General features: G+C 36.9%; 2 protein-coding genes across 6 annotated transcripts; one reads left to right on the top strand and one right to left on the bottom strand.

Annotated features, from left to right (window-relative positions):
* The first annotated feature begins 12367 nt into the window (after positions 1-12367).
* kcnip1a (Kv channel interacting protein 1 a) lies at positions 12368-66159 on the top strand. 5 transcript variants are annotated; one of them, XM_048187926.1, is made up of 9 exons: positions 42848-43056; positions 51530-51556; positions 56046-56170; positions 56265-56334; positions 58898-58968; positions 59116-59223; positions 61441-61545; positions 62439-62501; positions 63776-66159. In XM_048187926.1, the coding sequence occupies exons 1-9, from the start codon at positions 42999-43001 to the stop codon at positions 63821-63823; spliced, it is 675 nt and encodes a 224-aa protein (XP_048043883.1). In that variant the 5' UTR covers positions 42848-42998; the 3' UTR covers positions 63824-66159. The 5 variants fall into 5 exon arrangements, with proteins under 5 accessions (XP_048043881.1, XP_048043879.1, XP_048043883.1 ...); XM_048187924.1 differs by lacking the exons at positions 42848-43056; positions 51530-51556 and adding an exon at positions 12368-12899; XM_048187922.1 differs by lacking the exons at positions 42848-43056; positions 51530-51556 and adding an exon at positions 27497-27782.
* Positions 66160-66292: 133 nt separating this feature from the next.
* LOC125266844 (T-cell leukemia homeobox protein 3) lies at positions 66293-69956 on the bottom strand. Its single transcript, XM_048187921.1, has 3 exons — positions 69313-69956; positions 67946-68180; positions 66293-66838 (listed from the first exon to the last, which is right to left on the bottom strand). The coding sequence occupies exons 1-3, from the start codon at positions 69710-69712 to the stop codon at positions 66622-66624; spliced, it is 852 nt and encodes a 283-aa protein (XP_048043878.1). The 5' UTR covers positions 69713-69956; the 3' UTR covers positions 66293-66621.
* Between the last annotated feature and the right edge of the window lie 2133 nt (positions 69957-72089).

The following is a 72089-nucleotide window of genomic DNA, read 5'->3' as shown; positions in this document are numbered from 1 at the left end:
TAAAGACAAAAAGGACTGGACTGCTGCTGAGTGGTCCAAAGTTATGTTCTCTGATGAAAGTAAATTTTGCATTTCCTTTGGAAATCAGGGTCCCAGAGTCTGAAGGAAGAGAGGAGAGACACACAATCCATGTTGCTTGAGGTCCAGTGTAAAGTTTCCACAGTCAGTGATGGTTTGGGGTGCCATGTCATCTGCTGGTGTTGATCCACTGTGTTTTCTGAGGTCCAAGGTCAACGCAGCCATATACCAGGAAGTTTTAGAGCACTTCATGCTTCCTACTGCTGACCAACTTTATGGAGATGCAGATTTAATTTTCCAACAGGACTTGGCACCTGCACACTGTGCCAAAGCTACCAGTACCTGTTTTAAGGACCATGGTATCCCTGTTCTTAATTGGCCAGCAAACTCGCCTAACCTTAACCCCATAGAAAATCTATGGGGTATTGTGAAGAGGAAGATGTGATATGCCAGACCCAACAATGCAGAAGAGCTGAAGGCCACCATCAGAGCAACCTGGGCTCTCATAACACCTGAGCAGTGCCACAGACTGATCGACTCCATGCCACGCCGCATTGCTGCAGTAATTCAGGCAAAAGGAGCCCCAACTAAGTATTAAGTGCTGTACATGCTCATACTTTTCATGTTAAAATTTCTCTAAAAATCCTTTCTTTGTATTGGTCTTAAGTAATATTCTAATTTTCTGAGATACTGAATTTGGGATTTTCCTTAGTTGTCAGTTATAATCATCAAAATTAAAAGAAATAAACATTTGAAATATATCAGTCTGTGTGTAATGAATGAATATAATATACAAGTTTCACTTTTTGACTGGAATTAGTGAAATAAATCAACTTTTTGATGATATTCTAATTATATGACCAGCACCTGTACATGCTGCATATCCCATTTTTTTTTTTTTTTTTTTTTTGTGCAACCAGTGGTTATTTAGCTCCAAACCAGGGTTGCCAGGTTTTCACAACAAAACCCACCCAATTGATACACAAAACTAGCCCAATTGTCTTTCAGGGGCGTCCCCCAGTAAAATTTGCATTCCAGGGGCTAAATATTATGCTATTTCGGTTCACTTCAACCCGCAGTAACTGTTAAAGGATTAGATCACTTTTAAATGAAAATTAGCCCATGCTTTACTCTCCCTCAAGCCATCCTAGGTGTATATGACTCTCTTCTTTCTGATGAAAACAATTGGAGAAATATTAATAAATATCCTGACACATCAGAGCTTTATAATGGCAGTGCATGGGGGTCACTAGTATGAGGTCTTCTTAAGCGAAACTATGTGTTTGTGTAAAAAATATCCATATTTAACAAGTTATGAAGTCAAATATCGAGCTTCCGCCAGAAAACATCACGTCAGTTACACTCGTAACTCGTAGGCGTAGGATGTAGCGTAAGCTTTGTGAACTGCAAGAGTTTTACTCTTTCTTTGCATGCTGAATACGGAAGGCGGTCTGGCAGAAGCTCGATATTTGACTTCATAACTTGCTTAAATATGGATATATTTTTTTTTACACAAATGCATCGTTTCGCTTAAGAAGGCCTTTATTAACCCCCCGGAGCAGTGTGGAGCACATATTTATGATGAATGGATGTGGATGGATGCATTTTCTTCAGCTCATACTAGTGACCCCCATTCACTGCCATTATAAAGCTAGGATGTGTCAGGATATTTATTAATATTTCTCCAATTGTTTTCATCAGAAAGGAGAGAGTCGTGTACACCTTGGATGGCTTTAGGGTGAGTAAAGCTAATTTTTATTTGAAAGTGAATTAATCCTTTAAAGTAGCCCAGTTCCAAAGGAAAACAGCAGACTTGGCAACACTGCTCCAAACAGACATAAAAGTAGCTACGATTTGTGCGCTACATTAACCCAGGGTTAAAAATGAAACGGTTTCAATAATGATTCCTGTTATTGAGGTGAGCTGATGTGTTTTTTTATTGCATGCATTATAGTCATCTGATTATTGAGGGATCATTAAACACTATAATGACTGCAACCATGTTTATATTGTTGTTCACACCAACAATCTTCCATCCTATCAAAGCAGTTAGAGAACTAAATCAAAATCTCTTTGATCTCCTCCAATGATGTATTGATCTCAGTTAATGAACTGCTCAGAGGTCTGAGTCCAGAGAAAGAGAGAGAAACCATCCGAATCCTGCCGCTGCTCCGCTCTGATCGACATACTGTATTCAAGAGAAGTCTGTATTCAAGTCATTTAAACAACAGCGTTTTACTTTATTATTATTATTATTATTATAGTTTTCTTTTGGTTTACTATTCTGAAGTTCCAGAAACAGATAAACAACATACGCATCTCGATGCAGTTTTTTTGTACAAACAAAAAAGAAGGATTAATACAGTTCAAATTGTGGTTCAGGCCCATTGAATGCTTAATATGGTTTGATTGTTTGACTGTTTGCTAGTTTTATTTGCTGTATTGTTGTTGAGTTTGTCATGTTTAGTAATGTTTTGCTCTGTGATGTCAGGATGAGTTTGTTCCTCTGTTAAAGTGATCAGTTAGTTGAGTTGATTCTTACCCTTGACGTGTTTCACGTCTCATGTGTTGTGGTTTGTGTGGCATTTTGTTGATTTTATACATGTATATTGTTTCATGAGTGTTCATGTGAGTAATGACATGTCTTTCCTTAAATAAATGTGCAAAAGGTAAAGCACATAAATATTACTTATACTTTTTAAATTGACATAAATTAAGTCTTCTTTAAGTTATAATGTTGGCAAAGGTCATGGCAACAAGACTTTTTTGTAATACTATCACTGATATAAATTATCAAAATTATTCAAATGTATTATTTTGTTATTTAATTATTATTATTTATTTGAATGATTTAAAATGACTTATTTCCTTAGTATTGATGCTTTTTCAGTATGATAAATAAAACAACCATGTCTGATAATGTACATTGAAATTGAAACAAACAGAGATGTTTGGGGTCACTATATGTTTTTATTGATTTGTTAACCCATAAACTGCAGTTTCATATTAAAATTTATTAGAGAGCCAACTCTAATAAATAATGATTTTTATACTGTACAAACTGTATATTCTATCCCCAACCCCTAAACCTAACCCCCTTACATTTTCAAAAACATCATTTAGTGTGAGTTATAGCTGTTTTCCTCATGGGGACCAAAAAATGTCCCCACAAGGATTTCAAATATTACCATCTTTGTGGGGTACACACACACACACACAGACACACACACACACACACACACACACACACACACACACACACACACACACACACACACACACACACACACACACACCCACACCCACACCCACACACCCACACACACACACACACACACTCAGAGAACTGCTCCATAATGCATGAATTTAATTGCACAGAAAGAGAATATTTCATACCCAGCAACACTTTGCCAGAAGAGCAAATCACATCTCACCCAGCCTCTCACTCTCTTGCTGTCTGCCTGCAAAGCATGCTAATTTATGAGTTAAATGAAAGCAAATCAGTTATCCACTAAAGGAGAGAGAGAGAGAGAGAGAGAGAGAGAGAGAGAGAGAGAGTGTGTGTGTGTTGTGTGTCCCAGACGATCTGATGTTTCCAAGGGTAGCAGCTGTTTCTAAGACCCTTATGTGACAGTTGTGTGTGTGTGTGTGTGTGTGATGTAGCTCAGGCAGACTGTCTTGTGTGTCATCCTGTGGGGAAGAAAAATCATAAATTTAATATCTTAGATGATTCTGAGATTCTCCTATGGCAATCAGATTAGATGGACAGCAAACTGAGACTTCCTGAGAAAAAGCTCCAATAATCTCACAAGCATCTCCTTTAGAGTTTCACCAAAGATTTCAGATTTTGTTATAAACATTTCTCATCGAATGCTAACCATATTAATTTTAACTCTCTTACTGGATGACAAATATTGATTCATTCGTGTCTGTTTAAAACAACGACAACAAAGATTTACTTTAATATTCTAGTTTTCTTTTGGTTTACTATTCTGAATTTCCAGCAACAGGTAAACAAGTTATGCATCTCGATACAGCTTTTTTATTATAAGTCAAACTAAAAAGCATGTTAATTGGATTAATACAGTTTAAATTGTGGTTCAGGCCCATTGAGTGATTAATATAGTTGCACTGTTTGACGAAACTCAGTATTGACTCATTTGTGTGTATTTTTATTTCTCATAAGATATTTTAGGAAAGAATCTGAGACTAAGTTCACTGTAAAAAAAAAAATCTAATACAACTTAATAACTTAAGTTCACTTGCTGCCTTAATTTTTTACCTATAATCAAATTGGCTGTATAAGTCATTGCATAAGTCATTTATTTTAATTCTCGTAAATCTCGTGTGCAATGAAAAAGCATCTCCAGAGCAATAGTGTTTGGCTCTCTTTTCTCTGTTTTTGCATGAGATCTTAGTTTAAGTCAATGGTTTTCAAATGGTTTTGCTTGGGCATCAAGTGGTGAACCAACACAGTCCTTAAATCATACAAAAGAAACAAAAATGTTTAAGTTATATGAACTGAAAAGACCCAACAATATGCAGAATTTTCATATGCCAAATGCTGAATATGAAAACGTTTTTGTAATTTTGTAAATGCATAAACACCAGCATAAATATAGCAGGATAAAACATGCAACAGACATACAAAGTGAAGGGGTTTCTCTTCCATTTTTACCCATTTATTTTGCTGTTCTAGCTATATGATTACATGGCTAGTTGCACTTCATTATTTGTACTTAACATTGTTTGATCTACTAGAGCTCTGTGAGACTTTGAATGAATCAATCAATCTATTGCTCATTCTCTTTCTCGTATCATTTCATCTCCCCTCTTCTCTCTGTGAGTGATCTGATTGCTCAGAACATAGGCTTTTGTTTCCTTTTGTTCGCTGTTTCTCTTCTCTTCTCCCTGCAGGCGTTTTTTCGTCTGTCTATCTGTCTATCTCAGGGGCCAATGGTAAATTTAGAGACTTGTTAAAATCTGTCGCACACTCCTGCAGGCTCTTTCTCTTGCGCTCACACATTCCTATTTTTCTATTGAATCTTCCTCATTTTTCATGTTTAATCTTTGTTTTAATCACATGGGTGATAAGCAGGTTCGTTCTTCACACAGAGAATCATTTCCCTTTCCATCCATTACAGCGTAAACAAACTCATTTCAGCCAAATCTCACAGATATCGGCGTCTTTATGCAAATCTCATAATGCTCCTCAATCTCTCTGTTGTTCTTTTAATCCAAACAGGAAGGTTTATATGAAAACATCTTGTCTTTTGCACTGGCTTTTCCTCAAATCATTATTAATGCTTTTTAATACTTTGAGCCCTAATCCTCATTTACATCTATTTTTTTTTTTTCACTTGCTGGATGATAAAACACTGAATAAAAATGTTTGTAGAAACAATTTTCACTCACAAATAGTACATTTCACAAACAAATGGCAAGTAACACACTGAATCAAACATGACATTTTCATGAAAAGACTCTAATAATCATTTTTTACAACTTAAAAAAGAAATATAGCTGCAAGCAGCAGTTATCGGGGTTCAATCCCTTTAGGGCCTTTAACACTCTGAGGTCTGGCGATACCACCGCGGTTTTTTTCTTACCAGTTTGAAAGAGACTCAAAATACTCCATCAATGTTGCACATACAATTAAGAGTTATACACCATTTTAATCTGTGGAATATCTTCTTTTATTTGTGTACACTCAGAGTAAAAACAAAATGTTGTGCTTTTTGCAAAATAAAGAAAACTAACATGATGCGTGATATCTTGTCTCCCTCTGAACAAAGTCCAATCTGATAGTTCTCAGAAAATGAACTGTAACTTAGTGAATACTAATGACACAAAAATTAGACTTATGTCTAAAAAAACGTTGAAATGTCAGGTTTTAAATCATGTAAGTCAAATCGAAAACAAATATTCTCTGTTTATGTAATCTGTATGAAAAGAGAGCCATGTCAGAAGTCTGTGATTCAGCTCATTATCCGCTAATGTGGCCACGCTCACGGAGCGAGCGCTATTCAGACGCAAATTCTGAGTCAATACATGCATACATCGTCTCAATCGTGTATTTATTGTCTTGAAAAGTGTTTTGAATAGCCAGTTAGCGATCTCTGGCCTCTGTTAGTTCGGTTAGTTCCTGGATTGTCACATGGCCTATCCTTCTTTAGCAGGCATTTGTGGACTAAAGGTGTACAGAGCGCCCTCCGGCTGCAAGTATGAATTGAAAACACAGTGTCCAGCGTTTATAGTAATGACAATAAATCCTGAATAAATATTACTCCTCTGTACAGAAAATTGACAAACATATGAGAATCCATCAATATTTCTCCAAATGTGCATGCTTTTAAGCTAAAAGCCTATATGAAATGCCATAGAGGTAACATAATTGTTCAGACACTTTGCATCACACAAATACATTATATTTTAAAGTATATAATAGAATACCATTATTTTAAATTGTAATAATATTTCACAGTATTGCTGTTTTTTCTGTATGTTTGATATACACCACATGATCACAGAGGGTTTTTTCACAGCCTACCTGACTGAAAGAGCTCATTATTATGCAAGTCATTTCAGGTCATTATTATGTGATTCTTTTGTCTTCTCAGGTGAGAATCACCCATTATTCATGATGATTCACGCCTCCACGCATACTGTGTTTCTTGACCAAAGATGTTTTAGAAAATTTAAATCTCTCTATTGTTTTATATGAAAGAGTAGTCAGCATAATTTTTACATAATTTTGAAGCAAACTCTAGTCTGCAACCTCCAATACCCAGAAGTCTTGTGAACACAGATTTAATATTAGTTTTTTGGCCTTATTTCAGTAACTTAAGTTTTTTGTTTTTTCAATAACCACGCATAAACGTTATTCCTTCAAAAACACAAACATGTACATACATGTTCCTCACATATTATTGTAGCCTAGTTTGTGCTGAATACAGTGTAATGACACTTTTGTCATTAATATGTTTATGAACAACTAAAAAAAGCACAAATGTCAGGGCATGTCAAAACTTCTCCAGGCCCCAAATCAGCCTCAGACTCCAGGGGGTTAAGCACATACGTAAAAAATGTATTAATGTTTTAATTTTGCAAGTCTGTAACCATCTCGATCATAGATGGAAAAGACCATTTACAGCCAATACAGGCAATTTATAAATATATGGTTTTTACTCCTTTTTAACATTTATGGCTCCACCTATTGCCTGATGTCCATAAAAGTTTCCATTTTCTTTAGATTCATGTGCTGCACATGCTCACCTAATGATGCAAAGTTTTCGTTTAGGAATGATAGGCTTTTGGGTAGACTTGGCCTCGCCTCTTTTCAGAAAAAACCTTGCTATTGCTATCCAAAGGCCAAAGTTCAAATTTTTTTGATAATTATTAACCCAGAGAGTCCCAAGAATGTTGCTGCAGTGGTTCTATAGAGGTTGAGCTAAAAACCTAGGACTAGTTCGCCAAAGTTGTTTTATGAAATAAGCTCCAATACTTAACGAACTATTCGAAGGACAGTGGTGGTCCTAGAGGCAAAGTTGCTCAGAAGGAGGAGTTCTACCATGTCGCTTGAATGTTATGCATGAAAAATTGCGTGATATAAGATTCTTGACGCATGTGAAAAATAGTTGCCAATTTCTTTAAAATGTCTTCATTGGTCGATTTCGGACATGTTTGTTGAGATGCGTCAATGCCCTCATAGACAAATGCGGCACCTTGGACAAAGACACTGCATGCCATTTTTCAAGTCAATCTGACTAACTGTGAAGTAGTTTTAGCCATTTACAAGTTTTTCCTTTTATAGCACCACCAAGTGGCCAACTGCTGCGATTTTTTTTTTTTTCCCACGTGACCAAAGATTGAGCCCATACACACATGTTCTGAGTATGAAAATATCTCATTCCATTCACAAGTTATAGCCATTTTAGTAAAATTGGCTCAATCCACTTTGAACGTTTTGGCGGCCCTTAGAGACCATGAATCGAAATTTCAACTTTTTTTTTGACAATTATTGACAATCAGACTCCAGAGATTCTTGCTAACACTGGTTTGGTTCCGATCGGACCAAAATCTTAGTTCTAGTTCGCAAAAAGTAGGTTTTTCAGAAAATCCAAAATTCCAGAAATTTTTGCGACACATACATTTCTGTCCTGAGCCAAGGATTTGAACGATATAAGACACTTGAGCCTATGTCTAACGGTTTAGGAGTTATGAGCTATTTCGTACTTTTCGCCGCTGTACCTCTAAAGAGTTTTTGTCGGTAGCATATATAAATTAACAATGTTTTTTTTGTCAGCAAAAGTCCACCAGATGACGTAAAATGCTGAGTTGCCTAAAACGGCAACATGCCCAGTGCATTATGGATGTTGAAATGGCAAAAGGGAAGACAACAGCGTTTTTTCTCTGTTTTCTCTAGCTGGGTAGCACCGATTTCAATTTTTCCCCCCACCTTTCTACTGTATAGGCAGCCAAGTTTTATTGATATTTGCCAGCAGTGAAGTAACCCTTTGAAGGGATCATTTTTGGGTGAGCTATCCCTTTAAGAAGCTACTTAGCAACCATCCATAATACCCTAGCAACCACATAACGATGCATTAAAAAACACTTAAGCATTGTGGCAGTGAGTTTCGCAGAACTACTTCATCTTTTTTCATTCTTTCTTTCTCATCCGTTCCTCTCTTCACATCAAAGTATACACATTTTCAGATATATTGTAACAATGTGATGTTAACACCATGCTGTTTCTGTAGCGATGGCCTGGAAGAACTGGCTGATAACACAAACTGTTCCAAGCACCAAACATTTGAACAGCCATAAAGCAGAAAGCAGCATTGCTAAACGGGCCAAGTTTCCTTCAGTCAGACACATCGCTCGCTCGCTCTCTTTCTTTCTGCCTTTCATCAAGGTTTAATAACTTCCTCTCCATCTTTGCACTTCCTCCAGTGATGAGGCTCTTTGCTTGTGGGAACAGAGGGGTTCATTTTTCTATTAAAGGACTCATAGATAAACAGTCCTGAATATATGTGGGCTCAGCGAGATTATGGTGGGTCAAGAGAAAGAGAGAGAGAAAACACACGGAAAGGTTTTTTAAAATACATTTTCTCTCATTATTTTCATTAATGCGTCTCCGCCACCACCGAGAATACAGAGGAAAATAAATTATTGGTGTGCATGAAAGTCCCTATAACAACATCTCTCTGTATAGTATATTTCTGTAAATAAGGTCTGCGTAGTAAACATTAAAAAAAAAAAAAACTGTTGAAATTGTTGAATTCAAAATATTAGTAATTTGACTGATATAATACAGATCTCTTTCATAGACATCAATGAGACTAAATGAAGAGCAAATTGATAGTTTTGAAATTCGAAAACTCACTGGAAATAGTACACAATCTCTGCAATTTTGGCATACTATTTCCTACAGTATATGCACTATGATTTGGGACTCACTAATCTTATTCCCAGTTTCACAGACAAGGCTTAAGCCTAATCCTAGACTAAAATGCATGTTTGAACGGTTTCAACTGAAAACAACTTGCACTGACATATCTTTAAAAAAAAAATTATTTTTGTTTTTGTCTCAAGATGCATACCAGAAATGTTTTTTTCTAAGACACATATATAAAAGCTACTTAAATGTCCTAATTTAAGTAATTTAATGCCTAATCCTGGCTTAATCTAATCCTTGTCTGTGGAACTGGGCCTAAATCTTGCATATTATTTAGGATGTATAGAATATGACTTTAAATGCAGCCAGGGATCCGGTGTTCTTCCGATCCGTTATGCTTCACAATGTCTGCGTCACACTGCAGGTGTAAAGCTGTGGAGCTTTGGGTTAGTACAGATAAGAAGAGCATCCTCTGAGATTCCTACTGTAATTCTGATCTGATTTGCATATAACATCCAGTGACTGTAAAGTCTGGGTTTTTCCTGGGAATCTTGTTGTGTACTAAAGATTAAACATGGCCAAGAAAAACTAGAGCCATGCAGCCAAATCAACAGATACTTTACATGCACTCCAGTGCAGAGCCTGTGCTGACTACATTTCCATTTATTCATTTAGCAGATGCTTTTTCCCAGAGCGACTTACAAATGAGGAATACGACAAGCTAAAATCACATGTAGACTCAGGGGGTCCAGTAAAAATACACATATCAGTCTCCCTTTCTTAATGTTCCAGTTTTACGTAACACTTATACACTTTTTAGGTAAAATAAATAAATAAAAATAATAAAAACTTACACTATTAACAAAAGTCCATACAATATATTTTGAATGTTTACATTAATATTCTATTTATTAAAGGTAGGCCTACACTATGTAACTTAGTGGTTAGTGGCCCTCTAGTGGTTCAAACAAAACTGCATGCATTTTGCGGAAGAACATTGTTTTGGTTGTGCTTCGGCTCTGTGCGGATGAATATGGTTTTCCTACTGCTCATTATACATTCACTACTAGGTTTAAGAGATGTAACTGGTTTAGATGGAAAGGATCCTTGCTGAAACTTTACTGTAGCTTTATCCATTAATAGCCACAATACTTGCTTGAAAATAAATCCCAGCACAGCATTACAACAACCATAATGAAATGACCCTTCACAATAGATAATGCTTTACAAGGATCTCAGAGAGCTGCATATGTCGATATATCTGTTCAATAAAACACCTCACTAACCTGCTGAGTAATAAAAATGCCATTTCAAATTCCCCAGTTCTTGCCAAACCCCTGAAAAGCCAAGCTAATGTTGATTCTTGTTTTATTACCAGCTCTGTCACATTCTCTTTTTGCAGATAGAAGCTCTTCCGTTTGTTGTTTTTTTAAACAGATAATTCCCCGGAGGTTGGATATTTAGCTGCTCATAGTGACAACTAACCTACTCCCACATCAGACACATGTCAAAGCAGCCACAGCAACTTTTCTCTATTTGTGAGGATGAGTGACGTATGTACGCAATTTCATGAGAAAAGCATCCTGCTCGGTCTAAAATATAAAAACTTACCATAGTGAATCAGGGTAAGACAACAACACATTTTAGTTTTTTTAATTTTGAACAAAAATGACTAAAATTGCATCAAAATAAAAATTTGATGTACATTTTATTTGTTAGCTATTCTATTTATTTTCACTAGGATCACTAGCCCTCAAATGCTCCGTAAACAGTGATAGTCTTAGGAGCCACGGAGATGTAGAAAAAACACTTTCAGATCATTATAAAATTGTTAGTTTTGCACAGAAAGCTGTGAAATCTGAGCGCGGATGAGTTGTTTACTTTTTAATTAATCTGTCTATTTGCACCAGTTCGATTAATTCAGTCAGATTTGATGGGCGGGACTTATTGCGTAGACACAGTAATAGGCCAATCACAGTGCGACAGAGGCGTTACCTCCTATCACGTGACTTTTAAGAAATAGAATGAGCTTTAAAGCTGCAGTAAGTGATTTCTGAGAAACGCTGATGAAAGTGGATCGGACCGAGCACCACAACACACTTGTAGCCAATCAGCAGTGAGGGGCGTGTCCACTCATGATGGGGGAGGTGCCTGTGTCTCAAATATCAACAGAGTTTCTCAGAAATCGCTTACTGTGCCTTTAATGGCAAGCATGTTTAAACAGACAAGGAATTTGCTTAATGTGCTGAAAAAAGGTATAGACATACATAGTAATAAAGACAATAAAAAGGAACAGTACAGTAATAAAAATACAGATATGCTATTTACAGATCTATGTACAATTATGTGCAATGTTTATATATATATATATATATATATATATATATATATATATATATATAGTACACACACATACAAACAAACACACACACACACACACACACACACACACACATATATATATATAGTTTTAGTTATATATAACATAGCCTATATATAGTTTGAAAAATAATGTTTTGATAATTGTCATTTTAGTGAATTAGGGATTTTGAAGGATGACTCAAAATTGCATTCAGTAATTGAGATTAAATTGCACTGAACCAATCATCACTTATTTATTTATTTAGCTTCCTCTTACAATACAGTGCAGTACATCATTTCAGTGTTTCTCATCACTAACCACAGAAATGTCCTCCATGCATGCAAAACCTTCTTCAAGAAAGAAAAGAGAAGGGCAGAGCATGTAAGAGAGAGGGAGGAGATACAGTATAGAGAAAAAGCATGCAGGCACATCCGTAATATTGAACCATCTTGCCTCGGAGGGAATCGTCCACATAACAGTGCTGGAAGTGAAACGGTGCTCTGCAGCAGAGAGAGAGAGAGAGAGAGAGAGGGTGGGAATAAAAGCGGATGGAACCGAGCTGTGCGTCAGTTTGCAGCTGATCATCACTCTTCATCAGAGGTACTCTGACATTCTTTAATTATTCATTCATTGATTATTTATTCTTCTGTCCTTTCTCATTTTTTTTTTCCTTTGGAGAAGAGAGGACACAAAGTTGAAAGTTGGACTTTATATGGAGTTTTGTTTTTTTATTCAGGGTGTTTCATTGATTCGTCCCTTCATTGATTTTTGTGCATCCTTCATCTGAGCGGAAACTGGAGAAAGAACAGTGAAGAGGTGAAGGATTTCACACTGTAGAAGACAATCAAACACTTTTCAGTAGAGTTGATGTGGATTTAACTTTTGTTTGCCTGCAGTTGATTTTCTGAGCTCCTGAACTTTGCATCTCCTTCCTGATGGTTCTGTTTTGCTCTGTTGGCTGTCAGATCTCATCTTAAGCTGAATATTGAACTAGTTTTGGATTTAACTAACTCTCACCCCGAGACATTCTGAGGATGCCCGGCTGTGCCAGACGCTGCAAACACGGGTTAGTGAAGTTTGCTCTGTCAGTGAGCAGACTGGTGACTGGAACACTCATTAAAGGTATGAAAATGTGTGCATAATTCATTTAAAGGGTACATAACTCAAATATGGATGATCTACACTCTGAATTTTCTTTTTTGGAAGTTGTAAATAAACCAAAGATTATTGGAGTGCGTTTTTCAAGACAATACTATTCCAGTCTTTTTTTTTTACTTCAAAAATTAATGTTTAATCTGTTACTTGCCATTTCTTTGTAATTATTTGTAAAGTTTACTAGCGATTTAGTGTAGGCCTATTTATTTAAATCATAGAATCTGCATTAATTGAAGCAAGTTTTGTGTTTGGTAGTATTGAGAGCATCACGGTACGGAAACATCAGTGTCAAAGGTTTTAGAGGCACTATTTGTTCCTCAGATCGTCACACAGCTGGTTTCTTCCAGAGAACCTCTAGACATCTTTAATAAAGGACAGACAGCTGAAGAAAATGAATCAGTTATTTCAATACACTAGAAATATAAACTGAAGTTCTTTGAGTACACACTAGGATATTCGAGGCCTCTTTACAAGGTGTTTAAAGATTCTCCTTTGGGCATCTGAGGAACCCCGTGTCATTTCCTTTCATATTTACAGTATATTGACTGCTGGGTGGAACAACAGTGATGACTATATTTTATGTGTGAGTCGTGCACTGTGAGCGTCATGTGGGAGAAATAGAGGTAATGGTGTTGTTTACAAGAGGAGAGAAGTGTGTTTTATGTGTGAGCAAAGACCTATGGGAGTGATCACACATTGGATGTAATCTTGTGTGTGTGTGTGATTGGTTTACTGCTTTGATTTACCATCTGATTTTACTGCCACTTCAAATAGAACTAAAGAAAAACAAAATACAACACACACACACACACACACACACACACACATTGGGTTTCCATATTTTTTGTGGACATTCCAAAGTCATAATGATTTTTATACTATACAAACTGTATATTCAATCCCCCTACAATAACCCTACCCTAAACCTACTCATCACAGAAAACTAAAAACATCATGTAGTATGATTTATAAGCTGTTTTCCTCATGGTAACCAAAAATGTCCCCACAAGGACAAGGATTTAGGATATTGCCATCTTGGTGGGGACATTTTGTTCCCATAACATATAGAGCTAGTTATAGTTAGGCCTACTATAACCCTAGGCCTATAACATAATGATTTCTGCATTTTTACAAAAAAAAAAAAAAAAAAAAAAAATATATATATATATATATATATATATTTTTTTTTTTTTTTTTTTTTTTTTTTACACAAATATAGACATCTCCAAAAAGAGGTTCTGGGAGATTTTTGTCAGGTTTAGTTCACTTCTGGGTACAAATTTGCCCCCAAAAATGGTTAGGTACACACACTCACACACATGGGTTAAAAAAGGAGAGAAAAAAAGAAAATAAATAAAAGCATCAAACATTACAAAAACGCCACCAGTTTTCATACAAATCAAGCACAATTAAATGGCACAATCAGATGTACAGGTTTACAAATACACTAATAAACTATTATTGCTCAGTGTTTGCTCTTTCATAACACCTTCTGAGATATAAAACAGATGCAAATGAGTCAAAATTTGTCATACAGTAAGAGTAAGGCTATAAAATGAATGTGGATAGCAGCTTAGATCACTTGATGTTGGAGGAAATTTAATGAGAATGAGTTCATATAGAGATCTCTGACTTTATCTTGGCAAATCTGAGCACAGTTTGAGGCACTGTTGAGATCTCTTCTGAAACTCGGGAGACACTTGTGCGATTACCTGGAGAAACATCTGAGGAGCAGAAGACTCATTTAATATCATTCACTTTTAAAATAAAGGTTCTTTATTGGCATCTATGGTTTCTTTAACAAAAAAACATTTATCATCCCTAGAGGCTTTCCATTATATAAAAGATTCTTTGGCAACATTTTCTTTAGGCTATTAAAATGTTCTTCACACTAAGAAAAAAATGGTTCTTAGTTTGGTGACAGGATCCTGACACATTTGTGTGTTTGTCTCGTGTTTATGTGAGTGTATTGTGGGCATGGTGTCTGGATCCTGACACTTCTGTCTAGTCTTGGTTCAGTTTCGGTGTCGGGGTCCTGACATCCATCCTCTGTGCACTTCTGTCTGTCTTGTGTCTTGTTTTCTGTTTGGGCACATGGTGGATGGGCGTGTTTGTCTGCCATGTGCTCTTCTGTCCTGTGGGTTTGTGTGAGTACATGGCTTCTATCATGTTGTTTTGCCATTTGCATTTTGCACATGACTTTTTGTTTGTTTCTGTGTGCCATGTGCTCTTCTGTCAGTCTTTAGTATTGGCCCCGCCCTCTTGTTACCTGATTATTGGTTTACTTGCCCCACCTGCTCTTTGTTGTTACCCTCCTGATTTACTTCCCCAATTATTCTCCTTTTGTTCTCTATCCTGTGCTAGATCTTCATCTATGCCTTGTCTGTTTGTCATGCCTTGCTCCTGTCGTGCTAGCCTAGACTGTGTTTCCCCCCCATTGGTGATGTTTAAGTTGTGTTTTTTTATATATTTTGATAAAATAAAGCCCTTCAATACTTTCTGCACCTGAGTCCTCACAATTCTTGACACAGAACTGTTCACTGAAATATTCTTTGTGAAACCAAAAAAGGTTCTTCAATGGCATTGCTGCAAAAATCCATTTTTGGAACCTTTATTTTTAAGAATGTTGGTGAGACAACTGAGATGAAAGAGATCTCACGTGATTTTCCTTTACTGTGGATTCTAATACGTATGTGAAAAACAACATATGCATGTGAAAATCTGAAAATGTGAAAATTCCTTTTAATGCTAAAGCTGTTTCTCTCTCTCGCTCTCTCTCTCTCACACACACACACACACACACACACACACACACACACACACACACACACACACACACACACACACACACATCACTGTGTTTTGCTGTAAACCTGCAGGCAAAGACTTCTGCATCTAAAAGAGACATGTGACCATGTACTGTACATGCACATACTGTACATACATTCACTAAGCAAGTTCCATTCTGTACTTTTGATATTGTATATAGAATGTATTTGTTTGTGTGACTTCAGGCCATAAGTGCTGCATTGAACACACACACACACACTTACACTCGATGACTCTAAAGTAATGTGATTTCCTCAGATTCAGATGGTACACAGAGCTCTCCGTGGAGCCCTGAGCTGAAACAGAGACACAGTCCAGTCCAGTGTGTGTGTGTTTTATACCCATTCCCACAGGGAACGCACATCACGCCTCTGGCTTTAACAGCATATGCGTCTGTGTTTGTTGTGTGATTTCACTTCCTGGCATTGAAAATGTGTGAAGTTGTATTTGCATTGTTGCCTTTTAAGTGCAGTAACCTCAGGAGATATTCTGGCATGGCCAGATATCATCCAGACCCAGCCAACACTAAGACTGACAGCTCTGTGTGTGTGTGTCCTATATTTATAGAAAGCAGACATATTGATGTAGATTTACCATGACAAAGGTCACAGCTACATAAAACACAAAGCTGGTTCACTGCCATTTTCTGTGTGTACTGCAATAATTGTACGTGCATGCATGCATTTTATATATATATATGGTAGCCTACATGATAGTAAATACCATGACACTTTTTTTGTGAGTGTCAGTATCTTGAAATCTTTGAAAATATTGTTTTACTAAACTCAATATGACTGAAAGATGAAGAAACATTCAACATTTCCTCATATTTTTCTCAACTCTGTCGTTGAATTCAGTTATCCTGCTGGTTTTAATGACTCTCGAGTCATCATGTTCCTTCCCTGCAGCACGAAGAAACTCTCATCATCTTCAGCTGCTGCAGGTGAACGTTCTCTTCAGACAGCTACTGTAAACCTCACTGCGGAAACCATTCACTTCTAACACTTGTACTTTTCAATTTCAGCCTCTCTGATGCATGGAATTCATTTTCCACGGTTTTGCACGTATTTTATGTTTGATAAAGTGCTCTGGGCTCTGTCATGAGCAGGTTTAGTACAACTGATCTGCTTTAAATGTGTGTGTTCAAGCAGTCACTGGGAATGCATGTAATCACACATTACTTCATTACTTACACTCTATTATCTTACCTTTAAACTCGCAGCTTGAACTCACTTTGGGAGCGTGTAAACGCAGCAGGGGGCTGATTTCTAGTTTATACTGCCACCTACTGTATGCATAGAGCAATCATATATATATATATATATATATATATATATATATATGCAAATTTCGTATGAGACCATTAATTTATCTGCTGGGTTATCGAGATAGATAGCATTATTTATTTATTTATTTACTTATTTTTAAAAAGTAGCAGTGATGTATGGTTTTGTGTAGTGTAGTTTTTGTGTAGCGAATGATTTTATAAAAATTAATCTGTAATCACAAGCGACAGTGATTGATGAATTTTGACCAACGCTGAGAAAAGTGTCAGGTATCATGTGACAACGCCGTCTACGTGCTGCCTCGTGAGTGATCTCTAGACAATAAATTACACATGAATAATAACACCTAGACATTTTACTAGAACTGTAGCCTAACGAAATAATTAAAATATGAGAATTATTATTTAGGCTCATTAGTGCACCTGCTCCTCCTATGATACTTCAGAGATGAACTATCAGCACATGAGTCAAGGAGACAAGGCCAAAATAAAGATTCCACACTGACTGGGCTACGATATAAATTCACATTTGTATACTGAATCCATCGTGTCTTCCGTAAGTAAATGCTTTATATCCTTTATTGTCAGGTCTGATGATAAGCATGACCAAGAGGACGCCATAATGCTTTTTTTTTTTTTGCAAATGAAAGTTTCATTTGATTGTTGGTAAGGGCTTCTGTAATTGGGATTTACATATAAAGTGCGATTGGATATGCTGTTGTCGGAATGTGTGTTGATTAAAATTCGTTGTTGTCTTGTGTTCTAGCTTTGATATTGCAGCCTGTAATTCCTGAGTCTGCCGCTGGGTGGCAGCGGTGTGCTTTTATTCAGCTCTCTGTGTGGTTGACTGTGATGTTCTTTTTTAAACACTAGAGGGCGGAAAGTGCGTCTTTATTTTCAATGACAGGCCAATTAAACCTGACATCTGTTTGACAAGACATGTTAATTAAAAGTGTCTTTTGACATTGCTGTTCATCTATACACCTATCTGGGTATTGGTGGATAGTGCTGTTAAAACAATGCAATTTTTTCATAACAATTGATTAATTTAAGACTTGACATTGAGGTCTCATCGGCTAGATTAGAAAAATCATCCAGCAATCATGAACAACTGGAAAAATCACAGATATTAATTTGTCATACAACCATAGAGCTGCTTTTTAGTTGGTTAGGATGCAGATTCTGTCAGCTACACTTTCACTGAGATTCTCAATTAAATATTAACATTATTTTTTAATCATTGTTCAAAGGCATTTTTCTGATGAGACAGGAGGATATTTGTATTCACCGAGTCAGATGTACTTTGTTAGGCTATATCTCTGCCTGCAGGGAGTGCTTGTCTTTGAAATTGAAATGGTAATTTGTCATCATTAATGTGATTAATTAAAGTTTGCTGTCAGGGAGGGGTCACATTTTTCTCTCAAGGGATCTAGATCTCTGAGCCATCAAAACACTTCACAGCGGTACTTCACGTGTGCGTGTTTTCAATTGAACTTACTCTTGAAAAATTGACAACCATATTTACATTATGGTTGCTAATTATGTTTCACAAAATAATGATAACTTGCAGTTCAGTAAGTAAGTCGGAACGAGAATGAACCTCATTGGTTCTTGCTGAAGCTCAAACATGCTGCGTAACATGAGAATGAACCTCATTGGTTCTTGTTGAAGCTTAAACGTGCTGCGTAACATGAGAATGAACCCCATTGGTTCTTGTTGAAGCTCAAACGTGCTGCGTAACACGAGAATGAACCTCATTGGTTCTTGCTGAAGCTCAAACGTGCTGCGCAACACGAGAAAGAAACCTCATTGGTTCTTGCTGAAGCTCAAACGTGCTGCGTAACATGAGAATGAACCTCATTGGTTCTCGCAGAAGCTCAAACGTGCTGCGTAACACGAGAATGAACCTCACTGGTTCTCGCTAAAGCTCAAACGTGCTGCGTAACACGAGAATGAACCTCATTGGTTCTCGCAGAAGCTCAAACGTGCTGCGTAAAACACGAGAATGAACCTCACTGGTTCTCGCTAAAGCTCAAACGTGCTGCGTAACACGAGAATGAACCTCATTGGTTCTCGCAGAAGCTCAAACGTGCTGCGTAAAACACAAGAACGAACCTCATTGGTTCTCGCAGAAGCTCAAATGTGCTGCGTAAAACACGAGAATGAACCTCACTGGTTCTCGCTAAAGCTCAAACGTGCTGCGTAACACGAGAATGAACCTCATTGGTTCTCGCAGAAGCTCAAACGTGCTGCGTAACACGAGAATGAACCTCATTGGTTCTCGCAGAAGCTCAAACGTGCTGCGTAACACGAGAATGAACCTCATTGGCTCTCGCAGAAGCTCAAACGTGCTGCGTAAAACACGAGAATGAACCTCATTGGTTCTTGCTAAAGCTCAAATGTGCTGCGTAACACGAGAAAGAAACCTCATTGGTTCTTGCTGAAGCACAAACGTGCTGCGTAACATGAGAATGAACCTCATTGGTTGTCGCAGAAGCTCAAACGTGCTGCGTAACACGAAAATGAACCTCACTGGTTGTCGCGGAAGCTCAAACGTGCTGCGTAACACGAAAATTAACCTCACTGGTTGTCGCGGAAGCTCAAACGTGCTGCGTAACACGAAAATGAACCTCACTGGTTGTCGCGGAAGCTCAAACGTGCTGTGTAACATGAAAATGAACCTCACTGGTTGTCGCGGAAGCTCAAACGTGCTGTGTAACACGAGAATGAACCTCATTGGTTCTCGCAGAAGCTCAAACGTGCAGTGTAACATGCGAATGAACCTCATTGGTTCTCGCGGAAGCTCAAACGTGCTGTGTAACACGAGAATGAACCTCATTGGTTCTCGCGGAAGCTCAAACGTGCTGCGTAACATGAGAATGAACCTCACTGGTTGTCGCAGAAGCTCAAACGTGCTGTGTAACACGAGAATGGACCTCATTGGTTCTCGCGGAAGCTCAAACGTGCTGCGTAACACGAGAATGAACCTCACTGGTTGTCGCAGAAGCTCAAACGTGCTGCGTAACACGAGAATGAACCTCATTGGTTCTCGCAGAAGCTCAAACGTGCTGCGTAAAACACGAGAACGAACCTCATTGGTTCTCGCTAAAGCTCAAACGTGCTGCGTAACACGAGAATGAACCTCATTGGTTCTCGCAGAAGCTCAAACGTGCTGCGTAACACGAGAATGAACCTCATTGGTTCTCGCAGAAGCTCAAACGTGCTGCGTAACACGAGAATGAACCTCATTGGCTCTCGCAGAAGCTCAAACGTGCTGCGTAAAACACGAGAATGAACCTCATTGGTTCTTGCTAAAGCTCAAATGTGCTGCGTAACACGAGAAAGAAACCTCATTGGTTCTTGCTGAAGCACAAACGTGCTGCGTAACATGAGAATGAACCTCATTGGTTGTCGCAGAAGCTCAAACGTGCTGCGTAACACGAAAATGAACCTCACTGGTTGTCGCGGAAGCTCAAACGTGCTGCGTAACACGAAAATTAACCTCACTGGTTGTCGCGGAAGCTCAAACGTGCTGCGTAACACGAAAATGAACCTCACTGGTTGTCGCGGAAGCTCAAACGTGCTGTGTAACACGAAAATGAACCTCACTGGTTGTCGCGGAAGCTCAAACGTGCTGTGTAACACGAGAATGAACCTCATTGGTTCTCGCAGAATTCAAACGTGCAGTGTAACATCCGAATGAACCTCATTGGTTCTCGCGGAAGCTCAAACGTGCTGTGTAACACGAGAATGAACCTCATTGGTTCTCGCGGAAGCTCAAACGTGCTGCGTAACATGAGAATGAACCTCACTGGTTGTCGCAGAAGCTCAAACGTGCTGTGTAACACGAGAATGGACCTCATTGGTTCTCGCGGAAGCTCAAACGTGCTGCGTAACACGAGAATGAACCTCACTGGTTGTCGCAGAAGCTCAAACGTGCTGCGTAACACGAGAATGAACCTCACTGGTTCTCGCAGAAGCTCAAACGTGCAGTGTAACACGCGAATGAACCTCATTGGTTCTCGCGGAAGCTCAAACGTTCTGCGTAACATGAGAATGAACCTTACTGTTTGTTGCAGAAGCTCAAACGTGCTGCGTAACACGAGAATGAACCTCACTGGTTCTCGCAGAAGCTCAAACGTGCTGCGTAACACGAGAATGAACCTCATTGGTTCGTGTGGAAGCTCAAACGTGCAGTGTAACACGAGAATGAACCTCGTTGGTTCTCGCAGAAGCTCAAACGTGCAGTGTAACACGAGAATGAACCTCATTGGTTCTCGCGGAAGCTCAAACGTGCTGCGTAACACGAGAATGAACCTCACTGGTTCTCGCAGAAGCTCAAACGTGCAGTGTAACACGAGAATGAACCTCATTGGTTCTCGCGGAAGCTCAAACGTGCTGCGTAACACGAGGATGAACCTTATTGGTTTTCACACATCAAACAAACATGCTTGAGCTTCTGTTTACCACAACTGATGTGTGCATTGATGAATGTTTATATGTGAATAAAAGCCTAAATTCAATTTGTTCATCATATAAAGCGATCGTGTCTCTTCAGAAAATTTGGACTAGATTCATATGGATTAGTCTCTTTGTGAACAGTTTGAAGTGTCATTGTGGTAATTGCATAAATTGTCAATGGGACAGAAATCTCTGATTTCATTAAAAATATCTTTGTGTTCTGAAGATGAATGAAAGTCTTTCAGGTTTGGAACAACGTGAAGGTGTGTAAATGATGACAGAATTTTCATTTTTGGGTGAACTAACCCTTTTAGTATTCATTAAAATAACCAGTTCATAAGAGTAAACTGTTTGGGAATCATGCTGGACTGGCCGTGCTAATGCTTTCACTAAGAAGAACCGACTCAAGACTTATTTGTTTGGGTCAGACTACTCTGACCATACAGTATATTTTTTGACACACTAAAAACTATTTGTTCATGAATCAGACTGCACTGATCACACTGCATGTTTTCCATTTACTAAAAAGAGCTCCTCGTAAAAGTCAAATTTGTTTGTTGAAATGATGCCAACAGAAATATTAAATATGGTTCATATATCATGCCATTTCTATACATAACCAATCTGTGCGTGAACAGAACAGGATTTGGCACTGAATTTAGCCTCTGTCTTGTACTAGGGCCCTGATTCTCTGTATTCATGTGTATTTCTGTCTTCGCAAACTCATTTGTAGGTGCATTTTGCGTGAGAATGTGTTGTTTTGTGAAGTTGTGATGTACATTCATAGCCCATGCAGTGTGACACAACACCCACATGCAACCCAACAGCCCTCAGGACAAACTGTGTCCCTCTGAAACATTCATTTCTAAAATATCAATATTTCATTTTGAATTAAATATATATTATAGGGTATAAAATAAAGCTCATATCTGCCTCAGTCCAGAAGCATGTTTAAAGCATGTGTCCGACAGCTGATCTAGAGTTATAGAGCTTCTCCTCTTCTCTCCTCATTTAAAACTTCTTTGTTGTAATAAATTTCAAATCAATATATTGTTTGTGTGTGTTTCACAGTACACCTTCATAATAACAGTGCAAGTTTTGAACCTTTAGCTTTACTGGGCCAGCACTCTCAAAGGTAGGCTACACCTTTCTATGTTATCTACCCCTAAAGGGTGCATATTAGTAGTAGTACACTAAGGTATGAGAAGTTTTTTGAGGGTGCTACTCCAGCGACTCAAGCTGTTATACCGCTAAAGCACGGCTCTACACAAATATATAACTTTTTAGGGGCACCTTCTAATCAATTACCTTTCCAATTACGAGGCAATTTTTGCCTCCTTAAATTGAATCTTTTGTAAGGGCATTTTTTTCTAACCTTATCCACTTGTTAAGTCGTAACGTAAGGAACGCTGTTTTAAAAAGTTAAACATTTAAAATACTTACACTATACACAACCGTCTCCATGCTCACAGCGTCACAGACATTAAAGGTGCCCTAGAATGTTATTTCACAAGATGTAATATAAGTCTAAGGTGTCCCCTGAATGTGTCTGTGAAGTTTCAGCTCAAAATACCCCATAGATTTTTTTAAATTAATTTTTTTAACTGCCTATTTTGGGGCATCATTAACTATGCACTGATTCAGGCTGCGACCCCTTTAAATCTTGTGCTCCCTGCCCCCGAGCTCTCGACTATAATACAGTGTATAAACAAAGTTCACACAGCTAATATAACCCTCAAATGGATCTTTACAAAATGTTCATCATGCATACTGCATGCATGCTTCGGATCATGTGAGTACAGTATTTATTTGGATGTTTACATTCGATTCTGAATGAGTTTGAGGCTGTGCTCCGTGGCTAACAGGCTAATGCAACACTGTTGGAGAGATTTATAAAGAATGAAGTTGTTTATGAATTATACAGACTGCAAGTGTTTAAAAATGAAAATAGTGACGCCTCTCTTTGTCTCCGTGAATACAGTAATAAACAATGGTAACTTTAACCACATTTAACAGTACATTAGCAACATGCTAACTAAACATTTAGAAAGACAATTTACAAATATCACTAAAAATATCATGTGATCATGCAAGTTATTATTGCTTCATCTGCCATTTTTCGCTGTTGTCCTTGCTTGCTTACCTAGTCTGATGATTCAGCTGTGCACAGATCCAGATGTTAATACTGGCTGCCCTTGTGTAATTGCCTTGAACATGGGCTGGCATATGCAAATATTGGGGTCATACATATTAATGATCACTACTGTTACGTAACAGTCGGTGTTACGTTGAGATTCGCCTGTTCTTCGGAGGTCTTTTAAACAAATGAGATTTATATAAGAAGGAGGAAACAATGGAGTTTGAGACTCACTGTATGTCATTTCCATGTACTGAACTCTTGTTATTCAACTATGCCAAGGTAAATTCAATTTTTGATTCTAGGGCACCTTTAATATTTTAAAAATTTATAAAAGATGAATCACTGTCTGGCCATCTGGGATTTTGGGTTATGATTATAATTTTTTGGTAGTATTACACCACATCGTGAGTGTACATAAGCACCGTTTGTTGTTTTCTTGTGGTATGAGATAGAGCGTTTGGACCCGGAAGCACTGCCGCGTGACGTAAGACTTAACAACCGAATTAAATGTAATTTATGTAAAATTCTTAAAATTAAATGTATAAACTTGTTTAAAAATGTATTAAAACAGTACATTAAATTAGAATAATAAGACACAGTCGTGCTGTTACCAATCAAATCAAATAAGTATAAGCAGTTGAATCATTTATTCAACCTATTTGTTTGAAAACAACTGATTCATTCAAGAACTCAAGTCAAGAAGCAAGTCTTAATGAATGATTTATTGAATCACTGACTCATCAGGTTTGCTGTGTTTTGCTCGATGAGCTATCAGGTAATGATGACGCAAGCATGTGTGTGACAGGTATTTGTGTGTCGAATTAACACATTTATTTAGCATTCACAGAGCAGCTCACTCACACATGGCTCACTGCATGTGTCAGATGGAGAAGTGCTGATTTCTTTTGACACTCTTTCTGGCCATATACAAACACAACAGTGAAATAAACTACATTTTTACTTTTTCTGTAGAAAATCTGAGTGGTCGTGTAAGTTGTTGTTAAAGTGGGTTGAGAAGTTGTGGTGAGTTTGTTTACATTTAACATTATATTTTATTTTAAAATTAATTTATTAAGTTAATTTATTAGTAAAAATTATTTAGGGATACATGATATATCGGCCACCATATCGGTATCGGCTGACATATGTTCATTTTTAATGTTATCATTATCAGCCTGATAAGAAAATTCCTTCAGCTGAGACACTTCAGATGTGAAATTGTCTGCCATTATGGTTTTGAATTGCTTGAAATATGGTTGAAATCACTTCAAAATGGAAAATAAAGTGCAGCATGTGCAGCGCAAGTCTGTCATATAGGCTACATAAAATTATAATGAGAACATTATGATCGTGTTTGGGACATGTTTTTGTAATCAGTCTCTTGAAATTTATATAAAAATTTTGATTTAGATTTATCGGCCAATATATCTGTTATCGGCTTTCAAATATAAAGAATTATCGGTTATCGGTATTGCCCAAAATTGTAATATCGGCGCATCTCAAAAAACTATTTTTTAGTAGTTTAGCTTGCAATAAAAACACTGTTACTGTTACAGATTCTCTCACTATATTTCTGGTGCAGCTTTTTAAGAGTAAGTTCGTGCAAATCAAATCTCATCTCAGAGTTTTCAACTTCTCAAACCACATTTTTGTGAATTTTAAAGTGGCTTACGATATTATTCTGGTCCGTTGTAAGTCTGTGGCATTACCTGTCAGGTGAAAATTATTCAATCCCTTAGAAAAGTAACAGCAATCTCCTCTCAAGGCACATGAGGTACATGCTGAAGTTTAATACTTGAAGTTATGGGTTGGTTCAAATCACTATCCTTGCATAAAAGCAATAGTTATAGTGATGCTTGACTTCTTAAAGACCACTAATTATAGTCTAAAGGATATACAGAGAACAGAGTTGTGCAAAGCAGACAAGCTGTTCTTAAGTGTATAATTTAATTTTCATTCATTTCAAACTATTCTTTCACCCGGTTTCATCCACAGTGTCTTTCTTTGGTCTGTGTTAGGGTTTGCTCTAAACAAAACTGAGATCAATGTAAAACCAAAACAACAAACTCAGTGACAAAGTGAGATTTGAGTTTTCAAAAAACAATCAAACACAGTCTTTGCTTTCATGCTTTGCTCATATAGTTTTGTCAGATCATGCACGTATTGCTTGATGCATATTGTACAAAATAGCCTTCATCTCGACAGCTACAAATGGCATTTTTGATGAACAAAAAACAGTCGCTGGAACAGAAGTTTAAGAGGTTTTGTTTGAGGCACGTAGCAAGTAAATGAGAATCTTGAGCACAATTGAAGGTTTTGGTTTTGTTTTCATTTCTGTGAAATAGTCTTATTACTTTTGGACGGACAGAAATTCAGGCCACAAAATCTCTACATATTTTTTTCTTTTCACTTCTAAGTTTTTTAGTGTTTTTGTTCAATTCATGTTTATTTATATAGTTTTCATGTTAATTTATATAGCTTTATACAATATGCTTTAAAGCAGCTTTACAGTAATAAACAGGAAAAACAATGTCAGTGTTGTTATGGTTTACTTAAACTATTAAAAAAGGTATTGTTAATTGTAATAAAGCTGAAATAGAATAAAATTATAAATATTAGATGAAAAATTGAAACAAAGAACTTGAACAAAAAATAGAAATGTTGCTGTCAACTAACTGCAATAAAATGTATTATCTTGAAATACTGATATTACTAAAACTGAAATAAAAAGTAATATATATATATATATATATTACTTTTTATACTATTAATATATATATATATATATACACATATATATATATATATATATATATATAGTATATATAACACTGTAAATAACTTGCTGCCTTAAATTTTTTAAGTATGTACAATCAACTTGGCTTTATAAGTCATTTCAACTTAAATTATATAAAACTGACTAAAAATGAGTTGAATCTTATTTAACTTTTCAAAATAAGTTTAGCAATTTTCAAATTTACTTGAGTTAAAGTAAACATATGTTGTCATCATGACTTTTTGACCATATTTTTCAGTCACAAAGACTTAATTTCAGCAATCAGTCATTTCAATTATAAGTAGCTACAACTTCAATTTCAACTGTAAAGCGACAGAAGATAATAGTGTCATTAAGTTCAATTAATCAACGACCTCATTCAAGCACAGCTAAATCAATCAATTCTACTGGATGTTTATTTGTGTGCGCAACATTTGTAAAACCAAATATTTTTTGACACGTGTTTTCAGTTTTCTGACATTTAAAGGCACAATATGTAATTTTCGTCGCTAGAGGTTGCTTATTCCAAACAAAGGCGTTTGTTTTGAATAAGCAACAAAAGACAAATGTTTGTTCTGGTGCATATTTAATTAGCGCATATTTAATTAGATAATGCATCATTTGCATATTTAAACATACCATTTCAGAAACTAATGCAAAACAGCAGTCGTAATGACTGCTTAATGATTAATGACCTGAGGAAGTATGTTGAAATCTATGAGTTTAAATTGTTATATTCACCTTCTGTGTCTTGCCTTAAACCACAGGAGAAGCTTCATGTGGAGCACTGTGAAATGAGCAAATAATAAAAGATGGATTTTCTGAAGTGTTTTCACTTTTGTCTGAAAGGTTGGGTTGTCGTTTCTGCTTTAGGATGACGACACACACGCTGAAACGCACACCAGAATCGCTCGCTCACTTCCTCTGTTCTCTGTTCCTCTGCCAGAGAGTTTCTGTCTCCCTGAGGTTTTTCTCATTCCCTTGTTTGTCTTCCTCTTCCTTTTTGGCATTAACTCTCTCTCGCACTCTTTCTCTTTGTCTCCAGGGTGGGAGGAAGAGAGAGAGAGAGAGAGAGAGATTTGGATGGACAGAAAGAGAGAAAGATTAATATGCATTGATGGAGGTGGATAAAGAAAGGAGGAGTGTGTGTGTGTGTGTGAGAGAGAGAGGGGGGAAGGATCTATGATATGAGAGCAGACACACACACACACAAGCTGAACTACCATCAACGAACACACGTTTCGGTCTCCTCTGAGCGAGTTGCTGTCTCATGCTACAGGTGTGTAGCTGCAGATTCAGTTATGGGTCCCGTCATGGGAACGTACTCGATGCAGAGCAAACAGGTGAACTATCACACAGGTAAGCGGACCATGCATGTTTGTGCGGGCAAATAAATTTAAAACTATGCTTTCTAGATTTTCTGAAGAAAATATGAGGGTTTTTATTTATTTATTTTTTTCCCACATGCAAAACTTGCTGCCATGATGCTATAGGGCTTTGTTTTAGGGTTGCTAAGGAGTTCAGTGTTTTTTAGTATGTTGCTGTGTGGTTGCTATGTGGTTGTTTACTGTCTGCAGTGAAAAGCGTCTCTGTGATCTGACGACTCGGGTTCCTCCTTCAATGTGCGTCTGTGTCGGGTTTTTTTTTTTTTTACCTCTTTTATAAGTCCAGCTGTTTTTGTTGGTATGCAATAATACGTTAAGTGCATTAACCTTTGAAAACAAACGTGAATGAGAGAGATGCTTTTGTGCTCTTGTTTAGTAGGAGTTTCTTTGTGTGTCTTCATGGTAAAACAATGGTTATTCATTCATAGATTTCTCTCTCGTGCGCGCGCGCGCGTACACTGACTGTCTCTATGGGCGATGTTCCCGGACGAGACGTTGTGTAAATACACAATGAGCTGGTGGACTATAAAAGGTTATGGTATTCACGCTAGCATTTAATCATCTGTTCTCTGTGCGTGTGTCTTCATAAAAATCAGAAAATATAAAGACCTTATGCGCCAGAGAAACAAGCGCGCCGCCATCTTTAGAATTTTATCTTTGAACTTCCTTTTTTTTGCGGTAGCTGTCGAAGAATAATTAGTGGATTTACTTATTGTAGAGTTAACGAAAGTTATCACGAGCATTGTAATGTTTGAAGCGGAGGTCATAACAAAAGTCAGTTAGACCAGGAAGATTTTAAAACGAGTAGTTCATTCATAAATCTGTAATATCTTACCTTCATGCGGTGGAAATACAAACCGGAAGACAGAAAACATTGAGCGCAGCGCTGAAAAGGGGCGGGGCTATGCATATTATGTAAGGGCCGGATTAAAATAAAAAGTGTATATACATTAAAATAATATATATTAAACATTAAACATAAAAAAATGGCTTACTACTATAATGATTATTTTAATGGCTTTGAATGCAAGAATAATACAAATATGAAAATATTCCGAAATGATTCTGTCCACATGTTGTTATAAGTCTGGCTTACAATGTGACATAATTTTATACACATGGCTCCCTGTCTGTGTTAATCTGAAAAATGCTGGGATAGAAAATATAGTGTAAATATATATAATCATATTAGAAAAATTAATATAATTTATAATAATAATTTTAATGTATAAAAACAACAATCTCATGATGGAAAACCATACCGGTGTGTAAAAGAGTGAACACTGTGTGTGTATGAGTATATATGTGTGTGTGTGTGTGTGTGTGTGTGTGTGTGTGTGTGTGTGTGTGTGTGTGTGTGTGTGTAAATAATGGAACCAAAAAGGTAAAGAAATCATTTTACAAAGGTTAAATGTAATGTTTGTCTTGAAACCTTTTATATACAGTAATAGCTTATAGGTTGCACTCACAGTCAGAGTTTGAGATTGAAAACTGTAATTAGGGTGGATTGAATAATGTTGGTATGAACAGGTAAATAAAGTCAGTCTTCATCTCTAACTCAGTATTGAATGTAACCATAGCAACAGATTTCCAAAAGAGAATGTTACTGGCACTTTCTTTTGTGAAACTTTTTGCACTGATGCTAGGGTATTCTGTTTTTTTTTTTTTTTTTGCTGGGGCATTGCTATGTGGTTGCCAGGGTGATGCTATGTGGTTGCTAAGGTGTTCTGGGTAGTTGTTAGGTCATTGCTATGTGGTTTCTATGGTGGTCTGGGTTTTTGCCAAGGTGTTGCTATGTGGTTGCTATAGAGTGCAACAGTGCGCTTTTTCAGCCGTGCTGGTTCCGGAATTGTTTATTCTTCTTTTATTTACTCATTTACAAATTATGTATATAAACAATATATTTTAAGTTTATTGCAAAACATGCATATATAAAATATACTAACATTTCAGTATTTTTAGAGCGTAGGGAGATTGTCATTTGCAGTGCTTCATGGTGGAGCTAAAGAGCTATTTTGTTGCTTTTTTCCGACTCTCTGATTGCTGTAATTTTCTGTACAGAATCATGGGTAATGTAGTTTTTCACCAGGAATTCCACTGTTAAACATGATTATTTAAAAGGGGTGGATGATTATGATTACAGTTTTTTTTTAACTTTAGTTAGTGTGTAATGTTGCTGTTTGAGCATAAACAACATCTGCAAAGTTATGACACTCAAAGTTCAATGCAAAGGGAGATATTTTATTTTACAGAGTTCGCTGTTTAAGGACTACAACAAATGGCTGGTAGAGACTACAACAAGCTTCTTCCTGGGTTGGTGACATCACAAACCCCAAAATTTACATAAACCCCGCCCCCGAGAACACACAACAAAGAGGGCGAGGCCATGTTGGGCTGCTTTAGAGAAGAGGAAGAGTTGTTGTAGTAGAGTGTTGTTACCGTCATTTTACACCGGACTGCTTCACAAACGAGGGTCAATTCAACACTGGATTTGCACAAAATATGAACATGACGGCACATGCTAGTGGATGAGTTGAATCAACTCCACAGAAACTACATAAATTTATCCACTAACCATTCAGAAACGTCCAGTTTCATTCTAAAAGTTGTAACTTCTTCCTGAGTCTCTCCATCAGTGTCGACTCCGGTTTGAACAATGTAAGGCTGAACACCGTTACTGACAATCCTCATTTTGGCTGCGTGAGATTCTCCAGCTTTGTTGTTGTTGAGCTGTTAAAGCTCCGCCCTCTTCTGGAAAGGGGGCGGGAGCAGCAGCTCATTTGCATTTAAAGGGACACGCACAAAAACTGTGTTTTTACTCACACCCAAATAGGGGCAAATTTGACAAGCTATAATAAATTATCTGTGGGGGATTTTGAGCTGAAACTTCACACACACATTCAGGAGACACCGGAGAATTGTATTACATCTTGTAAAAGGGGCATTATAGGTTCCCTTTAAAAATAAGCTGAAATAATTTTTCAACAGAAGCAAATACCATGGATTAACAAACTCATACCTCACATTAGATCTGTCTATAAAGGTTTAAGTTATTGTTCAAAATCAATATCCTTATGGAGAAAATGAATGGAGTTTTTACTTCCAGAACTGACTGTTGCACTCTATCATTTTCTGGGTGGTTGCTTTTTGGCCCAAGTCGAAAGAGCCCCGCCCACTCTCTTTTGACCAGCTCACACTTATACGTCCTGAAAGATTCAGTCTTTGGTTATAGATTGTGACTGTTGGTCATTGAGTACGTTAACTGCCGTCGAGTCAGATCTGAGAATGTGGGCTGCATTAGCATTCAGATCACTAGCTGCTCTGCTTTTGTATTGGTATCCAGACATACAGAGGTCGGTGCTGTAGGATTACAGGTATCCTCCGCTAATAACTAATGGCTGGAATAAATAAATTCTAGATTACTATCTGTCTGTATAAGTCATACTAATGAAGCACTTTTGGCCCAGGGGTCTGTGCTGTGGAAAATTGGCTCCATTTGTTCAGATTCTTTTAAATGAAGCGGAAGCATTTTACTGAGCTGAGCTGTGTGTGTGTGTGTGTGTGTGTGTGTGTGTGTGTGTGTGCGTGCGTGTGTCTGCTTGTGCATATGCGCGCATGTGTGTGTGCTGCTTCAATTCACAAAAAGCCACTTAGTTGCTGTTGATTTAACAGTGATGCATCTATAATTAAACCACAAAGGAATATAACATCTTATAATATTTCATTTTATTTGAATAACAAGAATATATTTTTGCAAAGTGATGAATTTTAAGTTATACATCTGTCCATTGCAATAGAAAATAAAGTTAATATTGCAATATTGCACAGGTTGTTCAGGCATCTTGAATTTATTGTGGTTGTAAATAAAAACACACAATGGTATATGGAGGACAGTCGGGTCAAATATCATCATGTGTGGTGATTTGGATGTAACATCACGGCATGAATGGCTAAATTTGGTTAAAGTTGACAGGCATCAGGTATTGAAACATGTTTTTATTATTTTTGTCTTGACTTATTAATATTTTTTGTGTATTTTCCCTCCCGCTGGAGCTAAACACCTGCTCTGTAAGCCTAATTTCAATATATCAGCAGACTGGTGTATGAAACTGATGCCCAGAACCCAATATAAACACTTGCCAAATGCTAAATTAAGGTAAAATTAGTTTTGGCAGGTAAATAAAACAGCTGAGAACTTTATTAGAAATGGCTACATTAGATGTTTTTAACCAAACTATGATTGTTTGATCCTCGCTTATGTAGGTGATGTGAGCAATTAGAATTTAACCACCTACTAAAGAAAATCAATTTTTATTTTCTATTTTGTAGAACATATTTAGCCACCAAAATTAAAATATGAGGAAGATTAAAATAATAATGTGTTCAGTTTTTGCAACGGGTCCAGTTGCACTGAGATACTATAATGCTGTGAGTATGACCTGTGCTGTTTTTCACTAATATGCATGGAAAATGCATAAATAATCACATTGTCATACAGATAAAAATTTAATTTTTTTTCAATTAAAAATAATGCATAAGCAAAATTTATGGACGTTAACTTTTGTGTATCGCTTCTGAAAATACCATACTTGAGGCAAAATACTTAAGTTTATAGACAGAAATAATTATTAAAATCAGCTTGTCATGTCTTCTTTTTGTCCTCGGTCCTGAACACTCCCTTGTCTTCCAATGCCCAGACAAACCCCACACTCACAGCAATGTTCTGATCATGCCGTAGTGTTTACACTGTGATTTTGTGGCTCAGTTGTAGACTGTAGATTAAGTGAAGTTAGGAGGGAGTATTTTAACACCTTTAAGAAAACCAGATGGTGTGGAAAGCAGTTTCTGTTCTAGATGTTTCTGTCCAGAGAGAAGGAGAATGAGTGGAGTATGGGTGAAAGGCTGAAAAACACACATAAGGTGTGTTTATTACACGGCTGTTTTATGGACTGTTGAACAAACAGGTTGTGGGCAGATTAAATGTCTCTGAATTCTCTCAATGTCTCTCTCTCTCTCTCTTTCTCTGTCTTCCAGCTGTATGAGTTTAACGGCCCTGAAATGGCAGACATTACAGATGATTCATTCATTACATAAAGACGTGTGGCTCTTCACTGAGACCTCCACAGAGAGAGAGAGGAAAATCAGGTCATGATACCAAGAAAAAATCAAAGGCAATGAATGAAAAGTGTGGGTAATGAGACAGAGACAGAAGTACGCATCCGCTTTCTTTGTCGTGCATTTTCATTTCTCTGCCTCGCAACAATACAAATGTCACCTTTTTCAGCATTAATACTGGCGCATCAAGTAAAACATGACAAACATGGATGGTTTTAGCGTAGAGCGTGTCTGAAAACCATGGTACATACTCTTGGTGATACCACGGTACATTTGATACTTTTTTTTGTATGCAAATGCAAATTTTCAGAGCTCTTAAAATGCATTAAGATTTAAGCTGTTATCCGGAGCTGCTTTATTCCCACTGGAGGAAATGAACATAAGAGAGAAGCTGTGAAGCAGAAGGAGCTGCACCCGTGAGATGTTGGCAGCAGTCAGTGCTGTGTGACTTCAGCTGTGGAAAATGAACATCACGGGCTAATTGTTATGTGTAATATGTCAGTATGAGCAGAGCGAGACGCCAAGCAGATCAGACTAGTTAGATTGCCCTTGCCCTTAGTTGGTGCTTTATTTATTCGAGTCATGGAAGAAATCCAGAAGTTCTTTGAAGACGCTCTGAAGGGAGGGTGGGATCTCATGCTTTCAAAGCTATTGCTAGCCTCTCTAAAATTGCCTACTCTACCTTTAAATACCAGCACTAAGATCATTTTTTAATCTGTGATTATTTACAGTCAGTGTTGTAGTGAAGTATTTCTACACATGAGTGTTTTATGCACAAAAAATGCCTTAACACATTATATGAACCTGCACCTGTGGTAATCATGATGTAGGTGGACAAACTTAAAGTTTATGTGTGCTCGAGGAGCCATAGGTGTACTGTAATTTTCAATAATTCATCAGTGCTTCATCAGTTATTCCTTTCAGTACATACCTCGAAATCCACATATGCACTGGAACCACCTGACCGCAGCTCTGAAGGACCTTGTCAATTATTCAGTCAAAAAAATACCATTGCAAGAACTGTAGTACTTTTTGCAGAAATTATAGTTACCATGGCACATTTTTTGTAAGGATTGCATGATTTATGAATCATGTAAAAGTTTCCCCCTTGAGAGCTGGCTGACATGTTCAAACCATAAACGCAATGTAAAAAACTTCAGATAACAGTATTTGACTTTAATATTTATTTACTACAAATAGATGATGTAAAATGTTTGCAGGGTTTGCTGGGAACGTCACAATCACGCTGTTTGGTGGAATTAAGCTCTTACGTTATGTTATTTAAGATTTGCTTCTGAGATCTGAACAATTAGCCTGTAATGTTCATTTAATCATATTTCCCACCCGACAAATAGATTGTTGTGTGATTGTTTGTTAAATTAATATGTGTGCTTTTAAGAATGACATTTGATTTATGCTGCTGTATGCGCAGTAATTACTGAGGCCTGTTGCATAACACAGTCCTGTCAGATATACTTTATAATTGTGTGTGTATGTTGCTTTACTTATCCTGAATTGAGCTAAATCTGACAAAACTTCCCTTTAAGGACATCCAGAAACATGCTTAATTGGAAAACTATTCATAAATGAATTACATAATGTTTTAGAGTTAATGATTGTTATAATTAGCTTTATATAAAACAATAGAGGTCTAAGGTATATGCTCATTTACACTGTAAAACTCAATAAGTTCAGAATACTCCAAACATTTAAGGAAACTAATTCATTTTTTTAAGTTAGTAGAATTTAAAGTTTTGTGTGACAAAAGTGTGACAAAACTAACAGAAGTTGAACCCCCTTTAAATCCCAACATAACGCAACATTAAACACTAATGTCTCCCTATGTTAATTGTAGGAGCCATTTGTTTGTTTATATAGTTTTTCTTTCACGCCACTAGAGGGCGCTTAATGTATTTATGTTGTCTAATCACTAACGCAAGGTGAGGGCACGAAGAAGGTCAAACAAACTTTTTGACCGTCGTCATCGTATGGGACTTGAATAGAGTTTGTTTTCTTATTTTCTTTATTTTGTTTGTTGCTGTTTGAATTAAACAAAGTGACAACAAATGGATTGGAATATCCAACTTTAATTTTTAATGGTATGGACATTTTATCTATTCAAGAACAAAACGCGCCAAAACAAAGATCTTTAAAATTGGACAATCGTGCGCCTACATTAATCTTGAGCAAAAGCACACAAAATAACACTTGATTTCAACATTTATTTTCCTTACAGTCTAACGCGAAGCTTGCTGGGAATTAGAAATCTGCTGGAAGTTGCAACTCAATCATATTAAGTTCAGCTTACTACAATTAAATTTTGAGTTCACGTAACTTTTTTCTATTAAGTACAATGAACTTTCATTATTATTTGAGTAAAACAAACTCATTTTATTTCATGAATTTCACTGTTCGGTTTTACAGACTTCTTTTAGATGAGTTTGTGTGTGAAAGAGAAAAATACTTTGATGCAGTTTAATTTTTTTCTGCCAAGGCTACAAATCATTTCCATAGTTTTTATATGACTTTTTTTTTTGTACTTTTGTTTCACCAGGTCCTGAAGGAAAGTGATTTGTGCTGAAATTAATAGTTTTGTTGTTCACTTCTGGTCAGTGTGATCAGATCATGACATTTGACTATTGGGTCTGACGATTTACAGCATATTTGACAAAATAGTGACTAGCTAATACATTAAAATACTACAGCACAATGCCACAGATGTCGCAAGTTTTGAGGGAGCGTGCAGTTGGCATGCTGACTGCAGGAATGTCCACCAGAGCTGTTGTCCGTGAATTGAATGTTAATTTCTCTACCATAAGCCGTCTCCAAAGGTGTTTCAGAGAATTTGGCAGTACATCCAACCGGCCTCACAACAGCAGACCACGTGTAACCACACCAGCCCAGGACCTCCACATCCAGCATCTTCACCTCCAAGATCGTCTGAGACCAGCCACCCGGACAGCTGCAGCAACAATCGGATTGCATAACCAAAGAATTTCTGCACAAACTGTCAGAAACCGTCTCAGGGAAGCTCATCTGCATGCTCATCATCCTCATCGGGGTCTCGACCTGACTGCAGTTCGTCGTCGTAACCGACTTGAGTGGGCAAATGCTCACATTCGATGGCATCTGGCACTTTGGAGAGGTGTTCTTTTCATGGATGAATCCCGGTTTTCACTGTACAGGGCAGATGGCAGACAGCGTGTATGGCGTCGTGTTGGTGAGCGGTTTGCTGATGTCAATGCTGTGATCGAGTGGCCCATGGTGGTGGTGGGGTTATGGTATGGGTAGGTGTATGTTATGGAAAACGAACACAGGTGCATTTTATTGGTGGCATTTTGAATGCACAGAGATACCGTGACGAGATCCTTAGGCCCATTGTTGTGCTATTCATCCACGACCATCACCTCATGTTGCAGCACGATAATGCACGGCCCCATGTTGCAAGGATCTGTACACAATTCCTGGAAGCTGAAAACATCCCAGTTCTTGCATGGCCAGCATACTCACTGGACATGTCACCCATTGAGCATGTTTGGGATGCTCTGGATCAGCGTATACGACAGTCACAATCAACAACCTGATCAACTCTATGCGAAGGAGATGTGTTGCACTGCGTGAGGCAAATGGTGGTCCCACCAGATACTGACTGGTTTCCCCCAATACAGTAAAACTGCACATCTTAGAGTGGCCTTTTATTGTGGCCAGCCTAAGGTACACCTGTGCAATAATCATGCTGTCTAATCAGCATCTTGATACGCCACACCTGCGAGGTGGATGGATTATCTCGGCAAAGGAGAAGTGCTCACTAACACAGATTTAGACAGATTTGTGAACAATATTTCAGAGAAATAGACCTTTTGTGTACATAGAAAAAGTCTTTGAGTTCAGCTCATGAAAAATGGGGGCAAAAACAAAAGTGTTGCATTTATAATTTTGTTCAGTGTAGATTTAGATTTTATTTGTGTTTAATATTTGAATGTTTATATATATACAGATATACATGCAATATACAATATACACGCACAATACACACACAATATACATACAATATGCAATATACTCTGATTGGAAAAAGTCACAATTTTAAAGGGATTCTCCACCCAAAAATTAAAATACTGTGATTTTATTTGTGTTCCAAACTTGTATGATATTCTTTCTTCTGCAGAAATTGATTTGTTGTCCAATGTTGAGTCCAATGTTGTTTAAACACCAGCATTCTTCGAAATACAGCATCTTTTGTGTTCAGCAGAAGAAATAAAGGTTTGTAGCAACGTGTGAGGATGATTAAATAATGACAGATTTTTCATTTTTATGTGAACAGTCCCTTTAAGTCATATCAGAGCAAAAACATAAGATCATCAGAAGGCTGCAAATACATTGCCCAGCTTTTCAGGACATAACACATACGTGAATGATCAACATTCATATTCGTGTTTTTTGGCACGCAGTCTTTTCCTTCACTGACATCATTGTGTAGAAACAGACGGCAACAATCCTTCGATCAAAACATGTTCTGCCTTTTTTTATCCCTTCTGCCAGCAACGTTCTAATATAACTCTATAGCCAATTCCCCTTCCACAGGCACGGCGGTATGTTATTGAGGCCGTCTGTCTCTCTCTCTCTCTCACCTCGTCTTCCATTTCCATCTCAGTTTCAGTCTTTATTAAACCGCTGCTGGGTGTAAAACATCAAAGAACTCACACCATGTCTGGAGAAAAACACATTTCTTTCTGCTGCGTGTAAGAGGAAGAGAGAAAGCGCAGACAGACAGGGGAGATGGACGTCTCACAGCCCTCATATCTGAGCTTTATTCTGTTACTGATGGAACGTCCTGATGCAGTGCACTATTTTTTTTTAAAATCTAAATTTGAAGTTCTGTCCATTGAAAAGGATCCACCTTTTCATTTAGTTTCATCTCTCAGTCGGTGGAGGAACACATTACATGAAACCTTGTGTACATCCATCCCTTGAAAATCCATCTCAGTTATTAAAATTCTTACAATTATGAGCTTTAATAGCTTTAAGATGTTTTAAATATTTAAATAAGCTTATTGCCTTTTATTCCTGGCAACAGATTTTGCTATACTAGTTTCATATTCTCTTTCTTTTCACATAAAATAATTTAGACTCAATATTTATTCATTTATTTAATTTAATATTAATGTTAACAATTAATCAATTTTAATTAATTTATTTAATAAGTTTAAATTATATTTATTTTATTTACTTTAATGAATTGTAATAAATTATTTATTTTAATTTAATAAATTAATACATTTATTGGTTTTTATTTATTTACATTTTATTTATTTAAATTTTAGTAAGTATGTAGTAAAGCTTGCACAAATACACATTTTAACCACTAGACCAATCTAGGGTTGTCAAAGGTCCAAAGTCGGTACTGAAAGTCGGTACTGAAATTTAAAAAATGTGATGATACCAGCATTTCCCCTAGCATTTTAAGCGCTGTTGAGCAGATTCTAACTTAAACACTTCTGATTGGCCATTGTGTTCAACGCTTCAAAAACATGTTGTTCAACGAGCTCACTGGAGCATTTGACACAGATGTATCTCATGAGTGCATGAACACAACGGCCAATCAGAGGTTTAAGTTGTTCATAATCTGCTCAGCAGTGCTCAAAATGATACTGGTACCAAAGTACCGGTACTTTTGAGAACCCTATACCAATCATCTAGAAATGTAGTTGTCTAAAGTGGCTTTTGCACTGGAGGAACGTTTTCATAGTTCCTATAACTATTGGCGGAAGTACTGGGAATGATTTTATTTATAGAAATGCTTTGGGGGACTAAATTAGCTCCTACTTCAGAGTAGGGTTTGACCCCACACAATAGGAACTACCAGTGATGTAAGTGTACGTTGATTGACCGAACACATGCCATAAGAAACATCGGCACCCGCCATTTTTAAAAAGCTGTGTAAACACACAGCTTACATATACTTACTCCATGAACATGGAAAACAGAGATAGATGAACCATCCAGGCACTTCTCAACCTTTACGCTATGGAGGAAATCCAACACGATGGGAATAGGGTTGTAACGGCTTGAGATTTTCACAGTATGATAAATTAAATATCATGGTTTCACAGTATACGGTATTAAACAATCAGTTAAAATTACCATTTAATGGATGAAAACAGGCTTTTTGGTTGAACAAATGCTTTATTATAACAAACTTTATTTTATTTAAATTTCAATAATCGAAAACAAGTCTAATCAATTAAATTTAACTGATTATGGATTAGATTAACAACTTATTTTAAACCTTAATAATTTATTACAAGTTTCAAGAATAATAGTCCTATAAAGTGTATTTTATTAAGAAAATGAATTTTGCTTTATAAGATTCAGTACAAATATATTATCAAAAATGGTGGTAATCAAATGAATGCACAAAACTAACAATTTCATTACTATTTTAAAATGTAATCAAATGAAAATTTAACAACTTTTATCCTTTTATTTTTTTGGCAAAGTGCTGCACAACACAGATTTACTAATTAAATCATGGATAAAAAAAATTACATTCCTGAAATAATTATTAAATAAATTGTCTTATTACTATTGTTATTATTATTATTATTATGAGAAGCACACTCTACAATAGTAATATATTTCTTGAAATTAAACCAAACCTTTATTTTTGACACTCAAATAAAATTATGTAATTCCATCTTCGTTATCACGAAACTCACTACACACAACAAAAATGCAGCTCCGATCATGGCGTCTGCCAGTTGTTGACATTACTGAATGCCACGCTTAAATGGCATCACTGTCAGCCAGCTCACATCAGAGTTTCTAACTAATAGTGCGTATGCAACCAGAAAAATGGTGGAACATCTAGTTCTCGGGGGACCATCCTAGTGGCTAGTTCCTATAACTACCATGTTCATGAGAAGAGAGAATCCAGAGAGTCCAGAGAATCTTATTTCTCACCATCTTGGCAAACTCCATGCGGGCTTTCATGTGTCTTGCACTGAGGAGAGGCTTCTGCCGGGCCACTCTGCCATAAAGCCCCGACTGGTGGAGGGCTGCAGTGATGGTTGACTTTCTACAACTTTCTCCCATCTCCTGACTGCATCTCTGGAGCTCAGCCACAGTGATCTTTGGGTTCTTCTTTACCTCTCTCACCAAGGCTCTTCTCCCCCGATAGGTCAGTTGGGCCGGACGGCCAGCTCTAGGAAGGGTTCTGGTCGTCCCAAACGTCTTCCATTTAAGGATTATGGAGGCCACTGTGCTCTTAGGAACCTTAAGTGCAGCAGAAATTGCTTAGCCAGATCTGTGCCTTGCCACAATTCTTTCTCTGAGCTCTTCAGGCAGTTCCTTTGACCTCATGATTCTCATTTGCTCTGACATGCACTGTGAGCTGTAAGGTCTTATATAGACAGGTCTGTGTCTTTCCTAATCAAGTCCAAACAGTATAATCAAACACAGCTGGACTCAAATGAAGGTGCAGAACCATCTCAAGGATGATCAGAAGAAATGGACAGCACCTGAGTTAAATATATGAGTGTCACAGCAAAGGGTCTGAATACTCAGGACCATGTGATATTTCAGTTTTTCTTTTTTAATAAATCTGCAAAAATGTCAACAATTCTGTGTTTTTCTGTCAATGGGGTGCTGTGTGTACATTAATGAGGAAAAAAAATGAACTTAAATGATTTTAGCAAATGGCTGCAATATAACAAAGAGTGAAAAATTTAAGGGGGTCTGAATACTTTTCGTACCCTGTGTATATATATATATATATATATATATATATATATATATATATATATATATATAAACTAATTTTTACTCTCAAGTACTAAAAGTGAATACTAAAACAGGGATAATTGCTATATTAGCTGTTTAAGCTGGAGATAGCATTGGGGAAAAAAACTGTTCTTATGCCTGTGCTTTTAGGGGTCTGTGATGATGTTACCTGCCCGTTTCTTCACTCTGGTGTTGTACAAGTCCTGAAGGTTGGGCAGGTGCACACCAATTATCCTTTCAGCTGTCCTAACAATCCGTTGCAGTCTTCTCATATCTGATTTGCTGGCTGACCCAAACCAAACAGTTATAGAATTGCACAGAACTGACTCAATAACAGCTGAGTAAAACTGTGACAGCAGCACCTGTGGCAGGTTGAACTTCCTCAGCTGGCAAAGGAAGTACAGTCTCTGCTGAGCCTTTTTCGCAGTGGAGTCAATCAGGTGGTTAGCATAAAAATAAACTACTTCATGGTGATACTTAGGGGATCACCTTATCAGGGTTTACTTTAACTGTATTATCCCTTACATAATTGATCCACTGGAATCATATCTCATAATTGTGTGAGTCTCTGGAGCGATATCTCGAGAGCTTGTCTCAAGTGAGTTCAATTGTCTTCACCCAGTGATGCCACAGAAGAAAAAATGTTGGTTCCCCAAGAACCTTTCTGTCATTAAAATAAAATGTGATTAAATAATCTAACCTTTTTCCACTATAAAGAACGTTTTGTGGAATTGAAAGGTTCCGTGGATGTTAAAGGTTCTTCATGGAACTCTCGATGCTAATAAAGAACATTTCATTTTAAGAGTGAGCTGTAGGAAATTGTCATGAGAAAATGTCAAAGTCTAGGGTCACTGCATACTGTGCACTATATACTGCATACTCGTATTTAATAACAGTATATGAAACAGTATGCATTGATTGACGGTAGTATTTTGAACACAACCACATCACCCTGCTCGAGTTCAGACCTTTTATCTTAAGCAGACGTTACAAGTAATACATTTATAATCTCCATTAGTCCTGTGGTTTCACCTCATTATGATTCAAGAACAGGTTTGGGTTATTATGACTGTTCGTTAATAATTAATGACGGTGTAATTTCAACTCCTTCGAATGCTTATGAATCAGCAGGAGGGTGTCATAATTTAGACACTCTTACATTGACGTTCTTGGCAGATATTTCCTCACGATTGATGAGAAGAGACGCACTTTATCTCTTTAAGCTTTAACTATCTGCGTATAAAGTATGTTAGTAGTAACTGATCTGGAACGCAGGCAGCAACAGAACTATTCTTGGCTATACTTTTTGGTATTGAATGAAATGTAAACTTTGAAATTAAATTTCTCTCAGGTTGTTACCATCTTGTGTGAATCTTTTCATTAATGTTGCAGTGCATTCTGGGATGGCTCATTAAGGATTTATGCAATGCTGTCTTCGATTTTTGGCGTAAAGAATGAATCAAGGCAGCATGTCATTGTTGTCGACCTTTTAAAACAGCCTTCAAAGTGCAAGTTGGTAAATCTCACAAACTCAAGTAAAACAAAAAAATATATATATATATATAAAGAACTACATAAACTACATAAAAATTAAGCATTTTTTGGCCCATTAAGATTTTTTTTGCATTGACTTTTTTTTGTTGTTGTAATTTTCAATATTGATTCACATTATTGTAATTCACGAGTTTAAGTCATCAGAAATTTCTAACATTATGTATAAATTACAAAATTACAATAAAAATATTTAATTATTTTTAAAATTAGAAATATAATTATAATGTGTATTTGCATTTATATTTATTTACTCATTTTAAATCTTAGGGGGAGGTGCTTAATTGTCATTAAAATGTCAAAAATATATGAAAAAATATATTTAAAAATGAATATATAAAAATCTAATTGCAAAAAAAATCTTAATTGTACTAAAGCATTTAATTTATGGTTATTTTTTTATTCAAAATATGATTTTTTTACATTTTTGAAAAAATAAAATAATATATATATATATATATATATATATATATATATATATATATATATATATGACCTAGACATGTTTTCGTGAGATGGAGTGAGTAAAGATGAACGTGTGTATGTGTGAGAAAGAGAGAGAGAGAGAGAGAGAAAGAGAGAGAGAGTTTGTGGAGGGAGGGGTAAATCGAGGCAGAAAGGGAGCAGTTGGAATCAGAGCGCGTTAGATTCAGAGAAGACAGAATGATGGTTGGACAGAGAAAGAGCGCGAGCAACTGAAAAACACACACACACACACACACACGCTTGTTACGGTGACAACATGGGGGCGGTTGTTGGCACATTGACCTTGCAGACGAGACAGCGACGACCATCAAGAGGTAAGACGTGAGCTCAGTCTACCTGTCTGTGTGCGTCAGAGAGACAGACTGAGAACTTCAGATATAAACTGCGTGCATGAGTGTGTGCATCCTTGAAAAACATGAATGCCTGAATGTGTGTGTCTGTGTGTGCATGCATGCATGTATGCATGTGTGTGTTTTCAGTGATTAGATGACTCACACACATCCTCGCTGATCTGTGCAACAAGTGCAGTTTGACTGACGCCTGTGTCGCAGCTGCGTGTTTCTGCCCTGTAATAAAGTCAACGCTCAAACACGTGACTCGTGAAGCTGCGGATTATTTTAATGTGAAGTGAGTTAGCTTGCAGAAGGGAAGAGAGCGTGCCTGATGCGTGTGTGTGTGTTGTCGGGTCATGTATGCAGCATGTGTGTTTGAAACATGCTCATGTTGTTTATTACTCTACTCACACACTCGCGCAGTTCCCGCCTGTTACCTTGGAAGCACTGTTGTCATGGTAACGCGGGGATGGAGTGTATTTGTGTGCACGTCTGAAGGGTCCCGACCCATCACTCACGTCCGAGAAGCTGAAAGACGACTGAAGGAGAGAGGGAGAGAGGGAGAGGGAGAGAGATCAGCAGCACCTGTTGATTTGGCTGTCTTCAGTGTTCACGTGATCCGTAGTGAGAGGAAGCTACGCATGAAGCTTTTCCAAAGGTTTTTGGAAATCGTTTCAATATAATATCCTTGAAAAGGTTTTTAATAATGCTGATCCATATTTAGTTTTAGATCTTTTAGGAAAATGGGTTTTGAAAATATTTTTAGTTTATATTTAAAATGTTTAATTTTAATTTTTAATATTTAAATATACTGAAAAAGAGAAGTAAACAGTCAGTAATAACATAAGAACAAGTATAAGTACAAACAATAGGACAAAAAAAAAAACTACAATAGAACAGACACAAATGAAATAGACCTACCTGAAAAACTTCAAGTGCTAGAAATAAGAAATACTAAATAAATTGTATAAAGTAATCATACACTGACCAGGCATTATGAGCACTGACAGGTGAAGTGAATAACACTGATCATCTCTTCATCACGGCACCCGTTAGTGGGTGGATATATTAGGCAGCAAGTGAACATTTTGTCCTCAAAGTTGATGTGTTAGAAGCAGGAGAAATGGGCAAGTGTAAGGATTTGAGCGAGTTTGACAAGGACCAAATTGTGATGCTAGACGACTGGATCGGAGCATCTCCAAAACTGCAGCTCTTGTGGGGTGTTCCCGGTCTGCAGTGGTCAGTATCTATCAAAAGTGCTCCAAGGAAGGAACAGTGTTGAACCGGAGACAGGGTCATGGACGGCCAAGGCTCTTTGATGCACGTGGGGAGCGAAGGCTGACCCATGTGGTTCGATCCAACAGACAAGCTACTGTAGTTCAGATTGCTCAAGAAGTTAATGCTGGTTCTGATAGAAAATTGTCAGATTACTCAGTGCATCACAGTTTGTTGCATATGGAGCTGCATAGCTGCAGACCAGTCAGGGTGTCCATGCTGACCCCTGTCCACCGCCGAAAGAGACAACAGTGGACACATGAGCATCAGAACTGGACCATGGAGCACTAGAAGAAGGTGGCCTGGCCAATGTTCTGCTGGGAAACCTTGGGTCCATGTGGATGTAACTTTGACACGTACCACCTACCTAAGCATTGTTGCAGACCATGTACACCCTTTCATGGAAACGGTATTCCCTGGTGGCTGTGGCCTCTTTTAGCAGGATAATGCTCCTGCCACAAAGCAAAAATGGTTCAGGAACGGTTTGAGGAGCACAACAATGAGTTTGAGGTGTTGACTTGGCCTCCAAATTCCCCAGATCTCAATCCAATGGAGCATCTGTGGGATGTGCTGAACAAACAAGTCCGATCCATGGAGGCTCCACCTCGCGACTTACAGGACTTAAAGGATCTGCTGCTAACATCTTGGTGCAGATACCACAGCACACCTTCAGGGGTCTAGTGGAGTCTGACGGGTCAGGGCTGTTTTTGCAGCAAAAGGGGGACCAACACAATATTAGCTGCATAGTCTTCACGTTATAAAAAATATTAGGCTGCTGTCACTTTAAGAGCAAATGCACGGATCAAATATACTGTTACACATACGTTTTCTTTCTCAACTATTTACGTTGACTTAAGATATAAATGACTGTGTTTACGTGGATAATGGCAAAGATGGGCATTTTTACATGTAAGTATGAGTATTTAACAGTTCAAGCCGAATTACGCATCAAAACAACTTGCACGTATACTGAAATGAGATCTCTATTGCTGCTTATTGCTCTTCGACGGTTTAAAATCACTTGTTTTTAAACCGTAATGCTTAAAACCAGATTATGTGACAAATTTCTACTGGTTAATCGTGTCTACTGGTATATTGCCCATCCCTAGTCCAGATGTTAGAAGGATCATAAAAACATTCAAATTTACAAAAAAAAAAATTAAAAAACAAGAAAAGAAAGGAAAGACTTATGGCAGTGGGCAGTTACCAGCAAATAAAAATTAGTCCTAATATTTTAAATTATTTCAGTAAATTAAATAAAATTGTTCACATTTCTGACCGCTCAAGACCCAAGCTTTTATCAGCGAGTAAAGATATTGTAGGAAGTAATACAATAAAATAAAATGTCCGAAGAAGCTGGCATGGTGTTAAAAAGCAAACAAACAAATCCAAATCTAATCATGTACATGTCCAAGAGCTAAAGTCACACAATAATTTTGTTAATTTTTGAAATTTTATTTAAAATTTATTTTTCAAATTAACTCAAGTATAGTTTTCCCCATGAAAATAGCAAAGAAGTTGTCATGGCATTAAAAAACAAACAAACAAACAAACAAATAAAAAATGTACTGTTTGAATGTCCAAGAGCTAAATTCACACATTGATTTCGTTTTTTTTTTTTTTTTTTTTTTTTTTTACATTTTATTTAAAATTTCTTTTTAAAATGAACTCTACTATCTCTTTTCCCCGTGAAAATAGCAGAAGAAGCTGAGATGGCATTAAAAAACAAACAAACAAACAAATGAACAAATCCAAATCTGATCATTTACATGTTTTAGAGCTGAAGCCGCACATTAATTTTGTTAATAATATGCAGCTTCAGTGCATTTCAAATTAGCAAAATGGGGCAAAGCATGAGGAATATGAAATCATCTGTACAGTGATCCATAAATTAAACTCGATACGCTCTATTAAGTTCTCACTCTCACTCTCACTCTCCCTCTCTTGTTCTTGTTCATGAGTGTGAAATCTTCAGTCTAGGCCTGTAAATGAATGAGTCTGGGATCTTTGTTCTAGCGTTTTCGTTTACCAATTAAGAATGCTTGTGATGTCACTTCCTGTTTAGTTCCACACCAACAGAACTGGTAATGGACCATCTGATGTCTATTTTGGACAGAAATGAGAGGATATTTTTCCAGAATTATCTGGCTAAACTATAGATGATCCACGAGTTGCAGAGTTGTGAAGAAGCGTATCAGTTTGAAACGTAGCGGAAAGCAATTTTGTTGTGAATGGATATGAATGAATTTGCAAAATGATTTTTTTCACGCTGAATTTCAATAATTTTAAAGGCGCCATTAAACAGCTTATAGACAATCAGTGTGAAAAATGAATCACTCACCTTTCATTGTTTGCTTTATGAAAGCTAATTACTTTTGTTAGATACCATGAATAATTGATAGCAATGAATCATTTTCTGAATTTAGATGTAGCTTGTAGATTAAATTCAAGACGGGAAAAGATTAAACCGCAGCAACACGAGAGTATGGACAGAATTTAAATGCCAGATTTTTTTTTACATGCATCATCAGTGATTGATGTGAGCCGTCAGCAGCTCAGACGGCCAGCAGAGAGTGAGATATTGATCTGACAGAAGCTTCTTCAGAATAGATGATCACTTTTGATTGAATATGTATAAACTGATAAACACAGCAAGATCATTTAACCCTCTGGTGCTGCTCGAGTGCTGGTCAAAAATGACCTTTTTTATTATTTCAATGACATGAATGTACTATATTTTAGTTTGATAATGTTTTTTATTTAATAGTTTGTATTTTATGCTACTAAATTATATTTCTAATCCTTTTATTCACTTTTTGAGCATAGAAAACGAAATGTCCAACTTAAACGGTCATAAAACTGAAGTTTGGTCTCTTTTTAAACACGACACTTGGCAGATTATTGCTGGAAAAAAATTGGTTAACTTAAAGTTATAGAATTTTACATTTATTTATGAATAAATAACTATTTTTATATGAAATATATATTTTTCCAAAACACATTTCTAAAATCATGAGAAAATCAAAGCCATAAACAAATTGTTCTCCAAATTTGAGGTTGAGATCTCAAAAAAATGAGCTTTCAGTAAGATTTTGTTTGGGCGCAGTACCACACGTTTCCACTAGATGAAATTCGTGTCCCTTTCGTTTTCAATGCGCTTTTTTTGTGTACACATAGCAAGTACAAAAACCTTTACCAAGTTTTTTACCATTCCGACTAGGTAAAAAATTAAAAAAAAAAAAAAAATCCCAAAACAAACAAAAAAATTAGTGAAATCCTAGATTTACAAAATGTGGATTACCATTAAGGCAATATGAAGGTATGAAAATATTTAGTAAAAATATGTAATATATAGTTTTAGAGTTTATTCAGGATGTTTTGTGGGTTTGCTCTTAGTGTGTGTGTGTGTGTGTTATAAACCTGCGGCTGTAGGTTTTTCTCTAGTGAATATTTTAGATGTCTTGAATTGCACACACACACTGACTGCAGTTACGTCTTAACCCCCCCTCCAACACACACACACACACACACACACACACACACACACACACACACACACACACACACACACCATTCATTCACTCTCTCCAAGTTGCTGCTTGTTTGTTAAGTCACCCTTCTGGAACATTCTCTCTGTGTTGCAAACATTGCAAGAATGTGTTTGCATATATCAGACGGGCTGATTAATTCTGCTTGCACTTGGATCATTTGAGATTATCAGCATCATCTATTTCCACTTGATCCTCAAGGCCTGTCAGTGGATCATTTTGGTAAAATCTTGAGTAAATATTGTGTATAGTAAACGTACATCATTCTTGTGCACATCTCGTTTACTGGCCACCGTACTCTCTAGATATCGATGTCTGGTCGACCGCTCGTATTTTTGCATTATTTTCTCTTCTCTTTCCATGCCTGCACTGGTGTGTGTGGTTTGGACACTGATGGAGAACTGCAGCAGAGCTCTTTCTGTGTTGTCGAGAGTCAGAGAGAGTTATTTATACACTTGATGTGTCTGGATGCGCATCTAGTTTAAATTACAAAGCCAGTTTTATTGTCATTTTTAGCACATGGCATGGCAATGTATAAAAATGAAACATTCAATCAGGAAACAACAATAACAAGTAGTAGATGGCCACGAGGACTAAAACAATAAATATCACACACACACACAGTTAATACTAAAAGAATATATAATATATACATTGCATGTTTTCCAAACCGCTGGTCCAATGTGGGTACAGCATAATAATAACAAACGTGAATAACATTAATTGGTTATTAATTTGTTTCATTAAAGGGGACCTATAATGCCCCTTTTCACAAGATGTTATATAAGTCTCTGGTGTCCCAGAATGTGTGTGTGAAGTTTCAGCTCAAAATCCCCCACAGATCATTTATTATAGCTTGTCAAATTTGCCTCTATTTGGGTATGAGCAAAAACACGCCGTTTTTGTGTGTGTCCCTTTAAATGCAAATGAGCCGCTGCTCCCGGCCCCCTTTCCAGAAGAGGGCGGAGCTTTAACAGCTCGTGCTTCAGTTGCTCAACAACAACAAAGCTGGAGAATCTCACACAGCCAAAATGAGGATTGTCAGTAACGGTGTTCAGCCTTACATTGTTCAAACTGGAGTCGACACTGATGGAGAGACTCAGGAAGAAGTTACAACTTTTAGAATGAAACTGGACGTTTCTGAATGGTTAGTGGATAAATTTATGTAGTTGCTGTGGAGTTGATTCAACTCATCCACTAGCATGTGTCGTCATGTTCATCTTTTGTGCAAATCCAGTGCTGAATTGATCCTCGTTTGTGAAGCAGTCCGGCGTAAAATGACGGCATCAACATCACTCTACTACAACAACTCTTTCTCTTCTCTAAAGCAGCCCAACATGGCCCCGCCCCCTATGTTCTCGGGGGCGGGTTTATGTAAATTTTGGGGTTTGTGATGTCACTAACCCAGGAAGAAGCTCGATGTAGTCCCTACCAGCCATTTGTTGTAGTCCTTAAAAAGCGATTTCTGTAAAGAAAATCTCTCTCTTTGCATTGAACTTTGAGCGTCGTAACTTTGCAGATGTTCTTTATGATCAAACAGCAACATTACACACTAACTAAAGTAAAAAAAAACTAAAATCATAATCAACCACCCCTTTAAGGTTTATACATGCTCGTTTCCATAAATCTTTTAATTACTACTGGAGCTGCCAGTTTGCTAAGTTTCAAATAATTAAACAGCAAACACAAACTATGCAAAAGTCACTTGTTTTAATTCACTCCTTCAAGTGAACTATATTAGGAATAGTGAATGAGGGTATGGGGGGCAATTTCGGACACGGCCCTTGGTAGCCACATTGGACCAGCGGTTTGGAAAATGGATGGAAGGATGATTCAGCTGCAAGCGCCATCTTCTGGTCAGATGCGGGAATTCATTCGGTGCACGACTCTCACAGTGCATTATGGGTATTGTCTAGCCATTGGGCTTACATCGGTAGTATTGTGGTGCATTGTGGGATTGAATGAGTGCACTTGATAATGTCCACTATGGTTTCAGCCACCACTACAAATGGCTGTCCCCTCAAATAGTGCTCTATTTAAGGGTATGGGGGGTGATTTCGGACACAGCCCTGGTCTTTTCACGATCCGCTCAGAGAAAAAGCTTGAAGTGACCAGGTGTGAACAGGCCCAATCAGTCTGCAAATCAGCCTATATAGGTCAGTCTTCGGGGTAATGGATAGACTAATTATCAAGTAAACAACTCGGCCACTCAAATGTCAGCAGGTTTGATTTCAGTAACATCAATAAAATGCAACTTGGAATAAGTGAATTGTGTTTTTAGTGACCTTTCGTCTGAGTCAGATTTAATCTTCACTCTGCGGTCATCATGACACCTGCGCTCATTTTTTGAAGCAGTGTAAAAAACAATGCTTACTGCTCAAACTTGCACAAAATGTTATAATTAATACAATAATTAAAAATATATTAATATTGGTTGCTTGTTCTTGATAGTGTAAGTAAATGATTTGTCATTAACATGTACAAAATCACAGAAAATGTCCTCTTTGTGTCATTATAAGCTGAATATAGCTTTAGGAAGATGGCTGAAGTGGAACAGAATGTAATGGGTTTTTACACGGCTGGAGTGATGAGAAGTGTGTGATTAACGTTTGTCTTAATTAGTGATGCGTCAAGCCTTGATTTGCGCAGTGTAATTTCTCACTACTGTCGACCACAACCGTGTGTGTGTGTGTGTGTGTGTTTGAGAGAGGTGTGTGTATTTCTCTGGATATATTTCACTCTTGCTCTCAAAAAATGGAGCTCTTCTCCTTTTCTGTGTTAGTACAAAGATTATGCTAATTCAGATTATGCAAACTAGTTAAACCGAGGATTACAGTGAAGTGAGAGTGTGTGTGTGTGTGTCATGACACTGAAAACGAGTCCTGCGGATTTAGAACAGCCGCCATATAATAGGTGTATGAAATGTTGTAGTAAAAGTGTTGTGATGTAGTATTTCCTTTTGTATTTATTTATTTATGAATACATGAATTTGAATGTCAAGCTGCAGGTGATGCTGTTTGGTTTTGTGGATGTTTGTCTCCATCTAGTGGCCATTTTAACCTCCAACTGGAATAATGATTAAATAACAGAGAATTTTTTTCTTCATAACAAGAATATTTTTTTTTTATAACAAGAATATTTTATTTAACTGAAATTAAAAAGAAAACAGAAAATATAACATATTTATTTATTTATTACTATCATATATTTCTCTTTACTCTTCACTGTAGCGGATGTCAGGCATCAGAAGGTTAACATTGTAGATACACAAATAAACCAAAGGCAGTAGAAACATGCAGTTTCATGAATTAAAGGTGCTCTACTTTATGATTCTATGAAATAAATATTAATCACCAGTAATGAATTAATTCATGTTTTGGTATATTTGGATCTGGATTAATATATCTTTTGTTGTCTCTGTGCATCGTACATGAACTTCGCCATCTAAACGAGGCTCGTTAATCAAACCGGCAGCGCTCCTTGTGTGTGTGTATGTGTGTGCATGTGTGTGTGTGTGCGCATGTGTGTGTGTGTGCATGTGTTGACTTGTTCTTCCTCATAACAGTTACTTTTCTTTAGGAGGACATTGTGATGTAATTCTGATGTGATGTTTATTGTGAATTGTTTTATAGCAACAATGTTCGGATCTACAAACCATGGTATTTAATTTTCATTCTTCTCTCACACACACACACACACACACACACACACACTCAATGAGTTGACATTGTTCTTAATGTCCTACCTGAGGGCAGGACTCACCTGGGGCTGCAGTCTCACCTGAGAGTGTGAAGGACACAAACACACACACACACTCCGCTCAGGCTTCTGCGTCATTCAGAATCCATAATTCATGAATGTGAATTCAAGTATTTCGAATTTGCATTTAAGGGAATTAAAATGGAATGATATTAATAGAGCTGCATTTTTTCAGTGTGAATTACTGGTAACACTTAAATCTTCCAATAAGGTCTCATTTGTTAACATTATTAATGCTTTCACTAACGTTAACTAATAATGAGCAATACAGTACAGTTATTACAGTATTTATTAATCTTTGTTAATGTTTAAATAATTTTATCCCTTAAAACTCATCTTTGAACACCAAAATGACACATTTAAACGTTTTTTCCTGTGAAAAAAATTCTTCATTCCTTAAAAAAGCTTGAATGAAACTCGACACCCTTGCTTAATTTAGTATGTGCTGATCTATGAATATGCTAATTAGCCCCGCCTCCACTCGCTCACATGAGCTCAGAGATCCACTCGGTCAACTTACTGAGGTAAAACTTGCACAATGGCATTACTCTTTACAACATCGGCCACATAACAATGATTAATATGATTAGTATGTTATCAAACAGCTAATAATGTGTTGCTCATGTTACACAAACCATGTTCCCGTTCGCCATTTCAAGAATCAGACAGCTGCCTTCTAAAAATCATCCTTACAAACGCTATGAACAACTCAGAACGTCAGTGGAGAAAGGCTTATAGTTCATCATAAATCTAGCGTTAGTGTCAGTTCTGGCAGGTCACGTCAGTCAAGCTTGCATCAGCTGACTCCCAGGTGACTTGCGTCTACCTATAGGAATACGACGCCTATTACGGCATCTATATATAAGATCCTCAGTATTATCAGCAGCTATTGCATTTCTCAGGAGCAAATTACCCTCCTCCATCCCCAGCTCCTCCTCTCTTCAGTCAGGATTGGCCTTATTATTTCCCCTGAATCAGACTCATTCTCGAAAAATGTGTATGTTAAATCATGACATTTAATGATATCTGCATGTTGGTCCTGTTCTGTTTACCCTGGGGGGTTTATTGCTGCTCTCCCTGCTCTTATCCATGCTAGGCTGCATGGATGCGCAGGGAGTTCTTGCCCAGAACAGAACCATACCGCCAATACGAACTCTATGCATTATCTATCATATTTGACGATAGTGGTCCTGACAGAACATCGTAATATACATCATACACTTGCTCTATTGATAATTTGAAAACAGTTTGATGGACATTTTATAGTGCTGTATTGCAAAATGAAAATATGTTTGACAATATCTCAATAGATTTTTTAAAATCATATATGAAAATTATTCATTCGGTCATTCAGGTCAGCCGTCCGTCCATCCATCCGTCCATCCATTCGTCCGTCTATCCATCCATCCGTTCATTCGTCTGTCCATCCATCCATCTTTTTCATATTTATAAACATATATTTTGTGTTAATTGTTTTGATACTGAGTTTAGAATATTTTTAGAATATATTTTATTATTACTCAAAATATCAGGGAATGGCATTAACAGTGAAAATTAATGTGTAATTATTTGTGTTGTTCTACTTTTGTGTGATTTCTGTGAATTGTAATTCTGTAAATTGCTTTAACATTTTGTCTGATGTTCAATTCATATTCATACTCATGTTTTGAAAATGGGCAAATTCTGTATTTTGCTCAACTCTGATTGTCCAGCACAATGAATATTTGATAAATAGCACAGTGAATATTTCTGAAACACAAACAAACAGAGAGAGAGAGAGAGAGAGAGAGAGAGGGAGAGAGAGAGAGAGGACAAACTGGGAAACAAAGAATCAGATGTCAAAGAGGTGAGAGAGAGAGAGAGCTGTATATAAAGATGGATGCTCAGCAAGTACAGAAAGAGACAGCAATGAAAGCAAGAGGAGAATAAGGATATTACGGCTAGTAAAGGGAATCAGGAGTGATGGAGAAAGGAGAGGGAGAAGGACTGCAAACTTTAGCTATAGTGCTGCTGTTGTGTGGAGCTCTGAAACTTCTGCACACGCTCGGACTCATCAGCACTGACGGTGAGTCTCGCACACATAGTGACATTGAGTCTTATTGTGAGTTTCAACAGAGAGATGAACAGTTTGGATGGATGAAGTTTTTGATGTTTTATCAGACGGTTATGTGGGTTTAGCAGAATTAAAACCTGACTGCGATTCAAACAGACGTTGGATAATGAATTTGTGCCACGTTTGATATTTGCTGTATCAGATTTAACCTCTGCCAGAGAGTCACATTTTTCACACTGTAATTCTTCTGTGGAAAAATGAATTTCACCAGCTGCGGAATAAGATCAAAAGAGAGAAATGTTCATCATGTTTATAGCAAACAGGGAAAATGTTTTAGACTTAATTGTTGCAGGATTTGTTTTATTTGCAGATTATGTAAATTATAATTATATATATATTTTTGGACTTCCATATATATGTAGTAAATTTCACAAATAATTACAAAGAAATGGCAAGTAATGCATTGAATTAAACATGAATTTCAAAGTAGAAAGGCATACTTCAATAACCTTTGTTTTATTTGCAATTTTGACAAATCATTTTTTTTTTTACATTGTACAGTTGTGCTATGAGTGTTCTTGCAGATTTGTGTATTTGTGCAAGTGTGTGTGTGTGTGTGTTAGAGAGAGTGCAGTGCTGGAAAGGACATTGGGCAGCAGTGAGAGCCTCAGGCACATGACCTTTGACCTCACCTGTGTGTGTCCTTCAGTGCTCTAACACACACACACACACACACACACACACACACACACACACACACACACACACACACACACACACACACACACCGTCCGTCCTTATGTATGATGATTAACATGCAAAAAAATCCTAGCCATGTGTCACCTTCACATTTCAAACTCTATGTCTGTTTGAGCTTTATGTGGTACAGTAGAGTTTATATGCAGAAGAGTTATTGAGAAACTATTATAGTTTTTATTAATTGTTTGCATTTTTATATTTTCTGTTTTAATTTTAGTAAGTTTTTTTTTTTTTTAAATGTCTGTTTAGTATTTAGTCATTTTATTTCAGTTTTAGTTTTATTTCAGTTTTAATTCAAATGAGAAATGTTGGCTTGGCAACTAGCTGAAAGTTTTAAACTTTTATTTAATCATTTTAATTTATTTAATAATCCTGTTATTAAAAATGCGTATGTAAACATACTGAAAGATATTTTGAAAGGTCAGATAGCTTGTGATGTCTCTCGTTGTTATTTTAGATAAAAGCGCATCTGTTAAATGAATAAATGTAAATGAACAAGTGATCCGATGCTGTGAATGTCAAACGTGTTTTCCTGCGGTGTGGCGGTGCTGCTGTCGTCATCTTCAACACACATGGGACTTCCTCTGTACTTGTTCCTTTCTGAAGCCAATGATTCAGTGCTTCAAATCCAGGACAACAGCTCTCACTGTGTGTTATTTTGGAGACAGTGCATCTCATACAGACTTTTAGATCTACATTAGCCTTCAGAAGTTTGGGGTTGGTAAGATTTTTTTTAATGTTTTTGAAAGAAGTCTCTTCTGCTCACTAAGGCTGCATTTCTTGATCAAAAATACAGTAAAATCAGTAATGTGAAATATTATTACAATTTAAAATAGCTGTTTTTTACTTGAATAAATTGTAAAATGTAATTTATTCCTGTGATCAAAGCTGAATTTTCAGCATCATTACTCCCGTCTTCAGTGTCACATGATCCTTCAGAAATCATTCTGATATGCTGATTTGCTTTGATTATTATTAATAAATAAACCATATTTTTTTCTGGATTCTTTGATGAAATGACAAGTTGAAAATAACAGCATTTATTTAAAATATAAATCTTTTGTAACATTATAAATGTTTTTATTGTCACTTTTGATCATTTGAATGTGTCCTTGCAGAATAAAAGTATTAAATACTTCTTACTGACCCCAAACTTATGATCAGTAGTGTATGTCAATCAAAATACTAAACAATAAGGTCCAGAGATGAAATAGATGTGTTCTGGGATGATTATCTATTTTTGTATGTTTGCTATTTGTATATTTCATGGATCTGTTAAGACATTAATTTACATGCCTATTTTTTTTTACATGGTATTTTTTGGAGTTTTTTTTTTTAAATGTTACACTGCATATTGCATTTTATTAACATCATTATATGTAAAAGAGCACATTATCATTATAATTTTAAAATGTAATTTACTCTGCCTCTGAAATGATAGAGACATTTTTTTTTACCATGTAATTAATTTATTTCACTTTTTTATTGAATATATATTAAATGCATCATATACCAATGAAATACTATGGATTGCACATATTTTATTGTAAATGTTTTTAATCTCTGTGTGTGTGTAGATAGGGTGGATGATGATCTGGAGCTGTCTGTAGTATGCCACCGTCCGGAGGGATTGGAGCAGCTGGAGGCTCTAACGAAATTCAACAAGAAAGAGCTGCAAGTGCTGTATAGAGGCTTTAAAAATGTATGCAGGCTCACACACATGTAGACATGATTTCCTGCTGTAAAAATCAAACTCACATACACATGCACTTGTGTGTTTTCTCATTGATTCTCAGGAATGTCCCAGTGGTGTGGTCAACGAGGAGACGTTCAAACAGATCTACTCGCAATTCTTTCCTCACGGGGGTCAGTGTGTGTTTGCAGTTTATCTATCCATTTCTCTCTCACAGCACTGACATTGCTTGATTATGGAGTTACAAAGTTTTCATCATTAGTTAACATTATCTTGCTTACAACAGTGAGCAGTAGCGGTCTTTGCTACGTTTCTTCTGTTTGACTTGAAACGAGCCTCGCAATAGAAGTGGCCACAAGTGTAGGAAGTTAACCACCAAAATAAATATAAATGCCCCCAAAATTTAAGATACGGGGCAAAAATTATCTCTGTGTGAGTTCTTGTTTTTAATATTTATAAAGGATATAGCTAGTTAAGCGATATCACACGAGCAAGAGTGCAGTTTTACCGAATATCAGCGCAATTGCAAATGTGATATCAGTTTTAGACAACAGTTCAATAAACAAGAAGTTAATATTAGGTAACTTACATTTTAGCCTCAGAATATTGTCTGTTTTTGCTCTACTTCACCAAAGAAAATACAAACCCGATTCCAAAAAAGTTGGGACACTGTACAAATTGTGAATAAAAAAGGAATGCAATAATTTACAAATCTCATAAACTTATATTTTATTCACAATAGAATATAGATAACATATCAAATGTTGAAAGTGAGACATTGTGAAATGTCATGCCAAATATTGGCTCATTTTGGATTTCATGAGAGCTACACATTCCAAAAAAGTTGGGACAGGTAGCAATAAGAGGCCGGAAAAGTTAAATGTACATATAAGGAACAGCTGGAGGACCAATTTGCAACTTATTATGTCTATTGGCAACATGATTGGGTATTAAAAGAGCCTCTCAGAGCGGCAGTGTCTCTCAGAAGTCAAGATGGGCAGAGGATCACCAATTCCCCCAATGCTATGGCGAAATATAGTGGAGCAATATCAGAAAGGAGTTTCTCAGAGAAAAATTGCAAAGAGTTTGAAGTTATCATCATCTACAGTGCATAATATCATCCAAAGATTCAGAGAATCTGGAACAATCTCTGTGTGTAAGGGTCAAGGCCGGAAAACCATACTGGATGCCCGTGATCTTCGGGCCCTTAGACGGCACTGCATCACATACAGGAATGCTACTGTAATGGAAATCACAACATGGGCTCAAAAACATTGTCGGTGAACACAATCCACCATGCCATTCGCCGTTGCCGGCTAAAACTCTATAGGTCAAAAAAGAAGCCATATCTAAACATGATCCAGAAGCGCAGGCGTTTTCTCTGGGCCAAGGCTCATTTAAAATGGACTGTGGCAAAGTGGAAAACTGTTCTGTGGTCAGACGAATCAAAATTTGAAGTTCTTTTTGGAAAACTGGGACGCCATGTCATCCGGACTAAAGAGGACAAGGACAACGCAAGTTGTTATCAGCGCTCAGTTCAGAAGCCTGCATCTCTGATGGTATGGGGTTGCATGGTTGCGTGTGGCATGGGCAACTTACACATCTGGAAAGGGACCATCAATGCTGAAAGGTATATCCAAGTTCCAGAACAACATATGCTCCCATCCAGACGTCGTCTCTTTCAGGGAAGACCTTGCATTTTCCAACATGACAATGCCAGACCACATACTGCATCGATTACAACATCATGGCTGCGTAGAAGAAGGATCCGGGTACTGAAATTGCCAGCCTGCAGTCCAGATCTTTCACCCATGGAAAACATTTGGCGCATCATAAAGAGGAAGATGCGACAAAGAAGTCCTAAGACAGTTGAGCAACTAGAAGCCTGTTTTAGACAAGAATGGGACAGCATTCCTATTCCTAAACTTGAGCAACTTGTCTCCTCAGTCCCCAGACGTTTGCAGACTGTTATAAAAAGAAGAGGGGATGCCACAAAGTGGTAAACATGGCCTTGTCCCAACTTTTTTGAGATGTGTTGATGCCATGAAATTTAAAATCAACTTATTTTTCCCTTAAAATGATACATTTTCTCAGTTTAAACATTTGATATGTCATCTATGTTGTATTCTGAATAAAATATTGAAATTTGAAACTTCCACATCATTGCATTCTGTCATTTATTCACAATTTGTACAGTGTCCCAACTTTTTTGAAATCGGGTTTGTAATTCTAAACAAATCCACAGTAGAGTATGGAGCCCCGCACATAACATGCAGGAAAAAAAAGTAAATTGTGTGCACGCTTTACTAAGTCGTTCCCTTGATTTACTAAATCGTGTGCATTAGGAATGAATTAGTAAGTCGTGCGCACAGTTTATTAATCGTGAGCACAAAAAGTTTAATTATAATTTCAAGAGGTCTTATATTTAAGGACGGAAAACGGGAATATATATGATTGTTTATAATGTTTAATCATCCCTTTTCTTAAATGGTTTAAAGGCTGAAATCTGAGGTTTTTTATTTTATAAAAGTTTATAAAACTTTGTTTTTTTGAACTGTAATGTTTAAATCAGTCATTTTACTGTTACTATGTTACTATAGGCATTGCCCTAACACCCCCATACAGTAGTCCCCATAAAGGTCTCAAAAAGTCTTACATTTGTTTTAAAAACCCTGTCGATACCCTCTCTCTCTCTCTCTCTGTGTGTGTGTGTGTGTGTGTGTGGTCTCTCTGCAGACGCCAGCACATACGCACATTACCTGTTCAACGCCTTCGACTCTACCCAAAGCGGATCAATCAAATTTGAGGTGACATTTCTCTCCATTCACTCATTGTTCTTCACCCACTTTGTTATTCTATTGGTATTTTCATTTCTGTGTCAGCAGGGGTTTTTGATTGCGTCATTATTGATAAATCACTCCTCTTGGCCCATTGTTTCTCTTTCTCTCTGTCAGGACTTTGTAACGGCTCTGTCCATCTTGTTGAGAGGAACAACAACAGAGAAGTTACAGTGGACCTTCAACCTGTACGACATTAACAGAGATGGTCTCATTAATAAAGAGGTGTGTTTGATCGTATACTTCTACTGTATTCTACTTATATTCCAGAGCGACTTACGGTATATAATGTGAATAACATCAGGCACACAAAACATGCTCAAAGCGAACTCTTTTGGATTTGTGTTGAATGAGAGATGTCCATTTGTACAGTGCATTTCCCACATTCTGATAGTTTTGCTTCAAATCATTTAATTCAGGATTTTGGTGTTTATACTAAATGTTGTCTATAATTTGTGTTTGTTTTATGCTTATATTTTTAATTCCTGTTCTGTTTTGACTACTGTTAAAGTCTGACATTTGAAATTATAATCAGAAAAACCTGTTTACAGTACGTTGAGACAAAAAGCAAAAAAGTTTGCAAATGTGTTTTTGTTGAGTATCATATTTGAAACATCAAGCTTTTATGGCTCTTATGATATAGTGTGAATATGGAGCTCAAACTCAAGGAGGAAAAAACACCTCAGTTTTGTTCAGAAGCCCAAACTGAGCAAAAATATGCAATTTAGTGCAGATGCTGATATTCAAATGGATAAAAAGTAAGATTAAATTCTGATAGCTTGTAATGTAAATGTAAATCAATGATCAATCGATGTCATACTGTCTTGTTGGATAGGTTGCACAGCTGGCTGGGTCTCTCCAGGATGGTATTCAATTGGTTTAGATTTTACTTAACTAATCGTGCCCAGTTTGTTAGTCTGGGAAATCATAAATTTGATACCGTACCAGCTTGACAGGGAGTTCCCCAGGGTTCAGTGTTGGGCCCAACTTAATTAAAGGTGCCGAAGAACATGTTTTCAAAAGATGTAATATAAGTCTTAAGTGTCCCCTGAATGTGTCTGTGAAGTTTCAGCTCAAAATATCCCATAGTTTTTTTTGTATTCATTTTTTTAACTGCCTATCATTATATATGCACCGATTCAGGGTACGCGGCCCCTTTAAATCTCGTGCTCCATGCCCCAAGAGCTCGCGCTTGCCTTAAACAGCATAAACAAAGTCCACACAGCTAATATAACCCTCAAAATGGATCTTTACAAAGTGTTGGTCATGCAACATGTCTAATCGCGTAAGTATAGTATATATTTGGATGTTTACATTTAATTCTGAATGAGTTTGAGGCTATGCTCCATGGCTAAAGCTAACATTACACACTGTTGGAGAGATTTATAAAGAATGAAGTTGTGTTTATGAATTATACAGACTGCAAGTGTTTAAAAATGAAAATAGCGATGGCTCTCTTGTCTCCGTGAATACAGTAAGAAACGATGGTAACTTTAACCACATTTAACAGTACATTAGCAACATGCTAACGAAACATTTAGAAAGACAATTTACAAATATCACTAAAAATATCATGTTATCATGGATCATGTCAGTTATTATTGCTTGCTTGCTTACCTAGTCTGATGATTCAGCTGTGCACAGATCCAGACGTTAATACTGGCTGCCCTTGTGTAATGCCTCGATCATGGGCTGGCATATGCAAATATTGGGGGCGTACATATTAATGATCCTGACTGTTACGTAACAGTCAGTGTTATGTTGAGATTCGCCTGTTCCTCGGAGGTTGTTTAAACAAATGAGATTTATATAAGAAGGAGGAAACAATGGAGTTTGAGACTCACTGTATGTCATTTCCATGTACTGAACTCTTGTTATTCAACTATGCCAAGGTAAATTCAATTTTTGAATCTAGGGCACCTTTAACACTCAAATTTACATCAACACTAGCCCAGATGTCTGCTGCACATTAGCTGTTTATAAAGACTTATAAAGACTTAATGAATATAAAGATTGTGTGCAACAGATTTTTTTGCAAAGTTTTAATCATATTGATCATTTAGAGATCTTACAAAATGTGTGTATGTAATATGATACAGTCGGCTTTATAGGGTTAAATTTAAAGTTTGTTTACAGTTTTAAAATGCATGTTTACAGTGTTTGTAAACTTTTTTATTTACCAGTGTTTTACATTACTTCTGAATGTAATTATAAAATGTGACTTGCCTGTTTTTTTCCTCTCAAGAATGCAATTTTGACAAAATGTGCCTTATTTTACGTTAAATACCGTAGTCAAAAGTTTGGACACATCTATTCATTCTTTATGGTGACTGTTTTCCACATTTTAGCATAATAGTGCTATAATTTAAACACATCTGAATTATGTAGTAATCATGTTTTTTTGAATAATAATATTGTATGAATGTGTATGTTTTGCTCCAGGAGATGACCGATATAGTGAAAGCCATATATGACATGATGGGCCGCTTCACGTATCCTGCTCTGAAGACAGACACCACCAAACAGCACGTGGATGCTTTCTTTCAGGTCAGACTCTGATAGTACAGCTTGAATATTATCACATATTATACTACGGGGTTGTTAAATGCTTGAATCTGATTGGTTGACAAACGTTCTAAGGTGTGCAATTATTTTCAGGGAAACGCACGGCTAAAGTAGTTCCGGCAGGTTTTGACCGCATTACAGTTCCATATCACTTCGCCAAATGATTTAGTTATTTCAAAGGTCCTTACAGACTACAACAACAAAAGAACTAAAACCCACAACGACACTGACCGAACTAATAAATATAATAAACAATACCATAAAAACAACAAATTAGTACCATGTTTTTGCCACAAAATGACATTTTATTATGTACGGAAAGCACATACTCTTTCTCTCACTCAAACGCACACACTACAGTACGGACACTCGCACAGAAATGTTGTTGTCAGCGCTGATCTGATGATTTGATCAGTAATATAGTTTATCAACTTAAAAGCTACAAGATATTCCTCACTAGTGAGATAATAACAGTGCTGTTCTTGAAGCAGATAAACTTACAGTTTCGCTATTAGTAGAGACGCTGTCGAACACTGTTGAGAGATGCACAGACTCGGGTAATTCACAAACGCGTCATGCAAATAACTGCATTAGTCTGCTATAAATGGCTCAAGCCTCTGTTACTAGCTCTAAAATGACATTTTGGAATTAGCAATGGAGGCGTGGGATGAGATACGTAAGAATTTAGTCCCACACACAAGAGTTTTAAGGAGAAAACCTGACAAATGTCTTGAAATACAACATCTGAACAATGTCTTGAGGTGTGGTAACTGTAGTATGTGCATCATTAGTTTCTAATAATTCAATTATTCCTTACTCATTACATTATAAATCACTATTTGTATAAAGACAGATGACTGTGTTTCCCTTTGCAGAAAATGGACAAGAACAGAGATGGATTCGTCACTCTTGATGAGTTTATCCTCTCCTGTCAAGAGGTACCATACAAAATTAGTATGCATGGAATAACTGAATGACCTAGACCTTTTGCAAAAATGTGCAGTATATAAGCAGAGTACAGTGCATTAAATACTGTGTTTCACAATGCAACACACACCTTCCAAGTTCAGTGTGATTAAGTGTACTGGAAATATTATAAACTGTTGTTTTTAACACCTTTTTCTTAACTTGTTAGATCAGAATATTGAAAGTGAAGACATTTTAAAAAGCAAAAATAAACATTTATTTCTAAGATTATAAAAAAAGAAACAATTGTGACAATGATGTAGACTTTCTCATTGCATACTGCTTCACGTACGATTTCTTTAAAAAGAATATAGTATATACTGTGCAGTGTGCAGTAAGCAGAACGCTAGTATTTCGTTCTAAGCATGTCACTTTCTTTCTCTCTTAAATGTAAGCAGTGCCCTCTAGTGTCAGAGAGTCAGTACTGTAGCATTGATTAAACAGCAGTTCAATTCTATTTTAAAGCAGCAACAAAAAATGAACTCCTCTACATGTTGTGAGTGAAAACAAATAACAGACTCTTCATTTTGCTTATTTGGAACATTATTCTATGTTGCATCATCATGAGTAATGATTATTTAATATCAGTCCTGGCCACTTAGCCATGCAAATAATTGTATGTATGAATTTATTTTATTTTTATATTTTTATTTCTTTCTTTCTTTATTTTATTTATTTTTAACTTTTTAAAATCTTATTTATTTTTGTATTATTTATTTAATTAATTTATTTATTTTATTGAACAATTTTAAATGTAAAAAAAAAATGTTAATAAAATAAAAATTATAAATAAATAATCCATCCATACCATCCAGTCCTATTTGAATTTATAAAATCTTTTGGGGCAGGGTTATTATAGTTTTGAAAATGTTACTTTTTTATTTTTTAATGTTAGTTTTGTTGAATATTAGGCCACTCCAGAATAAGTTTTTGTTAAAGTGAAGATTCTCCTTTATGTGCTTTATGCCAGACGTCCACATTTTCCCCCTCAGTTTTTATCTTTCAAAAATGAATTTTTCATTTTGTATTATTTGATTATTTTGGTACTTTTCATTTTTTTTTTTTGTACTAGAATACACAGATAGTCTAAAGACAGACTTTCTCTGCTTTTGCCTTTGTAATAGTTTTAAAGAATAATTAGCTTGTTTGTGTTCTTTCTTTCTGTCTCTTCCTCGTGTTTCTTTAGCCGTCTCTCATTAAATCTTTCCTTCTTTCTCTTTCTTCTGTTCATATTTTGTCTCTTCAGGATGAAAACATCATGCGATCACTGCAGCTCTTTGAGAATGTGATATAGAGCCACAGCAAGAGGAGGATGAAGGGAGGAAAAGGGAAATTAGTGAGAGAAACAAACCACTGAACTGTTGAATCTGACCAGTGTTCTGTTAACTTTTACCCCATCACCACCATGATAACTCTGGAAGTTTGACAGATGTCAAACAGCGGCTCCGTGCTTCACATGCCGGGAAAACGACATGTCCTTTAAACCCTGTTGTTCTGTTGCAGATGTGAGAATTGTGTGTCTATAACCAAAAAAAGCAACTAGTTAAGAGAACATGTGAGTAATTGTTTGTCAAAGCCGTGTTTACAAAAGCCCAGCGGGTTTCCATGAGGTCCTGTAGAAGCCAGCTGAACTCTTTCCACAGGACCGACTGAATTTACTGTGAGGGATTTAAAATTATGCATATGAAAATATGCATCAAACATCATATCCTGACGTTTGATGCATCCGAGCATTTGAGTTGTCCATGGTGGATTTTGTGTGTGTAACATCCGATGCACTCGACCTGTGATATTTCTCAAAAAGATGTGCGGAATATTGTAGCACATTATTGATGTGTCCGTCATTTAGGTAGAAATGTTCTGATCCAGTAGTATAAACAGCGTCTCGGTGGTTTTCTTATGAACGACCAGTCATTTAACTGGCTTTCTGCAGAAGTTGCTGAATCTGCGGTGAACCGTGAGCCAGTGTTACGCTGTGTTTCTGTTTCTGACAGTATTTGTGCATCTCGTCATCCGTCTCTGATCATCACTGCTCGCTGTTGATCTGATGTGTGTTCGTGTCCATCACTAGTGATAGTCTCGTCACTTGTACCCGTCTCTGTTGGCTTGTGGTCGCTCTTAGCTCCGCCCACTCGAATATCTGCCTTCTGATTGGTCTGTTTGTCTGTCAGAATCATGGGGTCTGTTTGTGGGTGAATCTCATGACATCATATCCAGGTCACATTTCACCCCGGTGTCCTCATAAATGAAATGCAGTGATTTATTGAAATATGCATAAATGAATGGCAGCAAGTTTCTTATTTTTTGATTTTGGGGTGAAATATGACTAATTGGTTTTGAGTTTCACTCTTGTGCAGATGAAGACTCTCCTTGTGAAAATGGATTTTGATTGACAGGTGCCGTAGCAAACTTTAGCAGTCACTATATTTGTGTGTTTAACTAATATTTATATAAATACATTTTATTTTTACTGTGTCAAAGCTGTGAATTGCCAAAACTTAGTACTGTTTTATACAGCCATAATGCCACCTTACTGTGACGTAATTTGTGAAGAGAGAGCATGAAAAAGAATAATAATAATAAAATTAATTTAAAGACAGCAAATAAAATGAATATAAATGTGTTGGATTAGTTTTGACATGCATGATGTTTAAACTCAACATGGAGAGCATTCACAATACATTTTACTTTATAATCTGACATAAATATTAAAAACATGTAAGGTGGTGCCCAATTTGTATTGAATTGATTAGATCAAGAAAGTAGGCATTATATGTATATATATATATATGTATGTATGTATATATATATATATATATATATATATATATATATATAAAAGAAAGTAAATATGGTCAATTTAGATTTCATTTTGACTTTATTAAACGATTCATTGCATCCCAAATAAAAGTTTGTGTTTACATATGTGTGTAGTATGTATATTTATTATGTATAAATTATTTATATGTATTTTATATATATATTTACATGTGTACATTCATGTGTGTGTATTTATATATACATAATAAATATGCACACATATATTATGTAAACACAAACTTTTATTTTGGATGCGATTAATGGTTTGACAGCACTACTATAAAGTAGCTGTTGAAAAGCTCCTAAAAATGTGAACAAGTACTTTTGTGCCAGGAAACCGAAGCCATCATGGTAAAATGTGTGTTCATCACGGTCACAAACAGTCCTGGCAGACTCTAATATGCTCCGATAACCTTAGTGTTGCTTTTTTATTATTATTATTATCGTTTCTGATCATTTTTTAGATCATATTATGATGAGCAATCACTGTGCCGGTACAGCGTGATGACTTTAAGTATACAGTAGCCTATGATATTTGATTTATTACACACATTGTATATTTTATACTCTGCAAAGTTGGCCTGAATGATCCGATTAGTAGCAGCAGTATCTATGTAAGACTGAATAAGCTTTATAGAGCACAGGTGCAGATTATTTTTCATGATAAAAGAGGAGACGGGCAAACCTGGTCTGAGGTGACAGAGAGACAGACGGTCAATCAGACAGACAGACTGAGGAGACGGGAAGCTTAAATATCCTCTTGTTGAAATGATGTATAAACTATTTAACAATAAAATTTTCAATGCATAATGCTGATTGTTCAGTGTTGTATTTTACACACCATTGCTTTTCCAGTTGAAAGCACGTCAACAACGACAGACATTAGGCGGTAATGTATCGTCACCATAATAGCACAAAATAATTACAATTTTTTTCATGACCAGTACGATATTTTGTAGACTTTCTCACAGACATCATTTGAACAGTTAATATATTTACAGAGCTGTGATTCAGATTGATTGCCAGTTAGTTTCTGTGAACGCTTCACCTTTTTTTCCAAAAGGAAGCATTACGTTTTTTGTCCGTAACAAACACAGAGACATCATTAGTTCACTTTTCCCACAAAAGTGCTTAGATGGTTTGAGATTTACAAATGCACCTCACATATAAAATAACTGGTCAAAAAGCCTGATTCATTTCAGATAAAGTGGTTTTATCATCTTAGTTCAATCTGTCCATTCGCAGTGAGTCTAAAGCTCCACGGGAGTGATTTTAAGCCAGTGTTGTGGAAGTTGGGGCCATTTTACCAGGTCTCTCTTGGGCCCAAGGCTGGAGGTTCTGGAGGGCGTAGAGGGAGGAGTTATGCACACATAGAGGATCCGACGACACCGATTCGCTCATGGACTTCTGGAGGGCGTCGGCCTGAAGCTGAAGCAGCATCCGATTGGCTTGCTGACGTCCCGCCTCTCTTTCCTCAGCTGTTTGCCTTCTAGAGGTTTTGAAGATGCAAAAAAACCCAACAATTATAAATCCAAAACAATTAGCCATTTAGGAGTCACACTCATATTCCTCTCAGCCAAAAGTGTCAGAACACCTCAGTGTAACTTTTTCCCAGTAAAATCAATGCAATATATTTTTGTTCAGTACTATTTTTTAATATTTTGTATTTTTAGGGTACTAGGTACACTTGCCCCAACCTGCTGGGCAGTTTTATTATTGTTTAAAAACGACTGTATTGCTCGCTTAAAATGAACTCAAAGTATGTTGGAAATGAACATTTATTAATAAGTTTAATAAATAATAATTAAACAATAAACATTAGTTAAATTGCTTTTTAATAAATGTTCACCTTTTGATTATTATTGTTGCCTCTAGTAATTATGTGTCTGATTTTTAATTTCCAACCTATTTTGGGTTCATTTTAAGCCAGCCATATAGTAATTTTTAAACAATAGTTGAGTTAAATAAAACTAGCCAGCACATTGGTCAAACATTTAACCCAACAGCTGGGTTAAAACAACCCACTTGGGTTTGTCCATTTTCAATCCAACTTGGGTTGTTTTTAACCCACCATTTTGTAGAATGTAATATTTATGCAATTTTTTTTTTCTGTATCATGGCTGATTTGTAGTTTGAATCCCCCCAAAATTCTCTTTATTTTCGTAGATTTTACTTTTTCCATTCATTTCTATATGGTGGTCATTTTTTAGGACCATTAAACATATCCATGATTTTTTTTTTTTTTTTTTTTTTTCACATAGCACGTGCTACAAAATTCAAAAGTGATCGAAGAGCACAAAAAAGGTGAATGTTCCTTTGGTGATATGTTTTCTAATGTATATTTAATCATAATCGAATACTAATGCAATAATTCAAGTTAAAAATAAATTATTAAATGAAAAAGTGTAATATCTTAATTCTAAATGCGTCTAAATTGTTGCACTTGGTGGACTCCTGCATTTTCCAGCAGGGACTTAACAACTAAAAAAAATCAGGTTAATAAGGTTGTAGAATTAATGACATTATAAGAAGTGTCTTGCATGCTGTTTTGAACTCCTTCATCACGTCTGTGCTGTTTGGGTCACACCGGTCTCACCTCCACTTGGTCCGTCGGTTCTGGAACCAGGTCTTGACCTGCGCGTCCGTCATCTTCAGACTCTTGGCGAGGGCCGCGCGCTCCGCACTGGCCAGATATTTCTGCCGGTGGAAGCGTTTCTCCAGCTCGCAGATCTGTACGCGTGAGAACGACGTGCGGGGCTTTTTCCGTTTGGGGGGAGTTCGGTTCTGATACGGGTGACCAATCCGCCGGGTCACGGTGAACGGAATGAGAGCTGCGGAACAGCGGGAAAAGTGACATTACGGATGTTATTTTCCTTTAGATTTTTGCTAAAAGCAAACTCTGATAACGCAAGTGTTAGTGTAGGCTACTAAATTGGTTTATTAAACCCAGTGCTCTCTGAAATGATCTGGTTGACTAATGAACTATTTGTTCGTGATAGCCTACATACACATAGTTAACGAAAAATATTGAGAAAGCTGATTTGTGTGCATCTTTGATGAATGATGTTGATACAGAGGCTAAAGGCACACTTCATTTTTCAACATGCACGACAACTATCACTTATATTTGAAACAAAACACCTGTTTATAATTTTTAGGGTTATTAAAAATGATTAAATCAATATTTTATTCCCACGGGAACGTGAACAAAAAATGGTGCACCCATTTCTGAAGTGCGTATCGTTTCCTTAATGTTTAATTAATTGACCGACAGCATCGTGCATCTCAAAAGTGCACTATTGCACATATCTTTTTTTTTTTTTTTTAAATGCTCATATTATGCAGTTCCAGAAACAAACACATTTTCCTTAAAATAGCCTTTATCCCCTTTTGTGCTCTACTGATAAACTGTGAAAACTTCATTCAGCTTATTGTTTTTAAGCGTGTATATTTCACCTTAAATATTTCAACTACAACTGATTTCGATTTATTGAAGAAACATGACCATTTTGATAGAGCCTAAACGTAGTTTCGGGCCTAATCATTTAATTGATATTTGAATTAACAAACCTATTTTTGCGCTATGAATTTGAATGTTTTATTTGTCTTTATTTTGTTGCATGTGTGCGTTTAAGAAAATGAATTAATCTGCATTTGATAGCATGTAAATAATTGTATGCTAATTTGTTTATTTTAATTATCGTTGTCATTGACATTTGATTTATTGTATAACAGTTAATATAATTATGAGTATTACAAAAACAGTGTGGTTATTATTGAAATCAAGGTCATGTTTTTTTCAGTGTGATTTCATAGTGATAAGCTTAATGCATATTTTTGGAGGGGAAAGCTTTTTTGAAATTTTTTTCCCCCCTGAAATATTTTCCTGAAACCAACTGCGCAGGTCCAGCAGCCAGAGAGATCTGTGAACCGTGCGTATCCTCAGAGATGTTTATCTTTTACCTGGCAGTCTGTCTTTTGGAAACCTGCGATTATTGTCCATCCAGGGGAAGCACAGCGCCGGTGCCGCGCTCAACATTGCCGGCGGCACCGCGGCAGCTAGAGGTCTGTGCGCCGGGACCCGAATCACTCCGCTCGGCACCAGAGTGCCGCTCACCCCGTACACCCGTCCGGAGTCCTCCAGCGAGCCCGTGACTCCGGAAAGAGAGACGGGTAAGGAGACATGAGGCGCAACGCTCGCCCTGGTTGGGCTTCCCAAGCGGCTGTTATCCACAGTGTTTCCGCCGTGCGCACGGCTGCTCTCCGGGTCCAGAGAGCCCAGAATCTGGTCGATCCCGAATCGTATGGGTTCCTGATTAGCTTTGGATGGCGCCTTTGGCTCGTTGAGCTCCGCGCGCTCCATAATTCCCAGTTGCGCGGCAGATTATGGCGGATTGAAACAAACGAAATCACGTTAAGTGCGGCGAAAATAATTCTAATTTAGTTTTAGTCTTGTCCATGGTCTCAGATGACGATCCTCTTTTCTCTGTTTCCTCGTTCTAACTCTGACAAGTCTCGCCACTGATGAGCCGCGCGTCAAACTGTCGAGTTTCCGCTCTGTGGCGCCTGCCAAACTCTTCAGCTCAAGTTTTCATTGGTCGACTGGACCGAGCCGTCATTATCTCTGTCTATTGGTTGACATTTAGGAACGGGGAAAAAGTGAACTAGAGCCTCATCATGCTATTCAATAATGTCATCACACTCATTTCTGAAATGCGCTTTTATTGGGGCTGAAAGATGCTGAGCTAATTTATTTACAGAGGTCTCTCATTATGTTGAATTACATTAGCACATTTTTACGCACAAACTTTGAGTTTACTTTGCAGTGATGCATTCAAAATGAATAAACTAGTTTTGTCAGAAGGAAATAACAGTGCTTGCAAGAAATAGCATGTTTAGTTTAAAGGGTTAGTTTGCCCAAAAATGAAATTTCTGTCATTTATTTCTCACCCTCATGTCGTTCCACACTCTTAATGCCTTCATTCATCTTCGGAACACAAATTAAGAAATTTTAATGCAATACAAGAGCATTTTAATCCCCCATAGAAAGCAACATAATTCCCACATTCAAGATCCAGAAAAGTAGTAAAGACATTGTTAAAATAGTCCATGTGACTACAGTGGTTCAACCTTAATGTTATGAAGCAACTAGGATCATTTTTGTGTGCAAAAACAACAAAAATAACAACTTTATTCAACAATTTCATCTCTCCCCTGTCCGTTTCCTACGTTGTTTACACTGCTTACACAGTGCAGGCTCCCATATGTCAGAAAGCCAGCTTATTATTGGCCGACGCTGTTCACATGTGATGCTGATGCAGGAGCCAGCCAATAATAAGCCGACGTTCTGACATAGAACCCGGAAGCTATGCAGCATAAACAGCGTAGGAGACTGACGGAGAGAGACGAAATTGTTGAATAAAGTCGTTATTTTTGTTGTTTTTGTGCACAAAAAGTATTCTCGTCTCTTCATAACATTAAGGTTGAACCACTGCAGTCACGTTGATATTTTAACGATGTGTTTACTACTTTTCTGGACCTTGAATGTGGTAATTATATTGCTTTCTATATCAAAAATATCTTAATTTGTGTTCCAAAGATGGACGAAAGTCTTACTGATGTGGAACGACATGAGGAATTAATGACAGAAATCTAATTTTTGGGTGAACTAACCCTTTAAAGTTTTAGTTTTACAGGTTTAAAATGTTTTTTAACATATATTTGAGGATTCTCAAAACAACAAATCTTATAGTCTTTTTATGAAAACATAATATCTCTTTTCTTGTCCTGTCAGTTAAAAGTGCATGTTTTTCCACAGGGGTTCACTGAGATAAACATGAAGGATTCATTGTGTTATCGATCGTTCGCAGAAATCGGAGAATGTCTCTGTTAAACACGAGCCCGGTGTTCGTCATCACTAAATACAGTCCTGCTCTCAAATGTACAGCATCGATTTGTACCATGGCGTTGATTGATGCTCGAACCCCACATGCCAAATGCTCTCAGTTGCGCGTAATTTCATTCAGTAAAACTATCCCGCAGCATTTCGCAACAGACCAATTAGATTTTATTACATAAATGTCACCCAAACAATATCCATCATATTATGAGAAGTTCTGTGCCGGACCGTCGCGCACTGCGCTCTGCTGTTTGTGTGTGAGCGCGCAAAGCCTTTTAAATTGACGGCCAAATTCGTGTCCTCACACCGGGAAATGGAGTGTTTGCCTTGGGCAGGCTGCTGGCAGGACACGCGCAATGAAAGAGCCGTGAAGATTGAGTCAGTAATGCAGTTTAGAAGCGTCTGCGCAGGTGAAATGGACATAATCGGACCCCTCCACACTGTCTCTTACCATCGATAACAAATGACAAAGACTTACTTTCTTTTTTACTGGTGAATTTTAAATTATGGGTGAATGTTGTTTACTTTGTAATTATTTAAATGCATTGCTGAATGCATGCATGGATAGATTTATAAGGAAACGCAATCCAATTCGGTTGTCACAAAACGTCCACTCCTATCAGAATCTCTTTTATATGGACATCTGTTTGTGTTCATAAAGGTTATGTAAAGTTCTGTTGCATTTGACGTGCACTTCAGTCGCTTTAGGCACATGCAAATAATGTTTAATAGTTCTAAAGTTTAGCATCCAGTGTAGTTGTTCTGTAATAAAATCATTCTTATCATTAATAACCCCCCAAAATCAACAAGTATGGAGTCTGTGACCTGAGGTGCAGCAGCA

This window comes from Megalobrama amblycephala, linkage group LG4 (genome assembly GCF_018812025.1).
Source record: "Megalobrama amblycephala isolate DHTTF-2021 linkage group LG4, ASM1881202v1, whole genome shotgun sequence".
NCBI classification, from domain to species: domain Eukaryota; kingdom Metazoa; phylum Chordata; class Actinopteri; order Cypriniformes; family Xenocyprididae; genus Megalobrama; species Megalobrama amblycephala.
This window is presented reverse-complemented; position numbering and strand designations above follow the sequence as displayed.

Excerpts from the sequence above, each read along its gene's own strand:
- kcnip1a (XM_048187922.1), top strand. The coding sequence starts at position 27,611 with ATGAGAGCAGACACACACACACACAAGCTGAACTACCATCAACGAACA. Across the intron at positions 27,783-56,045 it reads ACAGGTGAACTATCACACAG|ATAGGGTGGATGATGATCTG; the intron begins GTAAGCGGACCA and ends GTGTGTGTGTAG. Across the intron at positions 58,969-59,115 it reads GCGGATCAATCAAATTTGAG|GACTTTGTAACGGCTCTGTC; the intron begins GTGACATTTCTC and ends TCTCTCTGTCAG.
- LOC125266844 (XM_048187921.1), bottom strand. The coding sequence starts at position 69,712 with ATGGAGCGCGCGGAGCTCAACGAGCCAAAGGCGCCATCCAAAGCTAAT. Across the intron at positions 68,181-69,312 it reads TCCAAAAGACAGACTGCCAG|CTCTCATTCCGTTCACCGTG; the intron begins GTAAAAGATAAA and ends GCTGTTCCGCAG. Across the intron at positions 66,839-67,945 it reads AACCGACGGACCAAGTGGAG|AAGGCAAACAGCTGAGGAAA; the intron begins GTGAGACCGGTG and ends CAAAACCTCTAG.